The following is a 54321-nucleotide window of genomic DNA, read 5'->3' as shown; positions in this document are numbered from 1 at the left end:
CAAGCCATTGACTCCTCATAGTGACTCTATCACAGGCATGGGCCAACTTCAGCCCTCCTTCCAGGACTTGAAGTGGTTCTCAACCTGGGGTCCCCAGATGTTTTTGGCCTACAATTCCCAGAAATCCTAACAGCTGGTAAACTGGGTTGTTGTAGGTTTTTTCGGGCTATATGGCAGTGTTTCTCAACCTTCCTAATACTATGACCCCTTAATAGAGTTCCTCTGTTCTGTTGACCCCCAACCATAACATTATTTTTGTTGCTACTTCAAAACTATAATTTTGCTACTGTTATGAATCGTAATGTAAATATCTGATATGCAGATATTCAAATTCCAAATACCCGATATGCCCAAATTTGAATACTGGTGGGGTTGTGGGTAATTGATTTCGTCATTTGGAAATGTTGGAGGTGCTGTGATTTATAGTTCACCTAAAATCAAAGAGCCTTCTGAACTCCACCAATGATGGAATTGAATAAAATTTGGCACACAGAATTCCCATGACCAAGAGAAAATGCTGGGAGGGCCTGGTGGACACTGACCTTGAGTTTCTGGAGTTGTAGTTCACCTACACCCAGAGAACACTGTGGACTCAAACCATGGTGGATCTGGACCAAACTTGGCACAAATACTCAATATGCCCAAATGTGAACACTGGTGGAGTTTGGGGAAAATAGACCTTGACATTTGGGAGTTGTAGTTGTTGGGATTTATAGTTCACCCACAACGAAATAGCATTCTGAACCCCACCAATGATAGAATTGGACCAAACGTCTCACACAAAACCCCCATGACCAACAGAAAATACTATGTTTTCTGATGGTCTTTGGCGACCCCTCTGACACCCCCTCGTGACCCCTCCAGGGGTCCCGACCCCCAGGTTGAGAAACACTGTTCTAGAGGCCATTTTCAATGGAAATCCACAAGCATGTAGACAATTTCAACAGAAAGAAGGAAACCATGAAAATGAACAAAATCTGGCTACCAGTATTAAAAAAACTCTAAAATTAGAACAGCACAAACAAGGACATATAATCACCTCTCAAGAAAAGATTGCTCCAGGCACTGCCAGGCAATCAAATGCTAATCAATACACTAACAAGCCACACCAAAAAACTGCCAGGTCATCAAATGCTAATCAAGGTGGTCAGTTGAAACATTCACACCTAGCTCCAGCAGACAAGAGTCCTTTGTCTCACCCTGGTCATTCCACAGATATATAAACCCTTTTCCCAGTTCCAACAGACCTCACTACCTCTGAAGACGCTTGCCATAGAGGCAGGCGAAATGTCAGGAGAAATGCCTCTAGAACATGGCCATATAGCCCGAAAAAACCTACAACTACCCAGTGATTCCGGCCATGAAAGCCTTTGACAATACAGCTGGTAAACTGGCTGGGATTTCTGGGAACTGTAGGCCAAAAACATCTGGGGACCCAAGGTTGAGAGCACTGATTTATAGAATCATAGACACCTCATGGGCCATCCAGTCCTACCCTCTGCCAAAAAGCAGGAAAATTTCACCCCTGACAGATGGCCATCCAGCCTCTGTTTAAAAGCTTCCAAAGAAGGAGCCTCCACCACACTCCAGGGCAGAGAGTTCCACTGCTCAACAGCTCTCACAGTCAGGAAGTTCTTCCTAATGTTCAGATGGAATCTCCTTTCTTGTAGTTTGAAGCCATTGTTCCACGTCCTAGTCTCCAGGGCAGCAGAAAACAAGCTTGCTGCCTTCTCCCTATGACTTCCTCTCATGTATTTATACATGGCTACCATGTTTCCTCTCAGCCTTCTCTTCTTCAGGCTAAACATGCCCAGCTCTTTATGCCGCTCCTCATACAGCTTGTTCTGTAGACCAGGAGTCCTCAAACTAAGGCCCGGGGGCTGGATATGACCCTCCAAGGTCATTTACCTGGCCCTCGCTCAGGGTCAACCTAAGTCTGTAACGACTTGAAAGCACACAACAACAACAACAACAACAACAACAATCCTATCTCATCTGCTCAAAGCAGGCCCACACTTCCCATTGAAATACTAATAAGCTCATATTTGTTAACATTGTTCTTTGATTTAATTATTGTATTGTTTATAAGATATGTGCAGTGTGCATAGGAATTCATTCATGTTTTTTTTTTTCAAGTTATAATCCGGCCCTCCAACATTTTGAGGGATTGTGACCTGGCCCTCTGTTTAAAAAGTGTGGACCCCTGCTCTAGACCCTCTTGATCCATCATGTCTCCTCTCATCCTCTTCTTCAGGCTAAACATGCCCAGCTCTTTAAGCCGCTCCTCATACGGCTTATTCTGTAGACCCTTGATCATTTTAGTCGCCCTCCTTTGGGCACATACCAGCTTGTCAATATCCCTCTTCAATTGTGGCGCCCAAAATTGGATACAACCAATTGGTCTAACCAAGGCAGAATAGAATAGACTTCCCTGGATCTAGACACTATATTCCTATTGATGCAGGCCAAAATCCCATTGTCTTTTTTTGCTGCTGCCTCATGTTGTTGGCTCATGCTTAACTTGCTGTCCACGAGGACCCCAAGATTTTTTTCACACGTACTGCTCTCGAGCTACGCGTCCCCCATTCTGTCTCTTTTCATTTCATTTTTTCTGCCTAAGTGGAGTATCTTCCATTTGTCACCGTTGAACTTCATTTTGTTAGTTTTGGCCCATGTCTCTAATCTGTCAAGATCGTTTTGAATTCTGCTCCTGTCCTCTGGAGTATTGGCTATCCCTCCCAATTTGGTGTCGTCTGCAAACTTGATGATCATACCTTCTAACCCTTCATCTAAGTAATTAATAAAGATGTTGAACAGGACCGGGCCCAGGACGGAACCCTGCGGCACTCCACTAGTCACTTCTTTCCAGGATGAAGAGGAAGCATTGGTGAGCACCCTCTGGGTTCGTCCGCTTAACCATTTACAAATCCACCTAACCGTAGTTTTGCCTAGCCCACATTGGACTAGTTTCCTTGCCAGAAGGTCATGGGGGACCTTGTCGAAGGCCTTACTGAAATCCAGGTACGCTACATCCACGGCATTCCCCGCATCTACCCAGCTTGTAACTCTATCGAAAAAAGAGATCAGATTAGTCTGGCATGACTTGTTTTTGATAAATCCATGTTGACTATTAGCAATGACCGCATTTGTTTCTAAGTGTTTGCAGACCACTTCCTTAACAATCTTTTCCAGAATCTCGCCTGGTATCAACGTGAAACTAACCGGACGGTAATTGTTTGGGTCATCCTTTTTTCCCTTCTTGAAGATTGGGACCACATTGGCCCTCCTCCAATCTGCTGGGACTTCTCCCGTTCTCCAAGAACTCTCAAAGATGATTGGCACTGGTTCCGAGATAACTTCTGCTAGTTCCTTCAATACTCTTGGGTGCAGGTGATCCGGCCCCAGGGACTTGAACTTGTTTAGAGCGATCAGGTATTCCTGGATGACTTGTTTCCCAATTTGGGGTTGGATGTCCTCTAATCCCTCATCCACTCCATCTTGCTGAGGTTGAAGATGACTTTCTTTTTGTGAGAAGACCGAGGCAAAGAAGGGTCACAAGAGTCCAGGAGCCCCTCCTCTTCTCTGAGTGAGACCCACAACAGTGGGGTCTTCTTAGGAACTGCATTCACCTCCAATACAATTGCTCTCCCTTTCCTGTTTACATTCTTGTGTGCCTTTAAGACATTGACTCCTCATAGTGACTCTAACACAGGCATGGGCCAACTTCGGGCCTCCCTCCAGGTGTTTTGGACTTCAACTCCAGTGGTGGGAGTTGAAGTCCAAAACACGTGGAGGGTGGCCCGAAGTTGGCCCATGCCTGATCTAGATCCTCTAGTGCAGTGGTTCTCAACCTGGGGTCCCCAGATGCTTTTGGCCTTCAACTCCCAGAAATCCTAACAGCTGGTAAACTGGCTGGGATTTCTGGGAGTTGTAGGCCAAAAACATCTGGGGACCCCAGGTTGAGAACCACTGCTCTAGTGCAACGCAATGCAATGCAACTCTTCAGAGACTCAAGTCAATGTCACGCTCTGGCTGTCACTGTTGGAAATAGCAAACTTCTACAAGCTGATCGAAAGGTGACAGGTTCGAATCTGGGGAGCAGGGTGAGCTCCCTCTGTTAGCCCCAGCTTCTGTCAACTTAGCAGTTCAAAAACATGAAAATGTGAGTAGATGAATAGGTACTGCTCTGGTGGGAAGGTAAGAGCGCTCCATGCAGTCATGCCAGTGGCCACATGACCTTGGAGGAGTCTACAGACAACGCCAGCTCCTCAGCTTAGAAATGGATATGAGCACCAACCTCCAGAGTTGGACACAACTGGACTTAATGTCAGGGGAAAACCTTTACCTTTACCTACAAGTCTCCTATACGATTTATTTATTTATTTAAAACTTTTATATCCCAATCTTCTCACCTTCGTAGAGGGACTCAGACCGGCTTATAGCAAGGATTCAATAATACTAATACTAGTTACCAGCCGTCCCCTGCTACGCGTTGCTGTTGGCCCAGTCTGGTGATCTGGAAAATAAAGTAATGAGAAAGTGCTGGTTTCTAATATATGTTATTTCTTTATGCTTGTGGGTAAACAGCATTTCTTGCTGTTTCTTCAGAATGCTCGTTGATTGTATGTGAACTATAAATCCTAGTAACGACAACTCCCAAATGTCAAGGTCTATTTTCCCCAAACTTCATCTGTGTTCATATTTGGGCATATGGAATATTCGTGCCAAGTTTGGTCCAGATCCATTATTGCTTGAGTTCTCTGGATGTAGGTGAACTACAACTCCCTCTACGTCCCACCCCGGAATTTGAGATCATCTGGGGAGGCCCTGCTCTCGACCCCACCGCTATCACAAGTGAGGTTGGTGGGGACGAGGAGCAGGGCCTTTTCAGTGGTGGTCCCTCACCTGTGGAACTCACTCCCGGGGGAAATTAGGGCATCAACATCCCTCTTCACCTTCAGGAGGAAGGTAAAGATGTGGTTGTGGGACCAGGCCTTTGGGCAATCTGACAACTAGATATGGACAACCAGATGGATAGGACTGAAAGGACTGACAATTGTGGAATTGGAATTTGAACTATGAGTTTTGAAACGCTGAAACGCTGACCGTCAACAAGGAGAAATGGTTTGTATTGGTTTTATTGCTTTTATTGGTTTTATGGTTGTTTTTGCCTTACAATAATTATTGTTTTCTCTTAATTGATGTTATTGCTAGAATTGCTGTTTTCTGTTAACTGATGTTATTTGTCTTATTACTGTTATGTGATGCAGGCATCGAATTGTGCCTTGCTTTTGTAAGCCGCCCTGAGTCCCCTCTGGGGTGAGAAGGGCGGGGTAGAAGCAACCGAAATAAATAAATAAATAAACTCCAAAACTCAAGGTCAATGCCCACCAAACCCTTTCGGTATTTTCTCTTGGTCATGGGAGTTCCATGTGCCAAGTTTGGTATGATTCAATTGTTGGTGAAGTTCAGAATGCTCTTCAATTGTTGGTGAACTATAAATCCCAGCAACTACAACTCCCAAATGACAAATTCCATTTTTTTTGAGTGATGGTCTCTCCTTGGGTTAGTAGGTGTCTTGTGGTTAAATTTGGTGGCAATTCATCCAGCGGTTTTTGAGTTATGTTAATCCCAGAAACATTACATTTTTATTTATTTAGATTTGTTATGTATATAATTCAGATTGCTTACTATATTGTCTATGTATGTATTGGTATGCAGTTTTCCCTTAACTCTATGTTGTTCAAGGTTGTGGGAGGGACTGCAAAATATGTGATCAGATCTAGGACTTATTTATTTATTTATTTATTTCGGTTACTTCTACCCCGCCCTTCTCACCCCGAAGGGGACTCAGGGCGGCTTACAAAGGCACAATTCGATGCCAGCATCACATAACAGTAAAAAACAAATAGCGTCAATTAACAGTTAAACAACCATTCCTGCATTACACCAGTAAAACCAATACAAACCCAATTACTCCTCATTGACGGTCAGCGTTCGCTATCTCATAGTCCAAATTCCATTTCCACATTGTCAGTCCTGTCAGTCCTAATCGTCTGATTGTCCTTATCTAGTTGTCAGATTGCCGAAAGGCCTGGTCCCACAACCATGTCTTTACTTTCCTCCTGAAGGAGAGGAGGGATGTTGATGCCCTAATTTCCCCCAGGAGTGAGTTCCACAGGTGAGGGGCCACCACTGAGAAGGCCCTGCTCCTCGTCCCCACCAACCTCACTTGTGATAGCGGTGGGGTCGAGAGCAGGGCCTCCCCAGATGATCTCAAACTCCGGGGTGGGACGTAGAGGGAGATGTGTTCGGACAGATACACTGGACCAGAACCGTACAGGGTTTTGTAGGTCAAAACCAATACCTTGAATTGTGCTCGGAACTGAATCGGCAGCCAGTGGAGCTGACACAGCAGGGGGGTAGTGTGCTCCCTGTATGACGCTCCAGTGAGTAATCTGGCTGCCGCTCGCTGGACCAGTTGAAATTTCCGAACAGTCTTCAAGGGCAATCCCAAGTAGAATGCAATGCAGTAGTCTATTCGGGATGTAACAAGAGCGATGGCCCCAGTCATCCACGCTCTGGTTATACACATACACCGTATAGACTACTGCATTATGCTCTACATGGGGTTGCCTTTGAAGACTGTTCAGAAGTTTCAAATGGTCCAACGGGTGGTAGCCAAATTGCTCACCGGAGTGGCATACAGGGAGCATACAACCTCCCATTACATCAGCTCCACTGGCTGCCAGTATGCTACTGGCCACAATTCAAAGTGCTGGCTTTAGCCTTAAACGCCCTAAACAGTTCTGACCCCCAGGTTGAGAAACACTGTTCTAAGGTCATGCCATAATGGCCAGGGAAGGTTGACAAAATCTGCTCACTCCAAGGAGCTTCTTTTCTCAATGTCTTGCCTTTTTATAGCCTTTTCCTTCCTGCTCACCCCTACCTATGCTAAGATGGCCACATTGGCACACAGCACCAACAGGAGGCACATTACAACAAACCAAGATGAGCGGATTCCCTTTGAAATGTTACACGCACTGATCACACTACTAGAAAACAGTTATTATAACAATTGAGGTGATGCAGTTGCTTGATGCCCTCACAGCCGGTAATTACAGACTTGCCTTTTTTCCCTTTGGTATTTACCTTCGTATTCCATACAGAGCTTTTAGTATCATAATACACAATTATTTAAATAGGAATCTTTCCTTTTGTGATGAATAAATCATTGGCAGTGGTTAAAATACAGTCATTAACTTTCAACCGAAACACACCAATCATGTGGTTCAACTACTGGTACATAAATTACTGTATTTAATCAAATAATTGTTGCCCTTTCCCCCTTTTTAAATAAAAGGGGCAGTGCAATTATTACTTTTGTTGCAGAAGTAAATATTAGCTGCCCCCTTTTAGCAAGGGCGCAACACACATTCGGCCATCAATTTACCCAAAGACCCACCTGCCCACTGCTTCACTCACTCACTTGCCCGTCCACCCACTCATTCATCTAATCATCCATCCACACATCCACCCATTCACCTTAAATTGGAATTGATAATGTGGTTCTACTTATTTATTTATTTACAGTATTTATATTCTGCCCTTCTCACTCCACAGGGGACTCAGGGTGAATTACAATGTACATATACATGGCAAACATTCAATGCCATAGACACACAAAATATATAGACCAACACTCAGAGGCTATTTAACATTCCAGCTTTCCTTGAGGGTATTCTGGCCAACAGGGGAGCTATCCCTTCTCCGACCATTTCTGACACTGATGAAGTACTTCCTCTTTCTTTGCATGCTTGGCCTCGTAAATTAGTTTTTATGGCCTCGTAAATTAGTTAAATTAGCCTCCCCGCATAATCGGTACCTAAATTTCCTATATGAGAGATGCAACTGTCTTTCGGGCTGCAAAGGTGGACAGCAAGCTACACAAATTTCTCGGAAACTCACTCCATCCCAGGCTGGCTTTGAACTCATGATCTTTTGGTCAGTAGTGATCTTAATGCAGCTGACTTCCAGCCAGCTGCGCCACTTATCCACTTAGGACAGCGTTCATCAACCTGAGGATTGGGACCCTGGGGGTGGGTGGATTGCGAGGGGATTTCAGAGGTAGTGTTGTGGCTGAGATGTTCTCTGATGATGAGGATGATGGGATTCAGATTCCTGGCTCTTTTTCTGTGCCTCAGATCTCTAGGCCTGCTTCTAGGTCTTTTTCTGAGGCTCCCACAGACAGTGCAGAGTCAACACAGCGGTTCTCAGAAGAAAGGAATTTCAACGAAGTAGATAGCAAACAGGTGGAGAGGCCTTTGCCTCCTTCCCACGCTGATAGTGAAAGTGCGGAAAGTCTTGATAGTGACCTGACCCGGCAAGCCCGTCTTGATTTGCAGGTCAGGCGGAGTTCTCGCTTAGCCGGCAGACGAGAAACCAGCTCAGGGAAAGGTCATCGCAATGCTTTCATGTTGGTGAGAGCATAATGTTTTCATGTTAGAAAGATATTTAGGCTTCTTGCAAACAAAGAGAAAGCGTCAGTTCAACGTAGCTTGTTAGCCTGAAAGCTTCATGGAATAACCTTAGCTGGAAAGCAGCACGCTTGGGATTTCTTGCTTTGTGATTCTTGGAGCAATTGTTTTACTGCTTGTATCATGGACTCTGTTTTGAACTTTGCCTAAAGGATTGTGCCTCTTGTTTTTACCTGAAGATCTTTGGAACTATATTCTGCATTTAACCTAAATCTTTGGAACTTTGCAATGCTTATTCTTTATTTTGACTTGGACTTTTTCCTCAATAAACTATAAAACTACAGCTCTTGTGTGGTGGTGTTTGGAAGCAAGACGAAGCTTACTCTGAGTTGCAACAGGTTTCGCCAAAGACCACCAGAAAACATATATTTTAGGAACCCCTTTGACAGAGACAGCTGAAGATCTCTCCGCCTGTCCTTCTCTTCCTTTTTGGAAACAGACAGCGAAAACTGTCTTCCGCTGTGATTGGCTGGCCTCTCAGCCAAGGCCGGGGGGCGGGGCGGTGCGATTTCTGCGTCTCCAAGTGAGGAGGGGAGAGCATACATGCTCAGCGCATGGCACTGTGGTGCTCATGCAAGGGAGAGCGGGTGAGGCTGGAGGGAGGCTCATGCCAGCGGGTCCCTTCAAGGCATGATGGTTCTGCGTGAGAAGTTTGGCCCAATCCTATCATTGCTGGGTTCAGAATTCTCTTTGATTGTAGGCGAACTATAAATCCCAGCAACTACAACTCCCAAATGTCAAAGTCTATTTTCCCCAAACTCCACCAGTGTTCACATTTGGGTATATTGAGTACTCACGCCAAGTTTGGTCCAGGGAATGAAAATACATCCTACATCTCAGATACTTACTTACTTACTTAGGCGATCCCTCGTTTTGCGAGGATGATTGTCTTCCAATATTCTTGTGGGTCCGTATGTGGCTGTGGAGCCCTGTTTTTGCTCTGCATCTTCTTCCGCAGTGAGGGCATTGGTTTCCAGGTGGAAGGCGGTCTCGGTTGGCTTGACGTGCCTTCTTCTTGGCACGCTTCTCCCTTTCGCCCTCCATTCGTGCCTCCTCAAATTCTGCAGTACTGCTGGTCACAGCTGACCTCCAGCTGGGCTTCCCAGTTCTCAGTGTCTATGTCAGAGTTTTTAAGGTTGGCTTTGAGCCCATTTTTAAATCTCTTTTTCTGTCCACCAACATTCCGTTTTCCATTCTTGAGTTCGGAGTAGAGCAACTGTTTTGGGAGACGGTGGTCGGGCATTCGGACAACGTGGCCAGTCCAGCGGAGTTGGTGGCGGAGGACCATTGCTTCAATGCTGGTGGTCTTTGCTTCTTCCAGCACGCTGACGTTTGTCCGCCTGTCTTCCCAAGAGATTTGCAGGATTTTCTGGAGGCAGCGCTGATGGAATCGTTCCAGGAGTTGCATGTGACGTCTGTAGACAGTCCACGTCTCACAGGCATATAGCAGGGTTGGGAGGACAATAGCTTTATAAACAAACACTTTGGTATCCCTACGGATGTCCCGGTCCTCAAACACTCTCTGCTTCATTCGGAAAAATGCTGCGCTCGCAGAGCTCAGGCAGTGTTGTATTTCGGTGTCGATGTTGACTTTGGTGGAGAGGTGGCTGCCAAGGTAGTGGAAATGATCAACATTTTGTAATGTTACACCATTAAGCTGTATCACTGGCTTTGGAGAGGGGTTGGCTGGTGTCTGCTGGAACAGCACTTTGGTTTTTTCAATGTTCAATGACAGGCCGAGCTTCTCGTATGCTTCTGCAAAGGTGTTTAGAGTGGCTTGTAGATCTTCTTCTGAATGCGCACAGGCGACATTGTCATCAGCATACTGGAGTTCTATAACAGATGTTGTTGTAACCTTGGTTTTGGCTTTCAGTCTGCTGAGGTTGAATAGTTTGCCATCTGTCCGATAGATGATTTCCACTCTGGTGGGAAGCTTCTCATCAACAAGGTGAAGTATCATAGCGATGAAGATGGAGAATAAAGTTGGGGCAATAACACATCCCTGTTTGACACCTGATTCCACCTACATCTCAGATATTTACATTATGATTCATAACAGTAGCAAAATTACAATTGTGGAGTGGCAACGAAAATATTGTTATGTTTGGGTGTCACCACAATACAAGGAACTGTCTTAAGGGGTCGCGGCATTAGGAAGGTTGAGAAACACTGTGTTGATAGGAGAAGCTATTGATCTCAGCTCATGCCTGCTTGAGCTATCTTCTTTCTTCCTCCTCTATCAGATCAGATTCCTTGCCAGACAAGGAGGCAGTGAAAAGCAGAGGAGGGGAGGGCAACCTTTTCATTGCCAGGACAGCATTAACATTCCTGGTTTAAGGCGAGATTGCAGCTCAAAGGAAAAGAAACAACCCAACCAGCAGGAAAGCCTGCGAAACTGAGGGATGGTTGCCATGGCTAGCAGTCGTATCAGCCCAGGGGTCAGCTGCCAGGCATGCTTTGAAGTGGAGTGCTGCGAGGGGAGAGGTTGGTCACAGCTGGATGGAAGGGGCTGCTTTTCTCCTCCTGGCAACGCACAGCATCAAAGGCGTTCCGGTGACATGATCTCCGCCTGCACTTCAGCCAGCATGCATGACACCAAATTGGGAGGGATAGCGAATACTCCAGAATTCAAAATGACCTTAATAGATTAGAGAGCCGGGCCAAAACTAACAAAATGAGAAGGAGAAATGTAGGATACTTCACTTAGGCAGAAAAAAAAATGAAATGCAAAGATACAGAGGATGCCTGGCTCCACAACAGAGCTAAATGCAAGGGAGATCTTGGAGTTTTTGTGAACAAGTTGGGTATGGGCCAACAATGAGATGCAGTGGCTTTAAAAGTCAGTGGGATTTTGGGCTGCATCGAAAGAATCGTGTCTACAGCAGTGGTTCCCAACCTTTTTTTGACCAGGGACCACTCTCCAATATTAGTACCAAAAGGGTTACGAGTCAGTTTTTGGACAACTTTAGATTCAGTTTGATTATTTGGGATGCTGATTCAGAAAATTGCATTGGATAGGCCATATCAGTTCTAGTTTCTGATACAGAACATATGCCATCCAGTGGTCGCTATCTGCTCGCCCACAGAAAACCATATTTAATAATTTAGAGCTGGTCTATCCATGGTCCGTGGACCACCAGTGGTCTGCAAGAACGAAAATATAGTCTGCAGCCTCACCATTACTACATCGTTGCCTCGAAACCACGTGACAATGAGAGTGACTGGTATCCTGAAACCGTCTTATAGTGCTGAGTCAACGGGGATGTTGGGAGGAGAGAGGATGACTACCCACAAAAGATTATTACTACCACCAGGCCCATAGCCAGGATTTTGATTCGGGGGGGGGGGGGGGGGCTGAGTCTGAGTGAAAGAGGGTCTACCCTAGCAAACCTTTTGTATCGTTACCCCAATAGCCCCATGCATATGAGATATATTGAGCATGGTGATCAGATCATGATATGAATCAACGTAACAGTTTAAATAATGTACCAGTAAGGCCTTCTCGCAGACCGCCATGAGCAGACCCCCCCCCCCCCCCCGGCTACATGCCTGACTACCACATGAGCTCTAGATTCCCACTGGAGGAATCCCAATGGAGCATTGCAGCACACCCAAATATCTGGGAGTCACTCTGGACCGCGCCCTGACCTACAAGAAGCACTGCCTGAATATTATGCAAAAAGTGGGCGCTAGAAATAATATCATAAGGAAGCTGACTGGCACAACCTAGGGATCACAACCAGACACAGTGAAGACATCTGCCCTTGCGCTATGCTACTCTGCTGCTGAGTATGCATGCCCAGTGTGGAACACATCTCACCACGCTAAAACAGTGGATGTGACTCTTATTGAGACATGCTGCATTATCACGGGGTGTCTGCGCCCTACACCACTGGAGAAATCACACTGTTTAGCCGATATTGCACCACCTGACATCTACTGGGAAGTAGCAACCAATAGTGAAAGAACCGAGGCAGTGACATCTCCAGCTCATCCCCTGTTTGGGTATCAGCCACCACGTCAACGACTTAAATCAAGAAATAGCTTTCTAAGATCTACAGAGACACTCACCGGAACATCTCAGCAAGCGAGAGTCCAAAAGTGGCAGGCTCAAACCCAGAACCTCAACCAATGGCTGATACCAAATGAGAGACTCCCCCCCCCCCCCCCCCGGGCACACAGAAAACTGGTGACTTGGAAGGCGCTGAACAGACTGCGCTCTCGCACCACAAGATGCAGAGCCAACCTTAAAAAATGGGGCTACAAAGTTGAATCCACGACATGATAAATAAATAACTCTAGATTATTAAATATATACTCAATACTGAATATTTCCAAATGTGAACACTGATGGAGTTTGGGGGAAATAGACATTTGGGAGTTGTAGTTGCTGGGATTTATAGTTTACCTAAAAAGAGCAGTCTGAACTCCACCAAGGATGAATTAAACAATCTTGGCACACAGAACTCCCATGAGCAACAGAAAATACTAGAAGGGTTTGATAGTCATTGACCTTGAGTTTTGGAGTTGTAGTTCACCTACATCAAGAGAGCACTGTGGACTCAAACAGTGATGGATCTGGACCAAACTTGGTTCCTAAGACCATCAGAAACATCCCCCTTGTAAGTCTCCAAGGAGTCCGGACCTCCAGGTTGCGAAGCGCTGGTCTACATGCAGCTTCCTACCACGTTTGCATCAAGATCATAGATCATTGTGTAGGGATTGTTATTGTTTATTCATTCAGTTGCTTCCGACTCTTCATGTCCTCCGGGACCAGTCCAGGCCAGAGCTCCCGGTCGACTGTGGCCACCCCCAGCTCCTTCATGGTTCAAGCCAGTCACTTTAAGGATACCATCCATCCATCTTGCCCTTGGTCAGCCCATCTTCCTTTTTTCCTTCCATTTTCACCAACATCATTGTCTTCTCCAAGCTTTCCTGACTTTTCATTATGTGGCCAAAGTACTTCAAGTTTGCCTCGAATATCCTTCCCTCCAGTGAGCATCCAGGCATTATTTCCTGGAGTATGGACTGGTTTGATTTTCTTGTGGTCCAAGGCACTGTCAGAATTTTTCTCCAACAGTTGGAGAGAAAATCGTCCCACACACATTTCAATCCATGTATGATCAAAAACATTTTACATCAGGCTAATGCCTGCACTCATCAGAACTATTGTTGGCAATCCACCTGGGCCTATTGATGTGTACTGGTCAAAATATAAGATATGAAAATCAAGCAACACAACTGTTAGCATACATAGTGATGTAAAGTCTTCAATCAAGGCTTGCACCAGTGGAGGGGGAAACAGCAGCTATACACACACACACACTAGCCGTCCCCTGGCCATGCGTTGCTGTGGCCCAGTCTGGTGATATGGAAAAGTAATGAGAAAGTGTTGGTTTCTAATATATGTAATTTCTTTATGCTTGTGGGTAAACAGTATTTCTTGCAGTTTCTTCGCCAGTGTTGATGTGGAGATTGTCTGGTTTGCCTACTTTGGAACATACAACATATAATTGTCCTTCTTTAGAAGTCCCTTTCAAATCGATGATAATATATCTCTCTCTGTGTGTGAATCATATCTGTCTCTATCTATGGCTGGATGGCTCTCTGTCAGGATTACGTTTTCTCGCCCTGGTGAAAGGAGTTGGACTGAATCCTTAAGTATTTTCTGTTGGTTGTGGGTATTCTGTGTGGGAAGTTTGCCCCGATTCTGTCATTTGTGGGGTTCAGAACACTCTTTGAGTGTAGGTCTATTTCCCCCAAACTCCGCCAGTGTTCACATTTGGGCATATTGAGTATTTGTACCAAGTTTGGTCCAGATCCATCATTGTTTGAGTCCACAGTGCTCTCTGGATGTAGGTGAACTACAACTCCCAAACTCAAGGTCAATGCCCACCAAACCCTTCCAGTATTTTCAGTTGGTCATGGGAGTCCTGTGTGCCACATTCCATCATTGGTGGAGTTCGGAATGCTCTTTGATTGTAGGTGAACTATAAATTCCAGCAACTGCAACTCCCAAATGACAAAATCATAATTTTTGAGTGATGATCATTCCTTGTGTTGTGAGACATTTTGTTACCAAATTTGGTGTGATTTCGTTTATTGGTTCTTTTGTTTTTAAGGTACTCATTATGCACAGAGCATTTATATATAGTTAGTTAGATAGATAAAGATATAGAGATATAGATATATATGAGATTTGGAGAGGACGAGAGCGAGAGATTTGCCTGAGAGTCCAGTGAAACAAAGCTTCAAGAGAATTTAATAAAATAGAGAAGCTGCAGGGTCACAGATTTAGCAGCCAGCCAACTGAGAACAACCTGTTTTTAATGAGCCCCACGGCTCCACACCACTAAGCCATCCCTGCAGTGTGAGTTCCCCTTGAGCTGATATCCCAGCCAGCCCTCTCCTTCCCCTTTACGTGCTTCCATCTCTGTGGAGAAAATTATCTCCAGAGAGAAGAAGAGTACTCGCAACCCCAAGAGGAAATGCACTCATGGGTGAGAAATTGGCTGCTTACGCAAAGCTGCTGATGGAAACAGGAGATGTGAATGCAGACGAGTGGTGACAATACAAGTTTCACCTGGGAGAGGAAACTAGAAAGGCTCAGATTAAAAACCACAGCAGAGGCAAAAGCAGACCAGTGAGGACTGGGCAGACTCCATGGCACAGAGCATTGAGTAGTGTCCTGTTCAATAGCTTTATTAATGACTTAGATGAAGAGTTAGAACAGTGTTTCTCAACCTGGGGGTCAGGACCCCCATGGGGGTCACGAGGGGGGTGTCAGAGGGGTCGCCAAAGACCATCGGAAAACATACTATTTTCTGTTGGTCATGGGGGTTCTGTGTGGAAAGTTTGGTCCAATTCTATTGGTGGGGTTCAGAATGCTATTTTATTGTGGGTGAACTATAAATCCCAACAATTACAACTCCCAAATGGCAAGGCCTATTTTCTCCAAACTCTACCAGTGTTCACATTTGGGCATATTGAGTATTTGTGCAAGGTTTGATCCAGATCCATCATTGCTTGAGTCCACAGTGTTCTCTGGATGTAGGTGAACTACAACTCCAAAAAACTCAAGGTCAATGTCCACCAGACCAGTATTTTCTCTTGGTCATGGGAATTCTGTGTGCCAAGTTTGATTCAGTTCCATCATTTGTGGAGTTCAGAAGGCTTTTTGATTTTAGGTGAACTATAAATCCCAGCAACTCCAGCATTACCAAACGACCAAATCAATCACCCCCAACCTCACCAGTATTCAAATTTGGGAGTATTGGGTATTTGTGCCAAATTTGGTCCAGTGACTGAAAATACATCCTGCATATCAGATATTTAGATTACCATTCATAACAGCAGCAAAACTACAGTTGTGAAGTAGCAATGAAAATAATATTTTGGTTGGGGGTCACCACAACATGAGGACCTGTACGAAGGGGTCACGGCATTAGGAAGGTTGAGAACCACTGAGTTAGAATCATCAAGTTTGCAGACGACACCAAATAGGGAGGGATAGCCAATACTCCAGAAGACAGGAGCAGAATTCAAAACGATCTTAACAGATTAGAGGGATGATGGGCCAAAACTAACACAATGAAGGTCAACAGGGACAATTGCAAGATACTCCACTTAGGCAGAAAAAATGACATGCAAAAATGCAGAATGGCTCGAGAGCAGTATGTGTGAAAAGGATTTTGGCGTCCTCGTGGACAACAAGTTAAACATGTGATGTGGTGGCAATTTTTTTTTAAAAAAAATGGGATTTTGGCCTGCATCAATCAGAGTATAGTGTCAAGATCCAGGGAAGTCATCCTACCTCTCTGTTCTGCCTTGGTCAGACCACACCTGGAATATTGTGTCTAATTCTGGGCACCACAACTGAAGAGAGATATTGACAATCTGGAATGTGTCCAGAGGAGGGAAACTAAAATAATCAAGGGTCTGGAGAACAAGCCCTATGAGGAGCATCTTAAAGAGCTGGGCATGTTTAGCCTGAAGAAGAGAAGGCTGAGAGGAGACATGATAGCCATGTATAAATATGTGAGAGGAAGTCATAGGGAGGAGGGAGCAAACTTGTTTTCTGCTGCCCTGGAGACTAGAACATGGAACAATGGTTTCAAACTACAAGAAAGGAGATTCAATCTGAACATTAGGAAGAACTTCCTGATTGTGAAAGCTGTTCAGCAGTGAAACTCTCTGCCCTGGAGTGTGGTAGAGGCTCCTTCTTTGGCAGCTTTTAAACAGAGGCTGGATGGCCATCTGTTGGGAGTGCTTTGAATGCAGTTTTCTTGCTTCTTGGCAGGAGGTTGAACTGGATGACCCACGAGGTCTCTTCCAACTCTATGATTCTATCTATGTAGGGAGGGAAGACTAAAAACCGGAGGGAAGTGGAGTATTTTAGAAGCAAGTACCATCCATTCAATGGAACAAAAAAAATGGAGGAGATGCTACAAACAAGACAAAGAAACGATAGTTTTGTTAGACTGCTCAAAGTTTCCTTCTGCTAGATCTTTGCAGCTGCCTCAAGAGTGTGGAGACTCTTTTTAAGCCACCATGAAGCATTGCTGAATGGTTCAGGCCTGACCTATTTATCTGACCACATCTTCCAATATGAGCCTGTCTGATCTCTACGATCTGCCAGAGGGGCCCTATTCTCAGTCCCACCCGTCTCAGGTGTGGCTGGTGGGAATGAGAGGGTCTTCTCAGCAGTCCCCAAATTAAAGCCTGTAGGCCAGATGCAGCCCTCCAAGGTAATTTATCCAGCCCCCACCTGAAACTTGAGGTTCAGGGTCGCCCTGAGTCTGAAACAACTTAAGGGCATACTGTTGTGATGGAGTCTTCGAATACTGATACTACTGGGAGTATTAGGAGGGGAAGAAAGACTACTCATGAGCAAGACTCCGATGAGGAGCAATAGAGAAAGCGGATCAGGGAAATACTTGTGATGATGAATCATTTGAGGGCTTCGCAGGGAATAATGGGTTTGAGACTGAGGAGAGTGGTATGGCAAGTTCAGACGATGGAGAAATGGACTGGACTAAAGTGCGGGAGCCCACAAGTAGCGACACGTTTGTGGGGTTCTCTGGTTGGCGCAGTGGGGATCCGGCTGAGTCTTGGGGAGTTATGGGTCTGGATAGAAGATGGAGAGATTGGAGGGATCAGCAAAGGGCTTCAGCTGAAAGGAGGTCTGGTGGGGCATTTTCTGATTCCAGTTCTGAGGAGGAATTGGGGCAAGGGGTTTCAGCTGGTAACAGGGTGTCAGCTGGTTCCAGTTCAAAGGATGATTTGTGAATAAAAGTGGGGTTGGGAGATGGGGTTCCTTGCAGTCGGCAAGGTGTTGATGGGTATTTGTGTGTTTGGGAAGACGTGTTTGGGAAGACTTGTGTGGACGTAAATTTAATCTGGATTATCCATGGCTGCGGGGGTTGGAACTGTGGGGTCTTCTCTGGACTGCCTTTGTGTTGATCTTATGCATTAGCTGCTGTGCTGCCATTCTTTGTTTTGGCTCTGTATATGACCTGGACTGGATTATCGTGTTTACTGCCTTCTCCTTCCTCGACCCAGATTGGATTCACAACGACGACTACATCATGTTTGGATTGACTTGGTAGACGACTCCGGCCTTGCTGTTTGACCCTTCGTATTCGCTGACATCCTGCTGCGGATTGGAATGCCTTTTTCTCCGATGATTGCATAGCTTTAAGTTTAAACTGGATTATATTCCTGCTTAATCTGGGTTATTTTCCAGGTCCTGTTTTTTGGGTTAACTGTGGGTAATACTGTTTCACACTGAAGAATAAGCGTTTTGAGCCTTTTTGGTTTGTTTTTGGAATCTCCCTTGTTGTGAACTAATAAACTTTACTTTTACTAAATACTGGTCTGGCGCTTTAAGGGATCTGTCTTGCAACACATACAATAACAATAATCCTAGTTATGAGCCAAAAGCAGACCCACACTTCCTATTGAAATACTGGTAAGTTTATGTTGGTTACAATTGTTCTCTTTATTGTATTGTTTTAAAAGTTCCTGACAAATCAACACATGAAAATAGTATGGGTGCAATAACAACAAGGCCTACACCTTGACAACTGTCACAGAGAGCCCATAAGGCAAACTGCAGCACTTCTGTCTCCTGGAAGCAGGCACATCGAAAGTAAAACAACAGCAGGCAACAGTAGCAGTGGCAACAGCTCAATGTTTCTGCCTTTGGCAAACATGCTTCTCCTCCCATCTCAGGAGGGACTGGGCCAAAGTTGAGTGATTAAAAATCGTAGGCTTCTGGTAGAACTAAAAGGTTGCCATATCCATTTTAATTGATGGAGCCTTCTTAGGCAAAGCCTATCCATTAGACCAACATTTGCCAACCTAGGGGTTGGGACCCCCGGGGGGGGGGGGGCAGCGAGCAGGGACATTGAACACAGCAACATTGTGTTACTGGCCCCATGGTAGGAGGCAGGCAACACAGGGTTTGTTTCAAATCAGATCGTGCCTCCTGCCCAGTCAATTACAAAATCCTCTTGCTGGGTATTAAGAAGCATTTAATGCAGCATTTCTCAACCTGTGGGTCGGGACCCCCGGGGGGGGGGGGGGTGTCGCAAGGGGGTGTCAGAGGGGTCGCCAAAGACTGTCTTACATTGTTGAAGTTCTGAGTGCTTTTGAAGTCAAAATGACACCATCCGCATGGAAGGGAGCTGATGGAACCTCACATTTTGCTATATCAGAATATATTTCAATCAGGAGGAAACTTATGTCCCTTTTGCATTGCCATATACAATCCAGATTATCTCCTTTGAACTGGATTATCTGGCCGTGTAGACTCATATAATACAGTTCAAAGCAGATTATCTGCTTTGGTAATCATAGAATCAGAGAATCCTAGAGTTGGAAGAGACTTCATGGGCCATCCAGTCCAACCCCCTGCCAAGAAGCAGGAATATTGCATTCAAAGCAACCCTGACAGATGGTCATCCAGCCTCTGTTTAAAAGCTTCCAAAGAAGGAACCTCCACCACACTCTGGGGCAGAGAGTTCCACTACTGAATGGCTCTCACAGTCAGGAAGTTCTTCCTCATGTTCAGATGGAATCTCCTTTCTTGTAGTTTGAAGCTGGATTAGATAGATGACGGTGTTGAAGGGCCCCCAGTATGCTATTATTATTACTATTTTAAAAAGTGGCCATAGGATTCTGTCTGCCTTTTGGGGTGAAAATCGTGAAATCTGGAGAAGAGGGATTGGAATGCAAGGTCCCAAAGGTGGTTGCTGGGCAGAGACACTGAACACAGCAACTTTGTGTTATGGGCCCCATGGCAGGAGACTGGCAACATAGGGTTTGTTTTGAATCAGATCATGCCTCCTGCCCAGTCAATTACAAAATCTTCTTGCTGGGTATGAAGATGCATTTAATGCAGTGTTTCTCAACCTGTGGGTTGGGATCCCTGGGGGGTCGCGAGAGAGTGTCAGAGGGATCACCAAAGACTATCGGAAAAAACAGTATTTTTTGTTGGTCATGGGGGTTCTGTGTGGGAAATTTGGCCCAGTCCTATCCTTGATGGGGTTCAGAATGCTCTTTGTGGGTGAACTATAAATCCCAGCAACTGCAACTCCCAAATGTCAAGGTCTATTTTCCCCAAACACCACCAGTGTTCACAATTGGTAGTATTAAGAATTCGTGCCGCATTTGGTCCAGATATGTCATTGTTTGAGTCCACAGTGCTCTCTGGATGTAGGTGAACTACAACTCCCAATCAATGCCCCAAACCCTTCCAGTATTTTCTGTTGGTCATGGGAGTTCTGTGCGCCAATATTGGCTCAATTTCATCGTTGGTCGAGTTTGGAATGACCTTTGATTGTAGGTGAACTATAAATCCTAGCAACTACAACTCCCAAATGACAAAATCAACCCCACCAGTATTCAAATTTGGGTGTATCGGGTATTTGTGTCAAATTTGGTCCAGTGAATGAAAATACATCCTGCATATCAGATATTTATGATCCATAGCAGTAGCAAAATGACAGTTTTGGAGTAGCAATGAAAATAATGTTATGGCTGGGTCACTACAACATGAGGAACTGTCTTAAGGGGTCGCGGCATTGGGATGGTTGAGAAACACTGCATTGGACAATTATGCAGAGGTATTGGCAACTTTCCCATTCACATTTTTCCAAGTGTAGTTATGTCAGTCTGTATATTTTATGAATGTTATGCTGCATTGAACGTGCCAAGCCCTCTAATTATTGAAATAAACTTCGACTGACATAAATGAGTCTCAAGGACACTGCTACACATATGCTCACCTTCGTTTCCTTTCCATGCTGCAATGGCCTTGGAAAGGGGTGCAATGTTCAATAAAATTAAATGGCTCGCTCAACTAACAGTTGAAACTTTATCCCAAGTGAGGCAGAATTTTATTTTTATTTTGTGTGCTGCATTGATTTGAAGAGGTTTTTTTTTTTATTATTTTTTTATCTTACAGTACTTTTAAGAAAACATTCTGCAATGAGAGAAATGCTTGGCTTTTCATTTCAGGAGTTTTATCCTCCCATAAGGCATAATCTTGTACGAATGTACTATACTCCAGAAGACAGGAGCAGAATTCAAAATGATCTTGACAGGTTGGAGAGATGATTGGCCAAAACTAACAAAATGAATTTCAACGGGGACAAATGCAAGATACTCCATTTAGGCAGAATGGGGAATGGTGCCTGGTTTGACAGCAGGACATGTGGAAAAAATCTTGGAATCCTTGTGGGGAGGAAGGTGAACATCGGCCAGGAATGTCATGTTGTTGTTGTTGATTCATTCAGTCGTTTCCGGCTCTTTGTGACTTCATGGACCAGTCCACGCCAGAGCTCCCTGTCGGTCGTCACCACCCCCAGCTCCTTCAAGGTCAATCCAGTCACTTCAAAGATACCATCTATCATCTTGCCCTTGGTCGGCCCCTCTTCCTTTTTCCTTCCATTTTCCCCAGCATCATTGTCTTCTCTAAGCTTTCCTTTCTTCTCATGATGTGGCCAAAGTACTTCATCTTGGCCTCTAGTATCCTTCCCTCCAATGAGCATTCAGGCTTTATTTCTTGAAGTATGGACTAATTGGATCTTCTCGCGGTCCAAGAAACTCTCAGAACTTTCCTACAACACCACAGTTCAAAAGCATCTATCTTCCTTCGCTCAGCCTTCCCTATGGTCAAGCTCTCACATCCGTAGGTTTCTATGGGGAATACCATTGCTTTAACTATGCGGATTTTTGTTGCCAGTGTGATGTCTCTGCTCTTCACTATTTTATCAAGATTGGTCATTACTCTCCTCCCAAGAAGTAAGTGTCTCCTGATTTCCTGGCTGCAGTCTGTGTCTGCAGTAATCTTTGCACCTAGAAATACAAAGTCTGTCACTGCCTCCACGTTTTCTCCCTCTATTTCCCAGTTGTCAATCATTCTTGTTGGCATAATCTTGTTTTTTTATGTTTAACTGCAACCCAGCTTTTGCGCTTTCTTCTTTCACCTTGATTAGAAGGCTCCTCGGCTCCTCCTCGCTTTCTGCCATCAAAGTGGTGTCATCTGCATATCTAAGGTTAAGGTTTCTTCCAGCAATTTTCACCTCAGCCTTGCATTTCTCAAGCCCCACTCATTGCATGATGTGCTCTGCATACAAGTTGAATAGGTTGGGTGAGAGTATACAACCCTGCCGTACGCCTTTCCCAATCTTGAACCAGCCTGTTGTTCCATGGTCAGTTCTTACTGTTGCTACTTGGTCTTTATACAGATTCCTCAGGAGAGAGACAAGGTGGCTTGGTATCCCCATCCCACCAAGAACTTGCCACAATTTATTATGATCCACACAGTCAAAGGCTTTAAAAAAGTCAATAAAACAGAAATAGATGGTTTTCTGAAACTCCCTGCCTTTCTCCATTACCCAGCGGATATTGGCAATTTGGTCTCTCGTTCCTCTTCCTTTTCTAAACCCAGCTTGTACGTCTGGCAACTCTCTTTCCACGTATTCCTGGAGTCTTCCTTGCAGGATCTTGAGCATTACCTTACTGGCATGAGAAATAAGGGCCAGTGTACGGAAGTTTGAGCAGTCTTTAGCATTTCCCTTTTTTGGTATGGGGATAGAAGTTGATTTTTTTTCAGTCTGATGACCATTCTTGTGTTTTCCATATTTGCTGGCATATGGCATGCATCACCTTGACTGCATCATCTTTCAATGCCATGCGGCGGCTTAAAAAGCCAATGGGATTTTGGCCTGCATCAATAGTCTAGTGCAGTGGTTCTCAACCTGGGGTCCCCAGATGTTTCTGGCCTACAACTCCCAGAAATCCCAGCCAGTTTACCAGCTGTTAGGATTTCTGGGAGTTGAAGGCCAAAAACATCTGGGGACCCCAGGTTGAGAACCACTGGTCTAGTGCCTAGATCCAGGGAAGTCATGCTCCCCCTCTATTCTGCCTTGGTCAGACAACACCTGGAATTACACTGTATCCAATTCTGGGCATTGCAGTTGAAGGGAGATGTGGGGAGGGTGACTCAAAGGATCAAGGGTCTGGAGAACAAGCCCTATGAGGACCAGCTGAAAGAGTTGGGCATGTTTAGCCTGAAGAAAAGAAAGCTGAGAGGAGACATGATGAGGGCCATGGATCAAGAGGTGAGAGGAAGTCATAGGGAGGAAGGAGCAGGCTTCTTTTCCGCTGCCCTGGGGACTAGGACGCAATGTAGCAATGGCTTCAAACTACAGGAAAGGAGATTCCACCTGAACACGAGGAAGAACTTCCTGACTGTGAGAGCAGTTCAGCAGTCTAACTCTCTGCCAGGAGCATGGTTGAGGCTCCTTCTTTAGAGCCTAATAAACAGAGGCTGGATGGCCATCTGTTGGGGATGCTTTCAAAATCCCTTTGCCAGTTTTCCTGTTTCTTGGCAGAATGGGATTGGACTGCATGGCCCACCAGGTCTTTTCCAACTCTATGATTCTATGAATACATGCATCCTACACCCCCACAACCCAAATTTGGATAATGCCTGAACTGATGAAATGAATACCAATGTTCTTGACAACCATCTTGTAATGATTACTTAGGTAAAACGTAAAGGTTTTCTCCTGACATTAAGTCCAGTTATGTCCGACTCTGGGGGTTGGTGTTCATCTCCATTTCGAAGTCGAAGAGCTGGGCTTTGGACACCTCCAAAGTCATGTGGCCAGTATGACTGCATGATTACTTATCTCAGATAGATAGATAGATAGATAGATAGATAGATAGATAGATAGATAGATAGAGATAGATATACACACACAAACACGTATAAGTCAAGAGCAGATTTTGGAGCCAAAATTTGAGAAGTAAAAGTTTAGGTACAATACACATTCATCTGTGGATAAGTGGACCCAGGTTCTTTTAAAGGTTTTGTGTGTACAGTACATGGAATTCAAACCAACATCCCCACCACAGACATGAACTACCTGAAGAACCACTGGACATGTGTCTGTAAGCAAATTATATCCAGCAAGCCTAACGTTTGTTCGTCCCATTATTAGACCACTTTCAGAGAGCTTTCCAGCCTGCGAATACACACCCCTCTCCTTCCTGACTGCTGCAGGGAAGAAAGAAAAGAGACAGAGAGATCAATGAAGCTGCGAGCTCCTTGGAGACGTTCACAGAAATGCATTTATTTTTCACCACTGGGATTATGAAATCAGAGCAGCTGAATTCAGTGCGTACAAAGGAATCCAGCACCCCTTTGAGAACCTACTCAAAGGATAGAGGCCCATCTAGCTAATCACTAGTCAAAGGGGAGAGAGAACCCCAAGTGGGAACACAGTGCAGCGATACTGTAGAAACACAGAGAAGAGGTTCAAACAAAAGGAAAACAGAGAAGCCTACAATGTTAAAAAAAGAAACAAAACAAAATTAAAATGCCTCAGGAAGATCAATGACCACATCTTTGAGAAGTACTTTGGGTCTCAAATTTGTACTCAGATGCCAATATGAATGTGAAATCTGTGCAGATTACAGTATACTATGACATCACACAGATACTCGTTGCATCTGCACAATCAGAACGGTTTTGCTGAGAAACTGCAGTGTATTGTCGAAGGCTATCATGACCGGAATTGCTGGGTTGTTGTGTTTTCTGTGCTGTATAGCCATGCTCCAGAAGCATTCTCTCCTGACGTTTTGCTTGCATCTATGGCAGGCATCCTCAGAGGTTGTGAGGTCTGTTGGAATCTAGGAAAATGGGGTGTATGTGTGTGTGTGTATCTATTTACCGGTGGCCCCTCGGTTGTGGAATGCCCTCCCCAGGGACATTAGATCAGCCCCCACCCTCTTAACATTTCGCAAAAAAGTTAAAACTTGGCTATATGAGCAGGCTTTCCCAAACGCAGTGTAGCTATGAAACTCTGATCTCGGAACGGTTGGACAACATGACTGGACAATGACTGATTAATGAAATGCGGAGGAATTATGGGGGGGGGGGGTTGTTTATTGATGTTAATTGTAATGAATTTTTTAAATCTGCGTTAAATGTTTTTAATGTTTAAACTATTTTTGTACTGTTGTGGCCATCGAATTGTGCCATTTTGTAAACCATGAGTCACCCACGGGCTGAGAATGGCAGTATAGAAGCGTAGTAAAAAAATAAATTATCTATCTATCTATCTGTGGAATGTCCAGGTATGAGAAAGAACTCTTATCTGTTTGAGGTAGATGTGAATGTAGCAAGCATGTGGACAATTTCAACAGAAAGGAAGAAACCATGAAAATGAACAAAATCTGACTACCAGAATTTAAAAAACTCCAAAATCTGGACAGTAAATAAAGAACAACACTCAAAAACAGGAGAATTCCACACAAGAAACAATCAGGGCCAGCTAATCACCTACCAACAAAGGATTCACCCAGGCAGTAAGAAGCCAGACCTTGAAAACTGCTAGGCCATGAAATGCTAATCAAGGTGGCCAATTGCTACATTCACACCTACCTCAAACAGACAAGAGTTCTTTCTCCCACCCTAAACACCATTCCAGAGATATATAAACCCAATTTTTCTAGTTTCCAACAGACCTCACTACATCTGAGGATGCTTGCCATAGATGCAGGCGAAACGTCAGGAGAGAATGCCTCTAGAACATGGCCATATAGCCCAAAAAAACCTACAACAACCCAAAGTGCAGACAATGGTTATGTGCACATGCATGCAGAAGAAATACATTGCACTACATGCACTGATCAGCTCCCAGACTTTCAAAATCCCTCTGCCAGAGTGCTTCCCAAACAGGAACTGGGACTCGCAAGGCAGCTTGGAAGAGGCGGCATTCAAGTACAGCATCACTGTTTGAAGGTAAGTAGTCACTGTGAAGGTGCTGAAACAGAAGTGTAGTTCATCTGGCAGTTGTATGGATTTGATACATTTGGACTCACAATTAAAAACATCTCTGGGTCCATTCTTTTGCTATCTGCTCTGATCTGTCTACACTGCCCTATGGCCCTGCCAGGTCACTTTTAGACATTATACCACCTCACTGCACCAACAAGTAATCATAATCAGGGTTGCAAACTGGGACCCAATGAAGGAGCTGCACAACTGCTTTGTCACAAAGGCTAAAGCCAGTCAAAAATGCTTAAGTACAATATTTTGTAGTGTATGGCAAAAATACTGTTGTTTTAACCAGACTCTTATATTCATCTTTGCCAGTCTTGACAACTTGCAAAATCTCTAGATCCAGATTTAAATTTCAGTGTAAACAACCTAAGATTTCCTGTTCACCTGCAGCCTTAGCCTTTGAATAGGCATGAGCATGACACCTGTTGGTATATCACATGTATTCCCCCACATGGTTTGATGTTGTCTATTTATTGCTAAGCAATATAATAATAATAATAAACTTTATTTATACCCAGCCACCATCTCCCCGATGGGGACTCGGAGCAGCTTACATGAGGCCAAGCTCAAACAACAATTACAATAAAGAAAAACCAAGACACAAGATAAAGAAAAACCAAGACAATATGTTCTACATGGAATCTAAAACACATAATATAAGAATCCAAGTCGGGGGAAAGGAGGAGGTGTTTCCAAAATCTTTGCTCCTCTTGCTCCTGCCGCCAGCTTTGAGATTTGGCAACACTTGTACAATTGCAAAATGTGAGGAAAGCACTTTTTAATTGACTCAAACACAAGTTGAAACTATTGCTACAGTAGGAAAAAAAACTGGCGTTGATCACTAGGTCTGAGATGTGTCTGGCCATCCTGGAGCTCTTTTTGGCAAGTCACAGTACAAGAGGAAGAACAGAGAAAAGGATCAAGGAGCAGGGCTGGGGGATGGTTTCTCAGCTCACTGACCTCCACCTATTATTTCTATAAGAACCAGAAGCTCTATTTAGGGGAGGGAGTGTGGCAGCCTGTGGATCAATTGATGACACATTGTACGCCATTCACTTTGATGTAAGACCTTTGACTTCTAATCAGCCAAGAGCTTATTTATTGGCTTCCTACAGCTCCAAATGACTGAATGTGGTCAAGACACCAAGAGGACCTGCTGCACCACAAGTATGGGCTATAGCAACACTGGTGACATTGCATCTCCTTAGCACACCACAAAGCACTTAGTTCTCCTGTGTGTGCATACACACTAAAGAGGACAGAAGGGACAAAGATTAACATGAGAAAAACAGTGGAAGTGAGAGGACAGACCAGTCTAAACGTTAATGTTAACAAGAAGGGAATGAGAGGGACTTCCCTTTGTATGGTCAAAATCACAGGCCACAATTATATAAGTTTAGAGGTGGAAGACTAATGGAAGACAATTATTTACTGCTTCTAAATGACGCAGAATAGAACAATGTGCACCTAGACCAGCGTTTCTCAACCTTGGGGCCGGGACACCTGGGAGGGTTGCAAGGGGGGTGTCAGATGGGTTGCCAAAGACCACCAGAAAAGACAGTATTTTCCATTGGTCATGGGGGTTCTGTGTGAGAAGTTTCGCCCCAATTCTATCATTGGTGGGGTTCAGAATGCTCTTTGATTGTAGATGAATTATAAATGCCTGCAAAGACAAATCCCAAATGTCAAGGTCTATTTTCCCAAAAATCCACCAACATTCACATTTGAGCATATTGAGTATTTGTGCCAAGTTTGGTCCAGATCCATCATTGTTGGAGTCCACAGTGCTCTCTGGATGTAGGTGAACTACAACTCCAAAACCCAAGGTCAATGCCCAACAAACCCTTCCAATATTTCCTGTTGCTCATGGGAGTTCTGTGTGCAAAGTTTGGTTCACTTCCATCGTTGAAGTTGAGAATGCTCTTTGATTGTAGGTAAACTATAAATCCCAGCAACTACAACTCCCAAATGACAAAATCAACCCCAAACCCCACCACTATTCAAATTTGGGCATATCGGGTGTTTGTGCCAAGTTTGGTCCAGTGAATGAAAATACATCCTGCATATCAGATATTTACATTACGATTCATAACAGTAGCAAAATTACAGTTATGAAGTAGCAACGAAAATAATTTCCACAATATGAGGAACTGTATTAAGGGGTTGCAGCATTAGGCAGGTTGAGAGCCACTGATCTAGAACCAGTTACCTTTTTATAGAACTTCATACTCATCGGAGAGATTCTAGCATCAGTTACCTGGGTGAGAGAAATCAGATGTTGCTTCTAGAGCAGTGGTTCTCAGCCTATGGGTCCCCAGGTGTTTTGGCCTACAACTCCCAGAAATCCCAGCCAGTTTAACAGCTGTTAGGATTTCTGGGAGTTGAAGGCCAAAACATCTGGGGACTCACAGGTTGAGAACCACTGTTCTAGAGTCTTCCAAGGCACAATGTAGCATAATGCTGTGTTTTAAAAGCCAGATAGTTTAATTAAGAAGTTAGTCTCTCTCACTCCTTCACACAGGAGAATTTTGAGAATTATGTTATCTATACAGGGGTCTTTATTATCTTTACAGAGCACAGTTGTCTCAATGGCAGCTGTCAGAAAGCCTGGACCTATGGCAATTTCAGCTGAAGAAAGGGGGAGAATTAAGAAAATCCAGCTGATCCTAGAGAAATGATAATATATATTTTATAAGATATATATTTAAAACCTATGCAACAAAAAAGGCAATACAACAGCATGAACCAATTAGAGCACTGAAGGATAAGCAATAAAATGAGTCCCATATTGGGCGCAATGCCAACTCTGCCAAGTATAATGAGGTCATTCATGAATGTAAAGGCTACCATAATAGAGGTACCCAATTTTTGGGAAAGTGCTGCACCCAAGAAAGTTGCCATTTTCCACTTCTTAGAAAAAGTGCAAGCCAACGCAAGACCGTATCCAACCCACCCACTCACAATGGCAATCAAGAACCCTTCCCTGAGAGATTAGGGAACCTCACAACCAACTCCAGTAAGTACCACAGGAGAACAAAGCCCTTGCACATCCAGCAAACCCCAGGTCTTTATAGTGTATTTCTACTTCAGTCATGAGGGCGCTTCAGCAAAAGGAAAGTGCAAGAGTTTCCCCCTCCTCCTTCTTGGACATTCAAAGGGAAGAACTATGGAAGAAAGGAAATGTCCCACAGGATCAAGGGGCAATGGATATTCGGACGAACAGGTAGATATCTTTCACAAGGGCTCCCAAGCTCTAGGCGCTTCTCCCATGAAAAAGCCACCATTTTTGACACTTTAAAAAGGGATGGAAAGGCTGGTGTCATCCATCATCGTAAGTGAAGAGTCAGGCTGACTATTATGATAATTCCCAAAAAGAGGATGAACGGAAGCCAGGTCTTCACAAAGCCTCCTATGCTGTAAGAGAGTGTAGAAAAAAGAATAAGAAAACGTTTTAGGAGAGGCGCTCTCACATACTTGTCTTTCTTTCATCACATGTCTGTGGCCTGAAATGAGAAGCTGCTGCACTGTCCATTTCTACATGCCATCCACCATATAAAAGGAGGAGCGAGAAGCATTACTGTTCGCCCATTTGGCTTTGGACATGGAGGGAACTCTAGTCTGGATTAATGATGCAGCATAGGAAATGCGCTGCCTACAGTAGGCTTGGACCTAGTAGGAGGCCCTGCTCTCGACCCCACCACTGTCACAAGTGAGGCTGGTGGGGACGAGAAGCAGGGCCTTCTCAGTGGTGGCCCCTCACCTGTGGAACTCACTCCCGGGGGAAATCAGAACATCACCATCCCTCCTCTCCTTCAGGAGGAGGGTGAAGACATGGTTGTGGAACCAGGCCTTTGGGCAACCAGGCAATTAAATAAGACAACTAAATAAGACAATCAGATGTGTAAGATCAGCAGGATTGTCGAAGTGGAATCAAAAACAGATCTTTGAGTTAGTGCACACTGATAGGTAGGAGAAATAATTAGGTTTGTATTGTTCTTATTGTTTTTATCGATTTTATAGATTTTATTGAGATAATGGCTTGAATTGTGGGTACTTTGAATTGTTGTACTTTTGTGATGATTGTTTGTGTGGCAGGCACCTAAGTGTGCCTTGATGTTGTAAGCCGCCCTGGGTCCCCTTCGGTGTGAGAAGGGCGGGGTACAAGAACCCCAAATAAATAAATAAATAAATACTGTAGTTTTCGGTGGGCTGTTTTCGGTGGGCTGTTTTGTATGATATCTGAAAACAGAATGGGGAGGAGGGAGAGATAAAGTCCTGCAAAACGGATTCAGAGAGCCGGATTTCTTTTTTTCTGGAGAGGAAAGAGTTAAGTCCACAATATACCTGAGGCAGGGATCTGCCAGGTCATCTCATTTTCTCTCCCTGGCAGAAGCAGCCTCCGTCCATTTGTTCTTGGAGAGTTCCCTCCTCCTCCAGAGATGGCCCTGGGGACTCACTTTCCCAGCATTACGTGCATAGGGTGGCCACTGAAAAGTTCCTCTTGGAACATGGTGGGAATTGAAGTTTTTCTCTCTTTCTGTTTCTTGGCTAATAAAAAGCCTGATGGTGTCCATGCTCTGATTGGCTGAGAATGGATACAACCAGCGACTACAGCTCCCAGAACCCTCTCTTGCGGTTGGTCTTATTTTAAAAAATGTTATGGTTAAAATTATTATTATTATTAAACTTTATTTGTACCCCGCTAGCATCTCCTCAAGGACTCGATGCGGCTTACAAAGGCCAAGGCCTCAACACAACAACAGCAAAACAATAACAGTACAATTAAAGCAAAATAAAACATAAGCAATAAAAAAACAATACATCAATTACGCAGTAAAACCAGGGCCGGGCCAGTGGTGGGTACAAGTTAAAAAGTGCTGGGTGTGGCAGGTGGTATTTGGATTTCCTGGCAAGTGCAATGTGCAGAGTCTTAACTCTAATAAAGTGCTACTGGGACATAGTGCTGGAGATTATCCTATTCCGGAAAGGCACATCGGAATAGCCAAGTCTTCATATTCTTCCATAAAATAATTCAAAAAATAAGTAGAATGGTGAATTGTATTGTCGAAGGCTTTCATGGCTGGAATCACTGGGTTGTTGTAGGCTTTTTGGGCTATATGGTCATGTTCTAGAGGCATTCTCTCCTGACGTTTCGCCTGCATCTATGGCAAGCATCCTCAGAGGTTGTGAGGTCTGTTGGAACTAGGAATATTGGGTTTATATATCTGTGAAATGTACAGGGTGGGACAAAGAACTCTTGTCTCTTGAAGCTAGGTGTGAATGTTTCATCTGGCCACCTTGATTAGCATTTGATGGCCTGGCAGTTTTTTGGTGTGGCTTGTTAGTGTCTGGGGAAATCTTTTGTTGAGAGGTGATTAGCTGTCTCTGATTGTTTCCTCTCTGGAGTTTCCCTGTGTTTGTGTGTTGTTTTGCTGTTATAATTTTAGAGTTTTTTAATACTGGTAGCCAGAAATCCATAAGCATGTGGACAATTTCGACAGAAAGGGGGAAATCATGAAAATGAACAAAATCTGGCCCTCAATGAAAATGAGCTTGACACTCCTTATCTAAGGTAACACATTCTTCACAACAGTATGCAGTTGACAATAGTGGTGAAAAGATACTTTCCAACTCGGAAGGTATACAACAAGCATAATCAGCCGTTGACATCTGAAACATTTTCAGTTCTATATACGGAGCATATGATCAGTGAAAAATTGCACACCATGAGAAGTGTCATGGAGAAACAAGCTCTAGTCCACACACACACACACACCCCCCACACACACACCAGTTGTGTTTCTACTCACCTTACATACTTTCCATATAACAAGGAAAAGAAGCAAAGTTTAACCATGTTCCAAGAAGTGCTGTTGTCGTATCGCATGAGATTTAAGGCCAAGGCGACATGTGAGTGGCAGTTGTCACAGCAGAGATTGTGCTGAGGGAGAAGGTATAAAATTGAGTACATTTCTATCTCAAATCGCTAACTGACCACATTTGTATCTCAAGTCCCTTTGGGGAGATAGAGTGGCTATAAATAAAGTTTTTATAGCCCAAGTCCCTTTTGGGAGATGGTGGCAGGATATAAAGTTGTTATTATTATTAAACACTATGGCTGATCTCTCTGCATATCTGTTTGAAATTATCCCTGTTCTGCAAAATCAGGAAAGGTGCATGTGGCCCTTGAGATAATGCTGGAGTCCAATTTCCTTCAGCCATAGCTAGCCCCATCAATTGTGATGGATTAAAGGATTTATGTCCAACAACATGTCGACAAACAAGAATTCCACATCCCTTGTATAAAAATTTATGCCACTCGCTCAGATATATAGCATATTTTGGTTATGTTCTGTTGTTATGAGATAAAAGGTAAAGGTTGTCCCCTGACATTAAGTCCAGTCATGTCTGACTCTGGGGTGTGGTGCTCATCTCCATTTCTATGCCAAAGAGCCAGCGTTGTCCATAGACACCTCCAAGGTCATGTGGCCAGCATGACTGCATGGAGCGCCGTTATCTTCCCGCCGGAGCGGTATGTATTGATCTACTCACATTTGCATGTTTTCGAACTGCTAGGTTGGCAGAAGCTAGGGCTGACAGCGGAAGCTCACGTCGCTCCCTGGAATTGAACCTGCGACCTTTTGGTCAACAAGCTCAGCAGCTCAGTGCTTTAACCCACTGCGCCACCGGGGGGCCCTTGTTATGAGATACACCCAAATATTTTTCCCCCACTTACGACTCTTCTATATTTTATTTTATAGTTTTAAAATCAATATGAGAAATAAGTGGCAACTAGTTTTTATATTTAAGGAAGTCACGTTGTTCAGACAGTTTTGTTCCATTTCATTATATAATCCCACATGCTTATTGTAGTGTACTGCCTCAGTGCCTGTTATGTAGCAGAAATCAGCTGAGTGACCTTTTTCTCAATCAATAACAATACCTGTTATTCTTTTTCCGTAATAAAGTGCATTGCTGCGTTGTCATTCTTGCTGACCCCGTTTAACTGTTTTTCCTTTATATTTAGAATGTCAACATCTTAATACAGCTTTTAAAAATATAGTGGGAGTGCTGAAGCATACAGGCAACACCCTCGACGCCAACAGCAGTGAGGCCTCAAGAAACATGCACAATATAATAGTTCTGAGCTAGAGGTTCATTCTTGCTATGTTATAATTTTGGTAATTGTTTCAAGCTTATGTATAGAGCTTCTGATCAATTCCTGCCTGCAAAAATGACAGAAAAATCCTGGAAAACTTAGTCACTGTACCAAATCAGGCGATATAGGAAAATATATTTTCCTGTAACCAGCAATTGGTCGTCTGCAAGAATGTTGCCCAGGGGACACTCGGATGTTTTGATGTTTTACCATCCTTGTGGGAGGCTTCTCTCATGTCCCCGCTTGGGGAGATGGAGTTGACAGAGAGAGCTCATCCACGCTCTCTCCGGATTCGAACCTCCAATCTGTTGGTCTTCTGATGCTATTCAAAACACCAGACATTCTCATTAACAGTCTTCCCATTTGATTTTGTTTTAGACCCCAAAATAGTTAGATTCATGGATGACAATTCCTAAAGATTCATGACAAGTAGATAGGAAATCCTAGATTTGGGTCTTCTGGATCAAAGCAAGTACCATATATTCTGGCGTATAAGACTACTTATTAACCCAAGAAAATCTTCTCAAAAGTCAGGGGTCATCTTATACATAGGAGTCGTCTTATACACAGGAGTAGTCTTATACACAGGAGTAGTCAGTTTTCTACGCTGGAGTAGCCTTATGCATGGGAGCCGTCTTATATGCGGGGGTAGTCTTATACTCCTGGAGTCGTCTTATAGAGCGGGTGCTGAAACTTCCAATCCAGATTGGCGAATCTGAGGTTGTTGCATATTGTGGGGGGAGCTCAAAAATGGCAGTAGCCATGTCCCTGCCATATGCAGCAACTGTATGAAAGCATTCAGGGCGACGCTGTACAAGCATGGAAGAAGAAAATCCATTCATCAGGATTCATGGACTTAATGCGGTCCCGATGATGAGGTGAAGGGGCGCCTCACTGGGAAGGTGTAAGTGAAGGGCGGAGCAAGCAGCAGGCGTCTGGGGTGCCCGGGGTATTGAAAAAAGAGATAGAGTGGCTCTGGGCCCAGAAAAACACGCCTCTTTTACCTGTCTGGCCCACCCTTGTATCCTATTACCATACCTCCTCCTCTGCCTCTCAGATCTTGCTCCTGAAGACTGCAGTGAAGCGGTGCAGGTGCGCATGTGCAAGATCTGAGAGGCAGAGAAGGAGGTACAGTAATAGGAAAATTACCATATTGAAATAAAATTTGATGCTTTTAAAATTTTTATTTGGTATGTGTTGGAAGAGGGGTAGTCTTATACGGTGAGTATATCCCAAACTCTATATTTTGACTGGAAAGGTTGGGGGTCGTCTTATACGCCCAGTCGTCTTATATGTCGGAATATACGGTACTTGCAAGATAATCTTTCATAAGAATCAACCAGAATATTGCAAGAGGAGAACTGCATATCAGCATAGAATTAACACCTTAAAATGAACTCTTGTGCTTACTGCTCAGCCATAAAGCTAGGTTGACAAAGTTATGTTTACATTAACCTGCCTCACGCAATTTGCATGTAATGATAAAGACAAATAAAATCAAAGTTTTAAACTAATCCCCTTGAAGATCTCCTATGTCTTATTTATCAGGTATTCATTTTTCATGTAAGAAAACCTCCAACTATTAAAATTGGTGGTCAGTGTTAAAAAACAAAGAGTTCTATCAAGAAAAACAGGCTGACACTCCCAAACAATTTCATTGTTTTACTTTTACAAAGATTACAAGAAGGGTCAGACACAGTGCTCATGTGGCTCTCCAGATACTGATGGATTGCAACTCCCCAAATCCTTCAGTGATGGGAGTATAGCTTAGGTCTGACAAGAGCTGGAGGCTAACTGAGGGACCAAATGCCCCTCCCTATAACGTGGGATTTTCACAATTAGAAACAGAAGATTTATCTACTGATTCTGACTATCTGGCAGGCAAGTTGATATTTGCACCATGTCTGTTGACTAGACATAAGACCATCCTTCTATGCAACCCTTTCGAAATTTAGGGCAAGGATCATGATTTGCATCTTTTGAATCCTATTAAATCTCCCACAACTGTCTAAATATGCTTTACAACCCAAGGCTTTAATATCTCTTTGTACTACATCTGAATAAGTGGGTTTATATCCATGAAAGCTCATGCTAAAATAAAAACAAGTCTTAAAGGTGCTGCTACATCCCCCTCTCCCCGTTCATATAATATTTTTTATTTTACTGCTACATGTGTATATGCCCTCCAAACTAAGTGAAGTCACCTCACCATACGGTGCTTGTACTCCTCAGAAGCATCATGCACCGCAGTATCCCAGGCATTAGGACCACAAGTATATACTTTGCTGGGATCCAGCTTCCAGTATCTGAGAAAATAAAAAATAAAAAGAGCACAATAAGTACACAAAACTGAGTTGGATGAACTAGTAGTCTGAATCAGTACAACTCTTTCTGACAATGTTATGACATTTTCCATAAATGTTGGATTACAACATTCATCACTGCCTTTCTAGCTGAGGATGAGCTACAGTCTTAACACCTTTATAAAAGGACAGACCAGATGGAGACAGAAGTGAATGATGCACAATTCTTAAGATTTTCTACCTGAGAACTCAAAAGGGAGACAGAGGCCTACCGAGGAAAACATCTCCTGAAAAGTCCATCGACTAATAATAATAAGTCCCTCTTCGGAAGCAAGAAGGACGGGATAGAAATGCTTATAATAGTAATAGCAATAATAGCAATAAACAATAACCCACCTCCATCTCCTAAAAAGGGACTCGTGGGAGCTATAAAGGCACATCAACAGTACATAAAAGTTATAAATACCCACTATCAACAAATAAAATAAAATTCACAATTTAAAAACACTTCCTATCAATGGTTAAAACTAGCAGCCATCAATACACCACTAAGGTGCCAAAGTGTCAACCTAATATAGGCCCATTTCAGCCTACTTGAGGCCAAAGGCCTCTTTAAAAATCCATATTATGAGGCTAGAATGGAAGGATTCAAGGGTAGGATCTAATCTAATTTCTTTTGGGAAGGTATTCCAGAGTCAGGGAGTCGCTACAGAGAAGGCCCTCTCTCTAGTTCCCTCCAACCACACTTGAGACAGTGGTGGTACTGAGAGAAGGGCCTCCCCTGCTGATCTCAAAGCCTGCACCGATTCATAGAAAGAGATGCGGTCTCGAAGATAGGTTGGACCCAAAGCATATAGCATCTTGAATTGAGCCCAAAAAATTGTCGGAAGCCAGTGTAGCTGCTTTAATAAGGCCATAGTATGTTCCCTATAGCTAGTTCCAGTTAGTAATCTGGCAGCCGACCTTTACACTAACTGCAATTTTTGAACCATCTTCAAAGGCAGCCCCTCATAGAGTCCATTCTAGATGTAACTAAGGTATGGACCACCATGGCCAAGTCAGGCTTTTTGAGGTACAGTCACTGCCGGCGCACAAGTTTTAACTGTGCAAAGGCCCTCCTGGCCACCACCGACACCTGAGCTTCAAACGTCAATGAAGAGTCCAGGAGGACCCCCAGACTGCAGACCTCTGTCTTCAGGGGGAGTGTAACCCCGTCGAGCATAGGTTGACACCCTCTGCCCCAACTGGCCTCGCGATTGACCAGGAGGATCTGTCTTGTCTGGATTAAGTCTTAAGTTTATTGGCCCTCATCCAGTCCATCACAGCTGTCAGATACTGGTCCAGGATCCGGGGAGTTTCCTTGGATTGAGGTGGAAAGGAGTAGTAGAGTTGTGTGTCATCTATGTAGAGATGGAACCCAACTCCATAACTGTAGATTACCTCACCCAACTGTTTCATGTAGATATTAAAAAGCATGGGGGAAAGAATGGAACCTTGTGGGACCCCACAGGTCAAAGGCCAGGGATCCAAGAAGGTGTCCCCCAGAATCCACATCTGGGTGCGATCCTCCAGGAAGGAGTGGAGTCACTGCAACACAGTTCCCCCAAAACCCATTCCGGAAAGCCAACCCAGAAGGATACCATGGTCGATGGTATCGAAAGCCACTGAAAGGTCCAGGAGAATCAGGAGCGACACACTCCCCGTGTCTAGTTCTCTGCGGTTTCAAACTTCCCATCCATTCAAATTTTCTCCAAAGAAAAGAAAGGGATAGTATGTACTCCACAATTATTTTAATGCAGCATCAGTTTTCAAATGAAAAGAAAGAAAATTTAAGCAACAAAATGATAAGGCAGGTCGTGAAACTTTAAGAGGCACACTAAACATCCTTCCTCTATGGGGTCCAAATACAGAATCTCCCCTCCTTGCCAAAAACAGAACTGAATTTTGAACATTTTGTCAGTTTTTGTCAGACTCTACAGTGATACATTCTCTTCAAAACCGTAAGACAATCACAGCAGTATACAATATTGTGGTTACACTGGAAGGTCAGACAGCTATGAGTTTGCTCCTTACAAAGAGATTTAATCTTGCACACCCATTAGAAAGTATAGACTCCCTCTCTCTATTAAATTAAATATTTGCATACAGGTGTTAAAACTTTTATCCTCAGGAAAATCTACTTGCAAATGAATGGATTAGGACAGGTTATTTCTTTAGTGATTTCCCTCCTTTCTCATAAATGGGGCCAAAGATGGCTCACACATGAATTAAAACAAGCTCCATAAATTAAAAATGAACAGTAAAAATGAACATCCAATTAAATAAGTATGAATACATTAAATTAATTCACTTAAGTCAGGTAAGATAAGAAATACTTACTTCACAGGCTTCCCAAAAGCCATATTGTCTTCCTAGGGTAATAAGAATGAAAATAAAAAGTAGAATTCAGTATGTTAGCACCACAAACATGAAGTGGTTCATATCATTTCACCTTTTAAATTTTTTATTTCAAAAAAATTATACATAACCATATTTTTTCCTTTTTCATTCCCTTCACAACAGGACTGTCTTCATATCTGGAGGAGTCAAGACAGCCTTCCTAAACATGGTAGTCTCCAGTATCAGGCCAAGCCCAACCAGCCAAGGTGGCCTGCTTAGTGAGAGTTGTAAATCAACACATCTGCAAGGCATCAGGTTGAAACAGGCTAATCTAACAGGATTGCAGTACGCCAGCTTGTTTTACACCTTAACTGTAAGTGGGAATACATTAGGAAAATAGTTTCAAGCAGTTCTAGAAAACCCTTTTCATACCATATTTGTCCTACCAAAAGGAACCAAAACTAAGGCTACCTGCTTATTTGGCACAATCTCAGCCAGTTTTTAATAGATATGTCAAGGACTGCCCTCTGAGGTTCTAATGCCCCTGTATAGGTGAGACAAAGACCTACAGCTGGATCATGTCCTAGCATGGCCCTGACAAGATGTTCAGCATTTTCTCCCCTTCTCATGATTCATAACAACAGGGGTTCCTCATGCCATGAAAAAGGAGCCCCCAGTGGCGCAGTGGGTTAAACCCCTGTGCCGGCAGGACTGAAGACCGACAGGTCACAGGTTCAAATCCGGGGAAAGGTGGATGAGCTCCCTCTATCAACTCCAGCTCCTCATGCGGGGACATGAGAGAAGCCTCCCACAAGGATGATAAAAACATCAAATCATCTGGGCGTCCCTTGAGCAACATCCTTGCAGACGGCCAATTCTCTCACACCAGAAGCGACTTGCAGTTTCTCAAGTCGCTCCTGACACGACAAAAAAAAATGCCATGAAAAATAGCATAAGCTTCATTAGCTCTCTCCAAATGTAGATGCTTACTGGGTGAATCAAGAAACGGAATTCCAGATCTGAACAGTGGAGGATCATCTCAAGGGCATAGTTTATGTGTTCATGATTCACACACAACTAAGTACTCCATTCTTATAAGATCCCATGCTGACACCAAAGTCCCATTATATACAATTGTGCAGTAAAATGTATCTTTTATATAAAATGGCAAAAACAAGGTTTGCTTTTTAGAATGGGGGTGGTATTTTTAAGCCATGGATAGCAGAATCCATGGATACGGGAGGCCAACTGGACTGCAATGAAATTAAACTGTTCAGGAAGGTTCTCAGGCTGCATCAGACCCACAAAATACAGTTTCCCCACTATTATGATTCTTCAAGAACAAGTTCTAACTTACAGAGACGTAGTAAGGCCCTGCAAAGTCACGGATTACTCCAGTTGACGTACATATCCCCATATGACCGATTATGGGGAACAGCCATCTGCGAAAAGAATGAAAAACTTGAGGCATCCTGTCCTCTCCATTTTGAAAACAAAAGGCTGCTTTTAAAAAGATGTGGGAATGGACTGAACCAAATAGCAGCTGGTAAATAAATAGACAAGACAGCAGGGCTTATCTAAGCACAAAACTAGATGTAGCCTGGAGAGATTTTCCATTCAACTTACTATGTTCTGAATGGTTGTTTTGTTGTTGTTCCTTCGTTCATTTGTTCCCAACTCTTCGTGACCTCATGGACCAGCCCACGCCAGAGCTCCCTGTCAGCCATCACCACCCCCAGCTCCTTCAAGGTCAGTCCAGTCACTTCAAGGATGTCATCCATCCATCTTGCCCTTGGTCGGTCCCTCTTCCTTTTTCCTTCCACTTTCCCCAGCACAATTGTCTTCTCTAAGCTTTCCTTTCTTCTCATGATGTGGCCAAAGTACTTCATCTCTGCCTCTACTATCCTTCCCTCCAATGAGCAGTCGGGCTTTATTTCCTGAAGTATCTGAATGGTTACAGCCCATATATTTCTGTGAAAATGAGCTACATTTAAGGTTCCACAGTATCAGACCACTGGCCAGCAAGTAAGAATCACATCCAGGCAACTGGGTGGTAGAAAAGGGTCATAAATTAATAATAGGTGTACTTTATTTAATGTTTATGATGATTTTGTGTTTTTAGCTATGTTGAAACCCACCTCGAGCCATAAGGAGAGTAAGAAATAAAATTATTATTACTACTACTACTGAGGCAACCCTAAATTCAAATTCATCAGATGGGGGGGGGGGTCCACACTGTAGAAATAAGATAGCACATGCTGTGAATGTAACCCCCCGCCCCCCCCCCCCCGCCCCGCATATGACATTCCCAGCCTAAGACTAAGGCAAGGGTTCTTAACCTTTTTTGTTTCACGGATCCTGTCAGATGAAATCCATGAACACCTTTTCAGTGTAGCGGCAGAAAGTTTTATGACATTCAACATTGGAATGTCTTTAAATTAGATTTCAGGATCATTCTAAATTACATTTTCCAACTGTCTCACAATTTCATTACAGGATAACCTAACATCTGTTCAAAGGGTAATTTTCGGCAAACATTTAGAAGCTTGAAGTTTCCTCCACAGGGTCATAAAACCATATCTGACGTCCTTACCATCCTTTTTGCAGGCAGTTATCCACTGTCATGCTGCATCAAATGAAAAACCAGTTCACTCATGGACAACCTGAAATCTTTTCATGGGCCCCAAAGGGCTTTGTGGGCCTCTAGTTAAGAATTCCTGGATCAAGGCTCTGGATATCTGGGTTCAATGCCTTCCTCAACCATTGAAGCCCATCAGGGGACTTTTGACAAGCCCCACTTTCTCAGCCTCAGTGAAAGAAAAAGGCAAAACCTCTTTGAACAAATATTGCCAAAAAAAAACAAACCATGTGATAGGGCTGCCTTAGGGTTACCATCAGAAGAGGAATGTTAAGTACATAACAACAATATACTATACTGTAAACTGGGAGTCCCTCTCACTACCTACACCTGCCATCTCACAGGCCACTGAGTGGGAGGGAGGCAGCCAGCAAAATACAGCTTCATCATGTCTTATGTCCTACATCTTTTTTTACCTTATGTACGTAGATTGTAAGCCTGAGCGCAAATTAACATTTTGTAAGCAGCTCTGAGTGCCCTTCGTGTCTGAAGAGCGCAGTAAACTTTTCACGAGATGCAGAGCTAACCTGAAGAAATCGGGCCACAAAGTGGAGTCCACGGCATGCGAGTGTGGAGAAGAGCAAGCCCCAGACCACCTACTAACCTGAGCCCTGCCACATGCACAATGGTCAGCTTCTGCTCAAAAGACATTTAGCAGATTGCCAAGTTTTTGACTTTGTGTTTTTTATACATTATAACTGTATTCTCAATTTGCGTCAGTCACAATAAATAAACTTAGAGCTTACAGAAAATAAAGATCATGTTATATTTTTTCTCGAAATAAGCTCATCTCATTATTAACGTCATTCAGTACTTCTGTTACGCCAGCTCTACTGGTTGCCGATCAGCTTCCGAGCACAATTCAAAGTGCTGGTTTTAACCTTTAAAGCCCTAAACGGCTCTGGCCCAGACTACCTGTCCGAACGTATCCCCTGGTATGAACCATCATGAAATTTAAGATCATCTGGGGAGGCCCTGCTCTCGATCCCACTGCCATTGCAAATGCAACTGGTGGGGATGAGGCCTTCTCAGCAGTGGCCCCCCGCTTGTGGAACACCCTCCTTAGAGATATCAGATTAGCCAATTCCCTCCTGTCTTTTAAAAGGAAAATCAAGATCTGGTTATGGGACCAAGTGTTTTATTAGCGAGCAAGTGGAAGATCACACAACTTATGGCAATGAATTGATCCGGACTGGATTTGGATTCTGATTTTAATGGATGTGTCTTAATTAATTGTTGTTATTTATTTATCGTGTCAGGGGCAGACCAAACAGTTGCATTGCACTTTTTAACCAACAAACAAACAAAGCAGAAGTTTGCAAGCTTGGTAGTTGATTAAATGTCCTTTGACCAGTAGCTGGCCACTTGGAGTGCTTCTGGTGTTGCTATAAGAAGGTCCTCCATTGTGCATGTGGCAGGGCTCAGGTTGCATCGCAGCAGGTGGTCTGTAGTTTGCTCTTCTCCACACTCACATGTCATGGATTCCACTTTGTAGCCCCATTTCTTAAGGTTGGCTCTGCATCTCGTGGTGCCAGAGTGAGTCTGTTCAGCGCCTTCCAAGTCGCCCAGTTTTCTGTGTGCCCAGGGGGGAGTCTCTCATTTGGTATCAGCCATTGGTTGAGGTTCTGGGTTTGAGCCTGCCACTTTTGGACTCTCGCTTGCTAAGGTGTTCCAGCGAGTGTCTCTGTAGATCTTAGAAAACTATTTCTTGATTTAAGTCGTTGATGTGCTGGCTGATATCCAAACAGGGGATGAGCTGGAGATATCACTGCCTTGGTCCTTTCACTATTGGTTGCTACTTCCCAGTAGATGTCAGGTGGTGCAATACTGGCTAAACAGTGTAATTTCTCCAGTGGTATAGGGCACAGACATCCCATGATAATGCGGCATGTCTCATTAAGAGCCACATCTACTGTTTTAGCGTTGTGAGATTTTCACACTGGGCATGCATACTCAGCAGCAGAGTAGCAAAGCGCAAGGGCAGATGTCTTCACTGTGGCTGGTTGTGATCATGTGAAAATAACTAAATTGCCTCAATGTATATATTACAAATACACACATATAAAAAAAAAAACAGGACTCCACATTCACATTAAGTAAAAACAACTGGTTCTTCTCTTGAAGTATAAAACAAAGATCCAACCACTGTATACTCCAGGAAATAAAGCCCGACTGCTCATTGGAGAGAAGGATAGTAGAGGCCAAGATAAAGTACTTTAGCCACTTCATGAGAAGAAAGGAAAGCTTAGAGAAGACAATGATGCTGGGGAAAATGAAAGGAACAAGGAAGAGGGGCCGACCAAGGGCTAGATGATGGATGGTGTCCTTGAAGTGACTGGACTGACCTTGAAGGAGCTGGGGGTGGTGACAGGGAGCTCTGGTGTGGACTGGTCCATGAAGTCACAAAGAGTTGGAAACTACTGAACGAATGAATAACAACAACATGACATTCTTGGCTTATGTTCACCTTCCTCCCCATGAGGACTCCAAGATCTTTTCCACATGTTCTGCTGTCAAGCCAGGCACCGTTCCCCATTCTGTATTTTTGCATTTCCTTTTTTCTGCCTAAATGGAGTATCTTGCATTTGTCCCCATTAAAATTCATTTTGTTAGTTTTGGCCAATCATCTCTCCAACCTGTCAAGATCATTTTGAATTCTGCTCCTGCCTTCTGGAGTATAGTACATTCGTACAAGAAGGGCGGGGTAGAAGTATAGGAAATAAATAAATAAATATCCATAGGTTCTTGTAGGTTTTTTCGGGCTATAGGGCCATGTTCTAGAGGCATTTCTCCTGACGTTTCACCTGCATCTATGGCAAGCATCCTCAGAGGTATCTCCTGACGTTTCACCTGCAGCTATGGCAAGCATCCTCAGAGGTATCTCCTGACGTTTCACCTGCATCTATGGCAAGCATCCTCTGAGGTATCTCCTGACGTTTCACCTGCATCTATGGCAAGCATCCTCTGAGGTATCTCCTGACGTTTCACCTGCATCTATGGCAAGCATCCTCTGAGGTATCTCCTGACGTTTCACCTGCATCTATGGCAAGCATCCTCCGAGGTAGTGAGGTGAGGATGCTTGCACTATCTCTGAGGATGCTTGCCATAGATGCAGGCGAAATGTCAGAAATGCCTCTAGAACATGGCCCTATAGCCCGAAAAAACCTACAAGAACCTAGTGATTCCAGCCATGAAAGCCATCGACAATACAAATAAATATCCGGTTCCTTCCACACAGCTGAATAAAATCCCACATTATCTGCTTTGAAATGGGATATATGGCAGTATGGACTCAGATAATCCAGTTCAAAGCAGATGTTGTGGATGATCTGCCTTGTTGTTCTGGACTATATGGCTATGTGCAATGGCCCTCAGTTACCCTTCCCTTCAGCCTCACAAGTGAGACAGGCCTTCTCGTCAAAACAGGCCCTGCGCGGCTTCTGAAGGAAACAAAGGCTGAAGCCCGGCTCTCCCTCAGCCCCTTCCCCCCGCGAAGACTCACGTGAGGACGGGGATGGGCGTCCACACGACGCAGTATGGGAAGCGGCACCGCTCGGCGTTCATCTTCCCCACCGCAGCCTCCTCTTCCTCCATCGCCGGGTGGCGTCACATCCGGCACCTGGTTGCCATGCTTCCGGGACAACACCAGCGAGGAGGCGTGGTAAGATGGCGCCCGCTGCTGCCGGTGGGCGGGGCCTGGGCTGCGCGCGCACCCTCCCTTCTCCTGTTGGGGAGCAGGCCTCTGGGGGCCTTGAGGAGGCTCCTGTACCACTGTGGGCTCTGCAAGCCAAAGGCATTTTTGTTCTGCAGGGATTGCTTGTTGTCATTTATTGATTGTACTTGACTAAGCAGGCATCCCAAAACTGTGGTCTTGCAGCACTTTGAGCCTCCAACTCCCAGAATGCCAAACCTTTGAACAAGCTGGCAAAGGCTTCTTGGAGTATGGATGCCTGGACTGAAGTTGTTCCAAGCTCTATGCAATGTGGATCCATATAATAATAATGATGATGACAATGTCATAGAATCAAAGAGTTGGAAGAGACCTCCTGGGCCATCCAGTCCAGCCCCCTGCCAAGAAGCAGGAATATTGCATTCAAAACACCCCTGACAGATGGCCATCCAGCCTCTGTTTAAAAGCTTCCAAAGAAGGAGCCTCCGCCACACTCCGGGGCAGAGAGTTCCACTGCTGAACGGCTCTCACAGTCAGGAAGTTCTTCCTCATGTTCAGATGGAATCTCCTTTCTTGTAGTTTGAAGCCATTTTTACTTGTCCTAATCTCCAGGGAAGCAGAAAACAAGCTTGCTCCCTCCTCCCTGTGGCTTCCTCTCACATATTTATACATGGCTATTATAAAGGCTACGCAGATGGCAATACGATCAATCCCACCATCTGACACCAAATTATAATGACTTCTTTATGATATGGCACCAATCAGTAATTGGACAGGGGGCAAACAGATCCCACCACTGTCCCTCCTTAAATAAAGAATTCACTGGCACATATGTAGCGTTTGAGGAGATGTCTCACTAGTTAAACTTTCGCTGCCACCATAAACTAAATGAACAGGAACCCTCTAGCTATTTAAACTATTAAAAGGCTTTTTAGACCACCAAGTACTGTGTCTTTTAAAAGGCTTCTTTGAAGGAAAACAAGTGAGGTTGAATTAAAAAGGAAAAGGGACTAAATCCACAAATGTACACTGTACTCAGGCTGAAGTTTCAAAAATAATCAGGTAACGTTTATTTAATAAAGAGGTACAGAAGAGAATGAAAATGCTGTTGAATAAGCTTGGCGGTTACAGGTTAAATGTTCTTGTTCTTATAAGCGTAATGGTTGCATGAGAATGGTTCCTTCTTGGTTACAGTTTCTATTACAAAACCCAGCTATTTCTTCCCTAAATAGCTGTACCAAGTTTGCCACAGCTCACTTGGCTGGCAAACTCCAGGCAAATTGCCTATTCTAATCACGAACTCCTAAAACTGTAATCCTGCTCTAGCTCTAACATCAACCAGACTCTGACTGACTAAAAACAGCTCCTTTCTTTCCCTCCAAACAGGCCAACTCCGCCCCCCTTTTACAAACCAATCCTGGCTGTTTCCAGGCTGGCTCAGGCCTAGGCCACTCCCCCTCTCTGAACTGGAGTTTTCCCTAAACTAAGATGGCTCCTGCTGCCCTCTGCCAGGCCTTCTAAGCTGAAACTAATCTAGCCTGTCTCTCCTAGGCCCTGCCACCCCGGCTGGCAAGGTAAGGGATCTTCACAGCTATCATATCCCCTCTCAGCCTTCTTTTCTTCAGGCTGAACATGCCCAGTTCCTTAAGCCGCTTGTTCTCCAGATCTTTTATCATTTTAGTCGCCCTCCTCTGGACACATTTCAGCTTCTCAATATCTCTCTTGAATTGTGGTGCCCAGAATTGGACACAATATTCCAGGTGTGGTCTAACCAAAGCGGAATAGAGGGGTAGCATGACTTCCCTAGATCTAGACACTATGCTCCTATTGGTGCAGGCCAAAATCCCATTGGCTTTTTTTGCCACCACATCACATTGTTGGCTCATGTTTAACTTGTTGTCCACGAGGACACCAAGATCTTTTTCACATGTACTGCTCTTGAGCCAGGCATTCCCCATTCTGTATCTTTGCATTTCGTTTTTTCTGCCAAAGTGGAGTATCTTGCATTTGTCACTGTTGAAGTTCATTTTGTTAGTTTTGGCCCATCTCTCTAATCTGTCAAGATCGTTTTGAATTCTGCTCCTGTCCTCTGGACTATTGGCTCTCCCTCCCAATTTGGTGTCATCTGCAAACTTGATGATCCTGCCTTCTAACCCTTCATCTAAGTCATTAATAAAGATGTCGTCTGTGCACATTCAGAAGAAGATCTACAAGCCACTCTAAACACCTTCGCAGAAGCATACACGAAGCTTGGCCTGTCACTGAACATCGAGAAAACCAAAGTGCTGTTCCAGCAGTCACCAGCCATCCCCTCCCCAATGCCAGAGGTACAACTTAATGGTGTAACATTAGAAAATGTTGACCATTTCCGCTACCTTGGCTGCCACCTCTCCACCAAAGTCAACCTCGACACCGAAATACAACAGTGCCTGAGCTCTGCGAGTGCAGCATTTTCCCGAATGAAGCAGAGAGTGTTTGAGGACCGGGACATCCGTAGGGATACCAAGGTGCTTGTCTATAAAACTATTGTCCTCCCAACCCTGCTATATGCCTGCGAAACGTGGACTGTCTACAGACGTCACATGCAACTCCTGGAACGCTTCCATCAGCGCTGCCTCGATAAAATCCTGCAAATCTCTTGGGAAGACAAGCGGACAAATGTCAGCATGCTGGAAGAAGCAAAGACCACCAGGATTGAAGCAATGGTCCTCCGCCATCAACTCCACAGGACCAGCTATATTGTCTGGATGCCTGACCACCGTCTCCCAAAGCAATTGCTCTACTCTGAACTCAAGAACGGAAAACGGAACATTGGTGGGCAGGAAAAGAGATTCAAAGATGGGCTCAAAGCCAACTTTAAAACTCTGGCATTGACACTGAGAACTGGGAAGCCCTGGCCTGTGAGCACTCCAGCTGGAGGTCGGCTGTGACCAGCAGTGCTGCAGAATTTGAAGAGGCATGAATGGAGGGTGAAAGAGAAAAACGTGGCAAGAGTAAGGCTTATCAAGCCAACCCTCACCGGGACCGTCTTCCACCTGTAAACAAATGCCCTCACTGCGGGAGACGATTAAGATCAAGAATAGGGCTCCATAGTCACCTACGGACCCACCCTGGAGGGTTATCCTACACGGAAGGGCCCTAACTGGTGCTGGCAGCGAGTGCTGAAGCCCCTGCCTTCAAATTGATCTGACCGCAGCAGGGAGCTCCACAGTTCCTGGGAACATGAGTTTTCAAGCATCTACACAGGACCATAGCACCAGCAACAGCCTCAACAAAGAACTCTCTCTTTCCATCCTTGCTAACTTCCCTTAGCCTCTTTGTAACAATTCCCCAATAAAAGTATCACTTTCTCCCAACTTTTCCCTCTCCAGAGTGTTACAGTGTGTCCTTTACTGGCTCTAACTTTGCTCCCACTATAAACTTTCCCGAGCTGCAGAGCCCCAGGGAGCCTGAAACTGCATTCCTTTAAACTATGGATACGGAGGCCTGCATGGTCTCGGTATCCGCAGGTTAACCGATTGGCTCCGAACCAACGCCATCTTCTTCCTTGATTAATTCTGAAACTTAACTGCTGTCTTGCTTTCTGCTGAACGGACCCCTGCACCCCTCAGATCCACTTCTCCTGACCAAAACCCCCATGTGAGAACCTAAGGCTCTTTCCATGGCCCCACATGGCCATGATGTTTGTGTCCCCCTTCTTTCCTGTGTGTATCACCTTGGAATGGTGTCCAATGGTGCCTGCTGACCCAGGAAAACCCCTTGTGTGTCACCCCTGTGACCCAGGCCAGCATTAGGCCAATTTGGATATTTTTATGAATTGGACTCCTTTTTTATGAATGAAACTCCTGTTTCATGAATGGACTCCGGCTGCTCAGTGCCTCCAGGTTGAGAAAGATGGCATATAAATGTGGTAAATAAATAATAAATAAGACAAAAAGGACACTTCCCCAACCGAGAGGAAGTGGGGAATTGTTGCCGTTTCTTCCCCAAAGCCATTCCCCTGTCTCAGGAAAAAGGATCCAAGATCTTATCAAAAAGTCAATATTGCTAGACTTCATGACAATGGGCTGGCTCTTCGGGCCAGACAGGAATGTTGTTTCAAACTCAGGACAATAGACAGGATCAAGACTAGAGGGTTCAAGCTATCTGTCTTGATCACCTATCATCCGGGTCCGGGAAAGGCCATTCATAATCGTATCATTTACACATTCCTTCATCGTTTCCTCTTCTGCCCGCCTCACTCCTGCTCATTGGCTGAGTGGCCGAAGCGGGGCTCGCGCCCTGATTGAAGGAGGTGCATCTTCCCATGGCCACTCCTCCCGGCTTGCTGATATCATGACCAATCACAGCGAAGCCACCTCTGGAGGCGGGCACGGGAAATTTGAATTTGATAGCTCTATATAAACTGTATTTTCCTGCCTAGCAAGCATATTGGCTTGTTGGCCAGATTACTGCGGTCATCATCCTTTCCAGCTGGAATAGGAAATAAACTTCGGTGGCCTTGCTTCAACTTGATGAGATTTTTTGGGAAAAAGGGAAAATCTTTTCTGATGCTTGCTGTCTCGCCAAGTGTTGTGGATCCTCTTTTTGGGTCTTGCCAGCCTCTGCCTCAGCAGGGCCCCCTAAATTCGTGTTCGACATCAGTGCTCTCTGGAATTTGCCAGGTACAGAACAAAGAAAATGAATACAATTGATAGAAACACACTTACATTTGTCATCTCCTATTAGTTCCACCTCCTTTCCACCCCCAGCTCCACCTTCAGCTCTCGTCCCTCCTCAGACTCCACTTTCCTCATTCACTGAACTTCTGTGAGATACTCAGTGAAGTCATTGTTTTTTTCAGTTTGCAACTTGTTTATCTTTCGTCTGCTTCTGCAGGCCAAACTTCTGGTCACAGTGTTTGTTGTTAAGGAAACCTTCACATTCCAGCATCTCTTATCCTTACCAACTTACTTCCTCCATTTCTGTTGTGTTACCTGAACTATATTTCAAAATGACAATTAATACAGAAAGTATCCTTCTAACTATGAGTAAAAATTACATTTCAGCCAGGTGCATCTTCATCCCTCCCCTTCCAATAAAAGAGTTAGGGATCTATGGTTTGCCAGGGACATCAGGCTGAAATGGTATAAAAGGGGTTTAGTCTTGGCTACCTTACAACAGAACTAATAGCAGCAAGGATCCCTTCTGAGTAAATTCTTTATCAAGGATACATACACACACACACTAGCCGTCCCCTGCCATGCGTTGCGGTGGCCCAATCTGGTGACCTGGAAAATAAAGTAATGAGAAAGTGTTGGTTTCTAATATATGTAATTTTATGCTTGTGGGTAAACAGTATTTCTTGCTGTTTCTTTGTCAGGGTTGATGTGGAGATTGTCTGGTTTGCCTACTCTGGAACATACAACATATCATTGTCCTTTTGGGGGTGTCCCTTTCAAATCTATGATATATATGTGTGAATCAAATCTATCTATTTATATCTATGGCAGGATGGCTCTTTGTCAGGAGGGCTTTGATTATGTTTTCTTGCCCTGGTGAAGGCAGTTGGACTGGATGGTCTTAAGTGTTTTCTGTTGGTCATGGGGGTTCTGTGTGGGACGTTTGGCCCAATTCTGTCATTGGTGGGGTTCAGAAAGCTCTTTGATTGTAGTTGAACTATAAATACCAATAAGTACAACTCCTAAATGTCAAGGTATATTTCCCCCCAAACTCCATCTGTGTTCATATTTGAGCATATGGAATATTCATGCCAAGTTTGGTTCAGATCTATCATTGTTTGAGTCCACAGTGCTCTCTGGATGTAGGTCATGAGGGGGGTTTCAGAGGGGTTGCCAAAGACCATCAGAAAACACTTTCAGATGGTCTTACAAACCCTTTTGGCAGAGAAGGCTGAAGATCTCTCTGCCTGACCTTCTCTTTCTTTTTGGTGTTGGTGAACTACAACTTCCAGAATTTAGAAACAGCCCCCCAACCCCACCAGTATTCAGTTTTAGCCATGTAGGTAGTGTGCAAGTTTAGTGAAGATCCATTGTCCACTGTGTTCAGAGTGCTCTTTGGTCGTAGGTGAACTATAAATCCCAGCAAATACAACTCCCAAATGTCAAGGTCTGTTTTCCTCAAACTCCACCAGTGTTCACATTTGGGCATATTGAATATTCGTGCCAAGTTTGGTCCAGATCCATCATTGTTTGAGTCCACAATGCTCTCTGGATGTAGGTGAACTACAACTCCCAAACCCTTCCAGTTTTTTCTGTTGGTCATGGGAGTCTTATATGCCACATTGAGTTCAATTCCATCATTGGTGGAGTTCAGAATGCTCTTTGATTGTAGGTGAACTATAAATCCCAGCAACTACAACTCCCAAATGACAAAATCAATTTTTTGGGTGATGGTCACTCCTTAGGTTAGTAGGTGTCTGTCTAGTGGCCAAATTTGGCGTCAATTCGCCTAGTGGTTTTTGAGTTATGTTAATCCCACAAACAAACATTACATTTTTATTTATATAGATATATCTATATCTATCTATCTATATCAGAAATGGACCTATACTTGACGTGGACTAACAGGTAACCTGCCCACTTATCTGCCATACTGAGAAACAGCCTCAGGCAATGGCCAAAGGAATTCCAACATCTTTTTTTCAGTTAGCTGGAAAAGTCATAATCTCATAATCCATGTTATTCTTACATACATATTGCACTCATTTCTCAAATCTAGAATGTGTGAACTATACTTTTACTTTTCCTGATACTTAAATGTAAAATATCTTTTCCTTTCTGTCTAAGCTGCCTGGGTCTGACAGCTTAACTCAAACAATGGACCTGGTTGTATAAAAACTGGTGTGCAGAGTACATACTCTCTATGCTTGCACCTTTAGGGCAATAGCCCTGCTTGCACCACATTTTGCAAGATGGAAATAAAACACCTCTGCCCTTTGGTTGTATTAGTCTGCAGTGCCTTTTGTGTTCCTTGGTTTGTGTCTGGATGCTGTTGCATTTGGTTGTCCCTATGTAGACTTGTCCACAGTTGGACAACATCTGGCTGCTTTAGTGAGTTAATTTTAATCTTGAATTTTGGCTATTAATTGTTAGCATTCCTTGCCAGGCAGAATCCTCAAGTATTGCAGCCTAGATACTATATCGATGCCTCGTGTAGTAGCTTTTGCAAATAAGGCAGCTCTGCGTGTAATGTGTGAGTCACAGTCTGATAGATGTCAGGGCGGTTTCCCATAAAAAGAGGCTGAAGTCTGTCCCAAGAATCTTTTTCCTGATGTTTTGGTAAAACCTCCCACCATCTTAAATTTCTCAGAACATTTTTACATCTGCCATTCAGAACAGAAATCAGCACACTTTGGAAATGTATTTCTGTAAATGCGGTTCTCAGAGGGGCAAAGATAAGTATGTGTCAGTATTGGGCTCTTACATGCGAATTGACGTCAACGGATTAAGTGGGAAAATTGAATATTATATTGAAACTTAGGCCCCTTTTACACTATCATATAATCCAGACTATCAAAACAGATAATCCACATGATCTGCTTTGAACTGAATTATCTGAGCCTGTGTTGTTGTTCATTCGTTCAGTTGTTTCCGACTCTTCATGACCTCATGGACCAGCCCACGCCAGAGCTCCCTGTTGGCTGTCACCTCCCCAAGCTCCTTTGAGGTCAATCCAGGCAGCCTATACTGCCATATAATTGAGTTCAAAGCAGATAATCTAGATTTTATATGGCAGTATAGAAGAGGCCTTAGTCCTTATGATTACCCAGTTCATAGACCCAGTCCCTTGACTTGTGTTCAACTCTAAGGTATATATTTAAAAGCATTTTAAAAGTTAATAAGTCTTGGACCAGGTAACCCCAGCCATCTAACCAATGATGATATGGAGTTTTCACTCTTGCCTTTTTTAGTGAATGAGGGGTTTTAGGATTAAGCAACATATGAGTTACGAAGCTGGGGGAGCCATGGCATTTTATAATTATTCATTGAGCTACTGTGGAAAAGGAGACAAGCATAAATATCATTGTATCTGATGCAGAAGGTCAGCTGTTGTCCTCTCCTTTTTGCCTTGTCTTTTACTTGTGTTGTATTTTGAAATGGTCATATGACTGGTCAAATAAATAAATTATATATTATAATTGTGTCTGATAGTGCAAATGCCACTGATTGAGGTTCCGGGTTTTCACCTGCCACTTTTGGACTCTGATTTGCTGAGATGTTCCTGCGAGTATCTCCGTAGATCTTAGGAAGCTGTTTCTTGATTTAAGACATTGGCATGGTGGCTGATATCTGAACAGGGGATGGGCTGGAGATGTCGCTGCCTTGGTCCTTTCATTACTGGCTGCTACTTTCCGGCAGATGTCAGGTGGTACAATACTGGCTAAACAGTATAATTTTTTCAGCGATGTAGGATGTAGACATCCTGTGATAATGTGGCATGTCTCATTAAGAGCCACATCTACCGTTTTAGCGTGATGAAATGTGTTCCACACTGGGCATGCATACTGAGCAGCAGAACAGCAAAGCACAAGGGCAGATGTCTTCGTTGTGTCTGGTTGTGATCCCCAGGTTGTACCAGTCAGCTTTCGTATGATATTGTTTCTAGCACCCACTTTTTGCTTGATAGTAAGCAGTTCTTCTTGTAAGCCAGAGCACGGTCCAGGGTGATTCCCAGGTATTTGGGTGTGCTGCAATGCTCCAGTGGGATTCCTTCCCTGGTAATTCTCAGAGCTTGAGATGCTTGTCTGTTCTTAAGATGCACACATCTGTGTTTCAGATAGATTAGGAATCAGCTGGTTTTCCCTGTAATAGGCAGTAAGAGCACCTAAAGCTTCGGAGAGTGTCTGTTCAACCATTTCAATGCTCCCTGCTTGAGCAGCGATGGCACAATCATCAGCATATATTAAACTCTCTATCCCTTCTGGCAGTGGCTGATAATTTGTGTGATTGTTTAACCCTGAGTCAGGCCACTTGCTTGATTCACCCTAGAACTCAACAAAAAAGCTCCTGTTTTGTAGCAGATTTCCTCTGAAGCAGGTGAGGCAATAATCCTTTGTGATATTTTACATTTTTCTCAGGAGGAAGCAATTATTTATTTATGATTTACGGCAGCATTTTTCAACCTGAGGCCAGGGCCCCCTGGGGGGTTATGAGGGGGTGTCAGAGGGGTCACCAAAGAACATAAGAAAAGACAGTATTTTCTGTTGGTCATGGGGGTTCTGTGTGAGACATTTATCCCAATTCTATCATTGGTGGAGTTCAGAATGTATTTATTATTTATTTCCAGCATTTCTACCCCATCCTTTTCAACCCCCGAGGGAGGACTCAGGACTGCTCACACTCGGCAGCAATTCGATGCCACAGCATACAAGCAAATACAACACTACAACAACAGTTTGAAACAATAAATAAATCATTAAATTAAAATAATTAAAAATATTTGTCAACCATATAGCCATTCCAGTCCAATTCCACATCCAAAGTGCTATTATGCCTTCTGTCCAAAAGCCTTGTCCCAGAACCATGATTTCAGTTTCTTTCTGAAAGACAGGAGGGATGAAGCTGATCTAATCTTGCTAGGAAGCAAGTTCCACAGGCAGGGAGCCACCGCTGAGAAGGCCCTGTCTCTCGTCCCCACTAAACGCCAAATGCTCTTTGATTATAGGTGAACTATAAATCTCAGCAACTACAACTCTCAAATGTTAAGCTCTATTTTCCCCAAACTCCATCAGTGTTCACATTTGGGCATATTGAGAATTTGTTCCAAGTTTGGTCCAGCGCCATCATTGTTTGTGTCCACAGTGCTCTCTGGATGTAGGTGAACTACAACTCCAAAACTCAAAGTCAATGCCCACCAGATCCTTTCAGTATTTTCTGCTGCTCATGGGAGTTCTATGTGTCAAGACTGGCTCAATGACATCAGTGGTGGAGTTCCGAATGCTCTTTGATTGTAGGTGAACTATACATCCCAGCAACTACAATTCCCAAATGAGAAAATCAACACCCCCCCCCCCCCACCCGCCAACTCCACCAGTCTCCAAATTTAGACGTATTGCGCATTTGTGCCAAATTTAGTCCAGTGAATAAAAATACATCCTGCAGATCGGATATTTACATTACGATTTCTAACAGTTGCAAAATTACATTTACGAAGTAGCAATGAAAATAATTTTATGTTTGAGGGTAACCACAACATAGGAATTGTATTAAGGGTTTGCGGCATTCGGAAGGTTGAAAAACACTGATTTACAATATCATAAGCTGCTGATAGG

At 44.0% G+C, this 54321-nt stretch overlaps 1 protein-coding gene across 1 annotated transcript; it reads right to left on the bottom strand.

The window, feature by feature from the left end:
• Nucleotides 1–24164: 24164 nt before the first annotated feature.
• On the bottom strand, nt 24165–44024 carry TMEM222 (transmembrane protein 222). The gene is made up of 6 exons (XM_060784407.2): nt 43881–44024; nt 39098–39182; nt 37741–37772; nt 35268–35364; nt 31710–31840; nt 24165–29313 (listed from the first exon to the last, which is right to left on the bottom strand). The coding sequence occupies exons 1-6, from the start codon at nt 43970–43972 to the stop codon at nt 29226–29228; spliced, it is 525 nt and encodes a 174-aa protein (XP_060640390.1). The 5' UTR covers nt 43973–44024; the 3' UTR covers nt 24165–29225.
• Nucleotides 44025–54321: the final 10297 nt, after the last annotated feature.

Source organism: Anolis sagrei, chromosome X, assembly GCF_037176765.1.
Source record: "Anolis sagrei isolate rAnoSag1 chromosome X, rAnoSag1.mat, whole genome shotgun sequence".
NCBI lineage: Eukaryota > Metazoa > Chordata > Lepidosauria > Squamata > Dactyloidae > Anolis > Anolis sagrei.
The sequence above is the reverse complement of the archived record's forward strand: the minus strand, read 5'-3'. Positions and strand labels throughout refer to the sequence as shown.

Bases quoted from the DNA above. Each gene is read 5' to 3' on its own strand.
- TMEM222 (XM_060784407.2), bottom strand. From the start codon at position 43,972: ATGGAGGAAGAGGAGGCTGCGGTGGGGAAGATGAACGCCGAGCGGTGC. The intron at 37,773-39,097 runs GTAAGTTAGAAC...TTATTACCCTAG, and splicing joins CAGGGCCTTACTACGTCTCT to GAAGACAATATGGCTTTTGG. The intron at 31,841-35,267 runs GTGAGGTGACTT...CTTCTCCCTCAG, and splicing joins AGGAGTACAAGCACCGTATG to CACAATCTCTGCTGTGACAA.